This window comes from Peromyscus eremicus, chromosome 16_21 (assembly GCF_949786415.1).
Source record: "Peromyscus eremicus chromosome 16_21, PerEre_H2_v1, whole genome shotgun sequence".
NCBI classification, from domain to species: domain Eukaryota; kingdom Metazoa; phylum Chordata; class Mammalia; order Rodentia; family Cricetidae; genus Peromyscus; species Peromyscus eremicus.
The window spans coordinates 29078840-29150928 of record NC_081432.1 but is presented as its reverse complement, the minus strand read 5'-3'; the positions used below and the strand labels follow the sequence as shown (position 1 = coordinate 29150928).

The window sequence follows — 72089 nt, the reverse complement described above, 5'->3', positions numbered from 1 at the left end:
AAACAGTGATTAAGACAGGGACCTAAGAATCCCAGGACAGAGGTAGGTGGAAAGGGTGGTTTGATGAGTTGGAAGACAGACTGACAGACTGGAGTGTAGCCAAGCAGCAGCCGGGTGAGAGCTCACCAAACATTGTTGGAGCAGGGCAATGTCTGTGGCAGAGTGGGTGAGTGAGGACTGAGGATCAGGCAGTGCCCTAGGCGGTGTGAGGTGGGTTGGCCACTGCTGAGCAACTCCTTAGAGAGGGTGGACCCACCCATCATCTAAGGAAAGAGCTGCTTTGGATTGGAAGTTGTTCGTAACTATCCAGACTCAGGTTGAGATGTGGCTGCTAAGGCAGCAGACTGAGGAAGTGGCACCTTTAACACAGGCACTCATCTCTTTCCCATAAGACTGGCATAGGTTTCCTGGGTTGTATTTTTTTCCTGAGAGCAGGTCATTACAGAGTGTGCCAGTTATTTCTTTTCATGCATCTTTCACTCTTTTCTTTCCTGTCTTTACCATGAGTTTGTCACCAGAACTCACAGAGATGATGGTACCATGCTCTTGACTTACAAAACAATGAGGTGGATAATTTTTTTTTCTTTATAAATGACCAGCCCTCAGTATTCTGTGACAGCACCAGAACACAGACAAGGAAAAAAGCATTATAGATATAGTTAATTGGTGTGGTAATGAGTGAGACTGCAGAATTGAATACAAAACATAATGTAACTTTCATGGTTCAACTCTATGTTAAACTTTAGGAGAAAAACTACCTGCTGATATGGTCCATGTACTAAAGCCATCTGGAACAGATGTGGCTAACAAAATGATGAAGGATTTCCTCTGTTCTTTGTTAAATAAATAAGCATTGCCTGAATTCCTCTCCTATGCCAAGGTTAAACAACAATTTCTACATTATTAAACATAAAGAATGCAAAGAGAACATGCAGTCTAGCTAGAAATGTCATTCAGTACTCCTCAGAAGAGACTATGGTGGCTTAGGCTAGTGGTGGCATTCAGGATTTAATACATGCAAACACCACCTGTGAGTAGATTGAATATGGGACTGGGAAGAAAGAGAAGAGTCAAAGGGGATTTGCTCTCTTACTGGGCAAATGGAAGAAGAGCTATTGGAGTTATTAAGGCGAGGTCTGTGGGATGTGTTGAATTTGTGATCTCCACTGAATTCGCAAGTAATAAAGTATTAGACATAGAAGTCGGGAATCTGTTTAGACAGAAAGGTGAGGTATGGGAGGGGTTAGAGGGAAGAAAGAAAAGGAGAAAAAGCATGTAATTTTATATATATATATATATATATATATATATATATATATATATATATATATATATATATATATATATATATTGGTTTTCCGACACAGGGTTTTTATGTGTAGCTTTGGTGCCTGTCCTGGATCTCGCTCTGTAGACCAGGCTGACCTTGAACACACAGAGTTCCACCTGGCTCTGCCTCCCGAGTGTTGGGATTATGGGCATGTACCACCGACACCTAGCATGTAATTATATTTTAAATAAGAAAAAAAATCTGAAAAACCCTCACTCGTGTTTTGGCTTCAAAATAAAATAATAATGCTAGTGATGATGATGATGATGATGATGATGATGATGATGATGATGGATTTAGCTAGAACTTGAAGCTATCAGACTGGATGTTAACATACACAGCTGTTCTTACAACGGGACTCTTTAACACACCTGGTAAGTGGACTCAGAGAAAAGTGAAAAGGACAAGTTACTTAAAAGCTCATTACCCGAGGGGTAATATAGAACTTACAACTGGCCTCATGACAGAGATGGACAGATGGTGGAGAAGGTTGTACCTAGGTGGGACATGCCTAATGAGCTCTGCGATTATGTCTGTGGCACAGTATGTGCACAGGGCCTAAAACATATCAGCAGCCAGCTGGACTCAAGGGAATGAAGAGTGATGGCTAGTGAATAGATGGGAGCTTGGTGGAAGGTCAGTCAGGTTTGCTAGGATAGCTTAGGGATGGCCCAGGGTACCATCCTTGCTGTGAATGAGTGTGGCAGGGACTCTTTAAAACACTGGCTGTTTCATGCTATTTATAGCAATTCCTTCTGACTTTCTTCTGGTGTGAAAATGAACCTTCTCCAGCTTTTCTCTTACACAAGGGATTGTGGGTGAGTGCTCAGGAATCACTAGGCTGAGGTGGGGAAGGGTATGTCAACCTTTGCCTTGGGAGAGCTCAGGGCAAGGGCAGCAGTGTAATTAATGGTTTGCTGCTGTCTTCTTTTCTGCAGTGGGGTGAGGAAGGCTGAGGGGCTGAGGCAATCTACTCATTTGCCAGCCCCATGGGTCTCCCAGCGAGAAAAGCAAGGCAGCATTCCTATTAACTTAAGGATTGGGATAATGTGAATGGCTTCTCTAGGATGTCTTGTCTCTTCATTTGGCTAATTACTAAGGCAAACTTTGTTTTCTCTTTACATCAAGCCCCAAGATGCCTTGCATGAAGCTAGGCTGCTAATGAAGTATTTTTTTTTTCCATGTGAAGGAATTAGGAATCTTTCTCTAACACAAAACTAAGTGTTCACTTGGTCAGTTGCTATTACTCTGCCCCTAATCTCAGAGTGGAGGCCACTACCGGCCACTGCCAGCAATAGTAAATATTTGAAACAGTAAAGTAACAGTGCGATATCTGAAAGTCAGCTCCAACTGTCTAGGAACATATATTGGAAACCCTAGACAAACTAAAAACAAACATTGGAGCAAGTGTAAAATTAAGAGTTTTAAGTCAGCTGGAAGAACATAGCAGGACCCTTTCTATGAAAAAAGATGGGTGGTCCAATGGTCTTAGTTGGGACACACCTCATAACTGCAAACAAGACCTCCATAATTTTTAATAATTCCTTTCTATTGTTTTCAGTTGTAACATTTCTTATAGGTCTACATATGTGTAGTCATTGCCCATCTGAAAGTCAAACTTGTCTTTGTAATTATCCATTACCAAGCCATAGTGATTAATGACACACAGCAAAACCACCAAGAACAGTGCTATTTTGTGTTGGAGACTAAGGCTGCTCAGCTTTTCCTGCAGAAAACTTTTGAGCAATTATACAAGGACACTAAGATTCCCATTCAGGACTCACTTACAATTCAATAGATGCCAATAAGCACTCAGTGTGTACTGTTTGTGTGCAGGGCACTGAAGACACACAGTTCATGAAATGCACACAGCAATATGACCCTCAGAACCTGGGCTTGTTAGGGTCATTTGTAGATAGGGTTACACAAAAGAAGAGAGATAATGGTGCTCATCTTTTGAAAACATAGCTGGACAGAAATATTGTCCTAGTCTCCTCATCTTTCTATAAGAAAATGGCATCAACCCAGTAGCTTACAAACACCAGACTTGCATGCTCTGCACTTCTTGGGACAGGGAAACCAAAGATCAGGGACTGATGATTCAATGTCTGGTTGGGATAACTTAAATATTAAACAGCCCTAAAGGTTCAGGTGAGATACTTTTGAGATGTGATTGAATGATAAAGGCAGCAGTGTCATCCATGTCCAAGCTGACTGGGATATTAGAAGTAGAGCCTAGGAGGCAGTAGGTCACTGGTATGTGTCTTAGATGGGTGTCCTGGTTTCATTTTTTTATTGCTGTGATAAAATACCCTGTCCAACAGCCACACAGGGGAGGTAAAGGTTTGTTTACAATTCCAGGTTACAGCCCATCATTGTAGCAAAGGTATAGCTGGTATATCACATCCACAGTCAAGAGCATACAGAAATAAATACACCAATGCTGCCTGCTTCTTGCTAGTTGATTTGCTCCCATCTTGCTTTCCCTTGTTCTATACAGTTCAGGACTTCCTGCCTAGGGAATAGTGCCACCCACACTATGCTAGGTCTTCCCACATCAAGTAGCAATCAAAATAATCCCCACAGACATGTTCACTAGGCCAGCTTGATCTGAACAAGTCCTCAATTAAAGCTCCAGAGTGCTTCTAGAAGGTGACAAATTGACATTTAAAATGAACCATTTTAAATGGCATGTGTTGCTATTGGCTACTTGTATTCTCACCCACCCTTAGACACTTCTACCCTGCCCTTCCCCAATTGTAGGAAGTGAGAAGGCTTCCTGGCCACACACTCCCATGACCATGATGCCTCAGCATAGGCCTAAAAGCAGTAGAGCCCTCCGATCAGGGACTGAGACCTTTGAAACCATGGGCTGAAATAACCTTTAGTCCTTTTAAATTGTGTCTAGTCATTCTTACCCAGTGACAAAAGCTCATGCAGTGGTGCAGGCCATTTCCTCATTCATAAATACACCTTTACATTGTGTTCATTGCGCTGGTGTAGGCCCATTTCCTCATTCATAGGTAGCACCTTTACCTTGTGTTCTCACATGATGGAAGCCATGAGTTGTCTCTCTTGATTCTCTTTTGTAAGTTGTCTCTCTTGGGTCTGTTCCATCCATGAGGTCTGCTCTCTCGTGGCTTAATTACTCCCAAGGCCTCTCCTCTTAGTACAATCACAGGAAGGATAAGAATGGCAATGTATGAATCTTGGGAATGACAAAACATTCAGACCACAGCAGGCATTTAATATATATCTTTGTAGGAATTGAGTGTTAATTTTCCTGGGACAAAGATCTTTTCAAATGTGATTTGGAAATATATAGAAAGAAAATTCATATTTACTGAGTATACAATTGGCAGACAAATCTCTTGAAATGCTAGTAATAAGGGTCACAAGCAATACAGATTTTGGGATTCTGCCACTGGAGGTTCAAAGTTCAATTCATGAGGTCTAGGAAAGTGGTCTAAGCACCTAAACTATAACATAGGTGGCCAGCAAGTTATACCTTGAAAACACCTTGGTAGGTACTTTCCAGTGTCTTGGCTAGATCTCAGAAGAGCCAAGAAGAGATTGTGAAGCAAACGACTACTTCTTCTGAGCTCTGGAAAATGTAGCCAAGAAGGACAGAAATACAGTTTTATGACAAAATAGTGTTTCTCTCTGTATCTGGCAATATAAGAACTGGGGCTAACTAGGTACCCGAAGCCCCACATTGTACAATACTGGTAAGTACTAGTCAAAATCTACCTATACCCCTAGTCCTTGGTGTTGATTGCCAAAGTCTCCTCTGTGTTGGGTCAGGTCAATGAAATTTCTAACCTGATCACTGCCCTTAAATTCTTATTTAGATACCCTTTTTATATTTTTTGGGACCCTGAAGCTATGTGAGATGTCCTACTCAGCTTATTGAAAGACTAACTTGGGCTACCTTGGGCCATGCTATGACGTCCCCCCACTACCACATGGGACCTGCTTTGGTCTCTTACGCATAACCAAGAACATTAGCCTACATAGCTTCACTCCCAAACACTGGCTTCTGATTTCCACGTTCCTCAGCTTTTCGAACTGATTCCCCCTTCGAAAGAGTAATTATTTTCTAAATCCAGCTTCCTCAGGATCTCACCATTGGCCAGCCTGTATCAGGTTTTCTGCTGTATGTGGTGCTTCCAGGCATTATCATTACTGTGTGCTACCAGCCTGGCGTCCTACAGGGCCCTGACACAGGTGCTTGAGAACTACAGGTACAGTCTCATACTTGGTTCTTAGCCTCATATCCTCTCCTGTTCAGCTTCTCAACAACTCAAATACCTCTACCTCTAATTTTCCTTTCAGAAGTGTTTATTCCATCAGAATTCAGCCCCAGGGACTTTTCAAGTGAATGTGGGTCTCTTTTTAGATAACACGAACAATATCAATGTGAGCATTTAGTGAATACCTAAATCAGCACATGCAAGGGAAGGTCTACACTTTCCCCTTTTCTGGTGAAAGGCAGGGCATGGATTTTCTCCGGTGAAGGTGGTATAAATCATATCCTGGTTCGCAGCTGGACGAGGAGAACAGCCTGTTTCTGGCAGAGGGAGAGACTGGGCAGGAGTGGAGTTTGTATAGATTAACCACACCCAAGTAACCTTACCATCGTTAGCTTCCCCCAGGTCCCTCTCAGTTCCTTTAAAATAGATGTTCCTAAAAGCTCAAACCAGTTTTCCATTTAGTCATTTCTCCACAACCTACAGCCCTTTGTTAAAGTGGTATATTACTTCCCCTATGAACACAGAATTATCAACATCAATAGATACCATATCGCCTTATCTCCTTTTAATGTGAATCTAGCTTTTGCCAAGTAAGCTTTTAGGCCTCAGCTATTGAATCAAACCAGGGAGATGCTTTTCTTATATATGTTGGTATTATGATCAATATGGGCATTCTTATCCATTCCTCAGGTATTTTCTCATTACCCCTGAAAGCTTAAAATAACTTAGAATTTAACAGCTTTGCCTAAATTCACAGAGACAGTAACCTGAAGGATGTGTCTCCAAAAGAACAATGGAGGCAGTGGAACACAAGGAGTTATTTGGTGGGGAGTGGGGGAGGCCATTGTAAATGTTGAAACTGGTTGCATAGTCATAAGTTTAATGCTGATTGGTAGCTTAGGGCATGAGGAAAACAGATGAGGACCCTATGTTATTTAGTATAATCTTAGTCGGGTTGACAAATCGCCCACTGTTCTACTTTTCTTTCTATTGCTGTGACAAAATACTGTAGCCAAAAGCAACTTGGGAAGGTAAGTGTTTATTTGGCTTATATTTCCATGTCACAGTCCATCACTGAGGGAAGTCAGGGCAGGAACTCAAGGCAGGAACCTGGAGGCAGGAACTGATGCAGAGATCCTGGCAGAGTGTTGCTTCCTGGTTTGCTCATCATGGGTTACTTAGTTTGGTAGTTCTTATACCACCAAGGACCATCATCTGGCTAAGAGTGGCACCCATAGTGGGCAGAGCCCTCCCACATCAATCATTAGTCAAGAAAACAACCTACAGACTTACCTCCTGGGCAATCTGATTTCTCCACTGAGGGTCCTTCTTTCCAGATGATCTGAGCTTGTATCAAGTTGAAAAAAACCAACCCTCAAATACAAAATGATTTAACACAAGCTTCATTTTATTCCTTTCTCATGGTATAAGTCTAAGAAAGTCAGTCTTAAGGGAGAGGAGCTTGGCCTAATGCAGCCATTCATGGACCCAAGTGGACTGAGGCTCTGCCATCTTTAGTTCAGAGTTTCTTTGGCCATCTTAATACAATCACAAAAGAGGAATGGAACCAGAACATCACACAAGAACAATGCATACGATCCAGCCCAGAAGTCAGTGATTGTCATTACTAGTCACACCCCATTCCTCCTTCTAATTTTAAAGGAAGCCAGGGAACATTATTAACCATGCAGAATGCAACGCAGGACAGGAGGTTTCTTGTGAAGCTAGCAGTCTCTGTGACAGCTCATGTTTCTACTCCCTAAATACTGATTAATTTCCTTACTCTACATAGAGCTTGCTGACTCTGCCCAGGTGAGGACAGTTGAAAAAGTATTCAAGTTCTGGATCTGGCTTGAAACCATGTTCTCTAAGTAATGTGCATCTCCTTCATGGAGGTGTGAGTGATGTTCTCTAAGGCTTGACAACCTCAGGAGCAGATGCACTTTTTCTGTATTGCCATCCTGACCCAGGGATGAAATCTCTCTCTCTCTCTCTCTCTCTCTCTCTCTCTCTCTCTCTCTCTCTCTCTTTCTCTCTCTCTCTCTCTCTAACACACACACACACACACACACACACACACACACACACACACACACACTCCATAGCAATAATGGAATGCTTTCAGGCAGGCAGTAGATTTTGGTCGGCCTTTCCTTTGTGGGACCGCCAGTCCACAAATAATGACATGGAGGCTTAATGTTAATTATGAAAGCTTGGCCTTTAGCTTAGGCTTGTTCCCAACTAGCTCTTATAATTCAAATTAACCTTTTTCTCTTAATCTTCATTCTGTCACATGGCTATTACCTCTCTCTCATTCTGTACATCTGACTTGTTCTGCATCTTGCTGTCATCTCTTGCATGCCTAGATTCATCTCCAGTTCCTCTCTCTCCCTGGAAGTCCCATCTATTCTCTCCTGCCTAACTATTGGCCATTCAAGTCTTTATTAAACCAATCAGAAGGTGCCTTGGCAAAGACACATCTTCACAGTGTACAAAAAGATTATCCCACAACAGTAGATGCCCCTAGCCTACAGGAGTACTTTTTTTTTTTTTTTTTTTTTTTTTTTTTGGTTTTTCAAGACAGGGTTTCTCTGTGTAGCTTTGCGCCTTTCCTGGAACTCACTCTGTAGCCCAGGCTGGCCTTGAACTCACAGAAATCCGCCTGCCTCTGCCTCTTGAGTGCTGGGATTAAAGCATGTGCCACCACTGCCCAGCTATGAGTACTTCCTGATGTATCTCTGCTTGGCATGCGAAAGCTAATGATAGCAAAATGAAATCCTTCCTGACCCAGACAGCACTGGAGCTGGGACGTAAAAGTAGGAAGGGCCTGCCAAATTGATATAAGTATTTTCTCAAGGATTTTTGAAAAGCCTAGGGGAAATTTTCCTTCACTCTACATGTACTCTGCAGCGTGGAGACATCAACCACATGCACACATAGACCGGTGGAACACCGTTTTACACCTACTAATACCACAATAATTCCAACAGGATGTTTCACAGAAGAACTATTGTTCAGTGACTTTGTCTCCACCACTTCATGGCCAATGACGCACATCTCCAAATAGGTTATGTGAGTTTTTCTTTGTCCCCCCCCCCCCCAAGTCTCCCCTGCCTTAGCCTTCTGGAATGTATCATTTCTTTTCTTCTTTTCTGGAGGGGTGAAGGTATATGGAATTGAATCTAAGGTCTCACACCTATTAGGTAAGCACTCTACGTTGAACCACATCTCCAGACCTTTTGTTACTTTTTTTTAAATTTGAGATAGAGTCTCCCTAAGTTGCCTAGCCTGGCCTTGAACTCACCCTGCAGTATAGAAAGGCCACTGAGAAATTATTCTTATGGTACTTATTACATAAGGCTTAGACAATTTGCCAAAATATGCATTTGGGTTAGATATTCCTTCTGGATTCTAATACTGGATGATGGAATCGCTGCAAATCTTTCACACTAGAGTGCAACACATCCTCTCTTCACATTCTTTGCCTCCTCTAATATCTTACGGGAGCCCCCAAGTGTACAATCTGCCATGATTCAGTAGTAAAATATTCATTTTGTTCAATTAAATGCTTATCAAGAATGATGGAGGTGCTAATGGGATGTGCACACAGGATCAAGCCTTGACATTTTGATTTATCTCTGATAGCTTGGGGGAGTGATAAGGAGCTGGGAAAGAATTGAAGTAGTCAGCATCTGCCACAGTGTCAGGGGAGACACCACCAGCAGTCCCTAGAACTCCCACAGACAGCCAACAGGGTCAAAGACCACAGGAACCCAAATGCTAGGTTTGTGGTTCCTTTCCCTAGGGAGAGAATGATAGTTGAGTCCTCCAAACTTGCCTGTAGATTAAACTGTAGCAGCACATAGTACCTGAAAGAACTTGAATGGAGTTAAACTCTTCTTCCCTGTCTTTACTCCACATAGAAATATAGGACAAACAAAACCCCAAGACTCTAACAACACCAAAACCCTACCCTTAATTCAGGATATGAGAACATGCATTTCTTTGCTGATTGAAGTGTTTACTGTTAAATGCTTCCTAAAATCCAACATTCTTTTTGCCAGGCATGACTTTATTCTAACACTGAAACAAATAATTCAGACTTTATTTGTGAGGCAGTTTATCCTAGAGAGAAGTTATATTAGTTGGTGTCTGTGTTGCTGAGATAAAATATACTGGAAAAAAAAAACCAACTTAAGAGAGGATGGGCTCACAGTGTGAGGTACAGTCCATCATATCAGAGGAGTGGCAAGAGGTTGAAGTAGCTGGTCACATCTCATTCACAGTTAGAAAGTAGAAAGCAATGAGTACCATGTTACTGCAGTTTCCATTCTCCCTTTACCATCCAAGATCCCAACCTAGGGAATGGGGCTGCCCAAAGTGGGCAAGACTTCCTTGCTGTGGATGATTGATTGATAAATAAAACACTGATTGGCCAGTAGCCAGGCAGGAAGTATAGGCGGAACTAACAGAGAGGAGGATTGGGGGAACAGGAAGGTGGAGAGAGAAGATGCTGCCAGCTGCCACCATGAGGAGCAGGATGTTAAGTACCAGTAAGCCACGAGCCACATGGCAAAATATAGATTAATAGAAATGTGTTAATTTAAGATATAAGAACTAGATAACAAAAAGCCTGCCATGGCGATACGGTTTGTAAGCAATATATGCTACAGGCAGCATTATAACATTTATGAACCGCTCATCACACAAGTATACCCATTGGTCGTAGCGGGCTCATTCTGTAACTTGTAGTGATGGGGTGTGTTTCAATAGCAGAGGACTTTGTGGATATAGGCTTCATTACTTGCCCTTCTCAAAGAATGACCACATTAGAAGTTGGCTTGGTTCGGAATGGCATCATAGGGGATGGAATTTTCTAAAATTTCATGAATTAAGGCACTGGCAGAAGCATGGTTTATTCTTATTTGCAATTTAAATGACTTCTGGTCAACCATGACTCAAAAATATTAAAAGGAAATTAACAGAAATAAATAATTCGTAACTTTAATTTGCCTGCCATTCTTAGTAGTGTGATGACAAACCTTTGCACTGCCACTCCATTGCATCCAGCATATTCACACTATGGGTGTAGCCTGACCATGAGTCCATTAGTAGCTCTGTTTGTTATCAGATTGACTGTGCGGTATGGTGCCACAGCACTTGTGTTCAGGTAGCCATTGGCAAGTCATTTATATCAAGGAGAAATGACAAGATGCTTCTTACAAGTGAATGCACTACAGAAAGGAGCAAGGTGAGATGCTGAGGTTGCTGAGATCTGCAATAAGGATGGATTTGCTGTTTGTAAAACTGTGAAGGAAAAGAAATTCATGGTATTTTCAGTGCTGTGGGAAAGCTAAAGTCAGGGTACACATCCAGAGATCAGTGGGCATGGACGTGTGGTCGATGTGTTTTGTTTGTGTATGTAGAGGGAGAAATAGTACATAGAGGGCTGGGAACTTTATATGGTAGTGGAACCTCATCCATTGGGGTACTGGAACATACTTCCACAGGGAGGGATTGCTGCACCACAGGCAGGGCTGCAAAGCTATAATTGAAGTAATGGTTCAGGAAAAGCATACCATCTTCCATCTTCTTCATACCCACCTGGGGTCCGGTAGGCTGCGTGGTGAAGGATGAGGTGAAGGATATTGTCCTGCACTGTGGTGGACTTCTTGATCAGCAGTCAGCTGTATTTTGTTGGAGGATGACCATCAAACTTTCCATTATGATCGCTATGCTCGCAGACCTACTAGGCAAGCTTTTAGGAAGGTTCCAGAGGGATTGCCTGGCCCAACTATGCTATGCTACCATTTCAGAAACACTCTAGCTACAAAGTGTTGTAAAAAGCCCCAGGAAACCAATGTTCTCTCACCCTGTGACTTCAGCAAGGTCCACTCAAGGGTTGATTCCCAGAGCCACTTGTGCTGCTGGCATCTCACTTGCAGCTATAGTGAGCAGTCCCGGGAAGCCCGCCCTCACCTCTTCCCCAGAGGCGCCTCACCTTTTGGGCTGGAGAGTCATAGATGTCACTTTCCAATACAGCTGTATGTATCTGAAAACAAGGCCCATGATATATTTTAAAACCTGAGCCACTTGGTCCTTGGGGATCCCTACAAGGTCCCCAATGTGTGTTGAAGGAGAGACGTTAGGCAGGAGAAAAAGGCACACAGAAGTTGGGTACTTACGTAATCATAAACCCTGTATTCTTTTTTTTTTTTTTTTTTTTTTGGTTTTTCGAGACAGGGTTTCTCTGTGTAGCTTTGAGCCTTTCCTGGGACTCACTTGGTAGCCCAGGCTGGCCTCGAACTCACAGAGATCCGCCTGGCTCTGCCTCCCGAGTGCTGGGATTAAAGGCGTGCGCCACCACCGCCCGGCAACCCTGTATTCTTAAGTCTTGCTCGAGCCTGTTTTACCATATGACAGTTCAACTTGATGGGCAGTGGTTTCCCATACTCAATTTTGTAGCTGAGTGACTTAAAGAACATATGATTTCTTAATGCAATTTGAGATCATGTAGAAACTATTAGAAGGTATTGTTTGTTTCCTCCAGAAAGAGAGGGTAAATTTGTTCCAAAACCTACAGGTGACCTCCTCTTGGGAAGTACTACAGACCACATGGGACATGCTGGAAGATATAGTTCCTGTGAAGAGCATCTTGCCCAATAGGATGGATTAGCTATAGAATCTTCTCTGACTATGGGCTCACATAAGTCTGGTAGCCTGACATGTAGCTAGGAATACAGGTTAGAATAGTATGGTCAAATGTATTGTCTCCAGAATCTATTTCTATGTATGTTCTTACCCTCGACACATATTGGTTAAATTTTGCTTCTTATTATATGTATAGGGCCTCCTTTGAAATGATATTTTATGCTGTGCTCCTGTGGTCTACAGTGGATTCATAGCCGTCACCAGACTCAATCATAGATGTAGGAAGCCAGGAGAGTTGCTCGGCTGGTTTGACACAAATCATCCCAGCAAGGTGCCCATGTAGGTGTGGCTATCATATGGTCTTGAAGGATGAAGGAAGCTATTTAGAACAAGAGAGAACAAGAGAGGTTTGCTAGGGTATGCAACTCAACTTACTCAGCAGCACAGAGATCTTTCCTAACTATCCCACTCTAAGTGCAGCGAGTGCTCATTTTCTTACCCACCTCCTCACGCTATCTAGGAGACCTGGCAAGGCTGTGATGTTCATCTGTGTTATAATTCTGTCAATTTCAGAATTCCACTTTGGGTGAGTCCTCCTACTTCTTCACTGGTTGGCTGTGGGAAATGAAGCCTATCTTCCAGGCGGCTCTTGCAGCTTCCTATTCCCAACACATACAGTCAGGGGAGGGCTGAAAGCAATGCTGGGCTCCTTCCCCCCTCCCCCCAGATTCTGCAGCAGTAATACACATCCATTAAATTCCACACTCTTCATTCCACCGGAGCCTTCGCCTTCGATGGAGCAGCAAGTCATCTCGAACCTGGCCTTCCATAGCATGTAGGTTCAAACAACTGCAGTTTAGAATTTACAGCTTTGCACAGCATTCCATGGATGGTTAGCATCTCATTTTCCCTTCAAATCTGGCTATGTCTAAGGGAAAAAATATTACGTTCCCCAAATTGTATCCATCAGCATTCAGATGCGAAACAGCTACTCCACAAGCTTAAGTGTAAGAAACACTGGCTTTCCCAGACTGCCAGGAGAAATGGCAGGTGAAGGCTGGGGAAGCTGATCCCAGTGACCCCAGGCTGGCACAGATTCACAAGCATACCCACTATAGCCATTATGCTTCTTGGGGTGTCTGACAACATTCCATCAACTCTCTGCTGAGGCAGTGGAGCAGGGGGACCTTGCAGGCTCGCTGGGAAGTTGCTTAGAATCACACATAGGATCAGAGCTTTACCCCCACCCCCCCACCCCCCACCCCAGCTGCCTTTAGGAAGCCATGTTGTTTGTGTGAGGACCCTGGGGAAATGAGATGCAAGGCTTCACCTCTGTGATGCAAAGAACCAAACAGGAGATTCTTTTGCTATTGCCAATGACGGTACGCTCTCGCAGATTGCTCTGTGTTTTTCCTCTGGCACTGTGCTATGGTTTGGATGTCCTTTCCAAAACTCATGCAGCTGTTTAACTCCCATGGGGTCTTTCAGAGGCAGCTAGGTAATGTACACTCCTCCCTCCCATTCCATCACATTTTTGTGGGAGTCATCTGCCCATGGTGGGTTATAGGAGTATGTTCACTCAGACTCCACTCCCCTCTGCTCTGCTCACTCGCCGTGTGTTTCATTCTTCCATGATTTGAAATCACTAGAAGGCCCTGTCAAATCCCAGCATGTTGAGCCTAGACTTCGCAGCCTCCACAAGTATGGAAATTTCTTTCTTTCTTTCTTTCTTTCTTTCTTTCTTTCTTTCTTTCTTTCTTCTTCCTTCCTTCCTTCCTTCCTTCCTTCCTTTCTTTCTTTCTTTCTTTCTTTCTTTCTTTCTTTCTTTCTTTCTTTCTTTCTTTCATAAGCTATCAAGTTTGTGATACTGTGTCATAGCACCAGAAAACAGAAAGTAATAGCAGTTTTCTGTTAAGAAAATTTTATGGGAAAATTCAGTGGTTTAGGTATGGATACAGGCTTGTAGCAGGAAAAATGAGGGCCAGGAACTAACTGCCCAGTTGCCACATTTCCCCCTACTCTGAGTGCATGTCCTTTGACAAGTGCTACTTTTCCCCCACCCACCCATGAAGTACCACCTTTCCTCTCCCTCTCTTTGGATGTGTAAGATGTGTGTGAGCTCTGGAGCCCAGCTTTTGTTTGCTTGGAACTCTGTCTAGACATCACCTAGGAAGACGCTGACCACCTCACAGGAACCCAGACATCCCCACAGAGAAGCGAGAGAAGCCACTCAGCAGGCAGTGCTTCCTGCCAGAGGTGTGAATGAGACCAGCTTAAACTTGCTGGCCCAGGGCCACCCACCAGTTAGGATGCTCAAGAGAAACACATAGGTAGATTTCCCAAACAAACATCGACAGTGTGAGAAAGAGCCCTGTTTTCACTCCCGACAGTTTGCTTTGAAGCAATAAACAGTATCTCATAGAGTAGGGAAGCGCAAATAGAGTGAAAAGGAAATGGTCACACCACTTATTTTTGGTTACATTTTCCCTGGGGTGTTTGTACAGATTTTGACAAGAATCGCTGAGATACTCCTAACTCCTTCTTTGGGGGCAGTCAGTCAAAGACCTCTTGGAAGTAGCTCTAGAAATATAAGTGGGGGAGAGGAAGAGAAAGTGTTGGGCACATATTGACCTGTGGTGGGGTTTCTTTTGTTTGTTTTAGTTTGGTTGGTTTTTTTCTTTAACTTTACAGAAGATGTTTCCCCAGGTTTGTTCAGGGAGTCTGGGAAACAAGCCACTAGACAACTTCAGTTGCTTTTAAATGTTAATGAGATGAATGTTCCTGAAGACACAGCCATCTAGCTGTCTATTAAAGTTCCTTTCTTTTTTCTTTTTGGATTTTTCGAGACAGGGTTTCTCTGTGTAGTTTTGGTGCCTTTCCTGGAACTCACTCTGTAGCTCAGGCTGGCCTCAAACTCACAGAGATCCTACTCTCTCTGCCTCCCAAGTGCTGGGACTAAAGGTGTGCATCACCACTGGCTGGCGTTAGAGTTCCTTTCTATTAATTAATTAGATATATTAGACTGAAGAGGTCAAAACATGATAATGACAAGACCACTGATAGTTCACTTTCATCAGGCATCACACAATGTTAAATGATTAATCTACACTGTCTAAATCCATAGTCATACTAATACACTTGGTGGGAGCTGTTCCTGTCTCTGTGTTACCCATGAGGAAATGAACCTTAGATGTAACCATGCTCAAAGCTCATGTAGTAGCTTGGGAGGCAGGGACTGGACTCTGGCTTTCTATTCAGCAGTGTGATTCCAGAGGTTTACCATGATGATTTGGCCACTGATACAGTAATGATGCTGGGCATAGGAGTTCTCACAGCATGGGTTGCTGTGGACATTTGGGGCTCTGACACAACCAGCCTCATCACACAATGAGCTAAAAAAAAATCAACAAACAAAAGCAGGATAAAGATTTTCTCCTCTGATCAAGCCCAACTGTGCTCCATCACCAGGACGTGAAGTTTTCAAAATATTTTTTAAAATTTGCTTTCTGTGATCATATGTATTGGTCTTTTAGAGATGTGTGATATAAACAATGACCATTCTGATAATTATTTTGTTCTTCTAAAAGACTTTGGGTCCTACAGACACGAATGATTCAATATGTACATTCAGTCAATTTTCAGAGTCCATGAAGGATGGGGTCCAGGACCCCTGAGGTCAGAATTGTAAGATGTTCAATGTGGTGGTATTGTGTTCCCCAAAATATTGTGCACTCTAATAAACTTATCTGGGGTCAGAGAACAGAACAGCTACTAGATACAGAGGCTAGAAAATGGTCGCACTCACACCTTTAATCCTAGCATTCCAGAGGCAGAAATCTGTCTGGATCTCTGTGAGTTCAGGGCCACATTGGAAACAGCAAGGCATGGTGACACATGCCTTTAATCCCAAGAAGTGAGTTTTTAATCCCAGGAAGTGAGGGCAGAAAGCAGAAAGGTATATAAGGTGTGAAGACCAGAAACTAGAAGCGTTTGGCCTGGCTAAGCTTTTAAGCTTTTGAGCAGCAGTTCCGCTGAGATCCATTCGGATGAGGACTCAGAGGCTTCCAGTCTAAGGAAACAAGATCAGCTGAGAAATTGGCAAGGTGAGGTGGCTGTGGCTTGTTCTGCTTCTCTGATCTTCCAGCATTCACCTCAGTACCTGGCTTCAGGTTTGTTTTTATTAATAAGACTCTTTAAGATTCATGCTACATCTCAAGTCTTTTATAAGATGATGTAGTATTTGCATGTAGCCTGCACAGTCCTCCCATGTGCTTTAAGTTGTGTTTCAATTATTTACAAGATGCCAAGTAAGGAGTTCTCATACTGTATTATTTAGGAAATAATAAGAAAAAAGTTTTTCAGTATAGACACAAGTTTTAAAGACACTTGATCTGTGATTGACTCATGCATAATAAACCCACAGACATGGTGGACTAAATGTACATGTTTATAAATAGTGTATAAATATGTGTGTATATGTGGGAAAGAAGGTGACTAAATTACTGTTTTCTATCTTGGTTTCCCTTAGTCTTGGTGTACACTGTCATCCTTGTGTGTTTGTAAACACACCTTTCATAGCTGCAAGAGATTCCCTTAATGTTTTGTTCTATGAGCTCAGATGTTTCACCAAATTTAGAGCACAGAGGAGCTAGACCACAAGGAAACTTCCTTGGAAATTACATCAATTCACTGTGGATATTTTTTGACATAGGTAAGTCCCAGGGCTTACACTTGTCTTCAATTTTCCTCATTAGGCAGAAAGTTAGGACAACAAACAAACAAACAAACAAAAACAAAACAAATCACTATAGGCTTTAGGTGTGAAGACTTGAGCTCAAATCCTGTCTCACTGTAATGATCTTAGTCAATTATAAGAGCTCCCTGCAGTCTTGATTTCTCCTCATAGGAAATGTGTGATGATATCTAGAACTAAAGGTGTGAAAAGGCTGCGTGATGGGCATCCAGACTTCACAGTTATGTTTATTCCTTTCAGCATTCTACTTATTTATTTATTTATATATTTACTTATTTATTTATTTAGGAGGAAAGGAGAGAATAGTTAGGTATGTGCATTGATATATGTGCAGGGATACAAGCATGCATGCATGCAGGCATTCTTCCTTACTATTCTCTATCTTATTTTTTAAAGACATGATTTCTCAATGAAGCTTGTGCTTACACAATGATTTGGATAGATTGGCTGGTTAGCATGTCCCAGGGACCCTCTTTTTTCTGCTTCCCCAGTGCTGAGGTTACAGGCACAGGTCCCATTCCTGGTTTTTACATGGGGAGCTGGGGATCCAGATCCAGATCCTCATGCTGTGTGGCAAGCATTTAAGGACTGTGCCATCTCACCAGCCTAGCTAGTTTTAAATTCTGATTTTCTTTAGCTCATAACATCATTAGAGATAGCAATCTAGTATGTCCGATAGATAATATGACTTTTAGTAAGCTCCCTTAATAGTCATAACATATCAGAAACACAAGAAAGAGGCTAAGGGCTGTGGATCTAGCTGCTGGGCTTCATTTAGGAGTCTGACACTTATCCACTGTCCAACTTGAACTAATTCAGTTATTTTTGTCTCTATTTTCTCATATGCCAAATGCAAAACCCAGAGTTTATCCTCTTGATCACCCCATTACCACTTGTGATGTGCTGTGGCAGGACACTGGTCCCCAGAGAGGGTTTCATGTATGCTGCCTCTGTGATGAAACACCATTTTTACCACCAGGCAGGTGGTGGATTTCAGGCTGACAGTGTAGCAGCAGCTCTGCCCACTATCTCCGGGCCTGAACCCTGAGCTGCCCTTTCAGATCCCGCAGTAGTGTTTCCTCATGTTCTGGCACAGGCAGAAGGTGATGTGGAGGGCTCTGAAACCCTCAGGGGAGGAGTCTGTACCTTTACCATGTGGAGGGAGGAAAACATGTCAGCTAAACACTCCTAGACTCTGGTGCAAACAAACCTTAAGTCTGGAGTGTGGACATCGTTACAGCAGCACACTGCTTTTCAGTATGTCAGTCATCATTTTCTAATGCAAGAGGGAAATCCTGATAATTGATGGACTTTTTTTTTGATGAAAGACGTGCTACGTAGACTTTTCCCTTCAATCTTTGGCTCCTTGGTTCATTGCCAGTTAAGGATACCAGCTAATGAAAGATCAAATCACCAAGTCATAAATGAGAAATTAGAAAAACTGGCATATGAATGATCATTCTTGCTTCAGAAATGTTCCTTACCGGTCTTCAGGAATGTCCATGGTTATTTTTATATTGAATACATTTAAGTGTGGGTTGTTACGAATACGACTTCTATGGACATCTTAATTCTCCCAAATTCTGTGTCTGAAGTGGATGATGTTATCAGGTTTAGCATCTTGCTTCAAGTTAGGGTAGGAAACCGAGGGCAACAACAATCGCCTATACCATTTGGGAGTCTTTTGGACTCCTCTGGCCAACTTCTCTTGGAGGGAGTTTTCTCATGCCTGTCACTGGGAGTTTTGTTAGTCTCCAGCTCTTGGGGTGATCATTATCATCCCAAGTAATGTAATTTCATCTAAACTATACACACGCGCGCGCGCACACACACACACACACACACACACACACGTATATATTTTAAGTAAACATAAAAATATTTCCTTGTGGAATTTTCAAACATCCTTAGTGCTATTATCTGTCCTCTTTTTCTCTCTCTGTAATACCACCACTCCCTATCCACTGTTAAAGTAGAGAGAGAGAGACAGAGAGAGAGAGAGAGAGAGAGAGAGAGAGAGAGAGAGAGAGAGAGAGAGAGAGACAGAGACAGAGAGAGACAGAGAGAGACAGAGAGAAAGACAGAGAGACAGAGACAGAGACACAGAGACACAGAGACAGAGACAGGGAGACAGAGAGACAGAGAGACAGACAGAGAGACAGAGAGAGAGGAAGGGAGGGAGGGAGGGAGAGACTTTCCATTTTCCCCTTTATGCAACCTTGCTTCTGACTATATTCATCTCTAAAGTTCTACAACCTGTTGTACCTTGACTTTCCAGGTTTCAATGGTTACTCCAGGTTATATACTCTCCTCCAAAGATTTGAAGCTAGGACCATAAATAAGAGACAACATATACTCCTTGACCTGCTTGGCTTGGGTTACTTCACTCAGTGTATTTACTAGTTCCCTTCATTTTACTGCAAATTTTATGATTTCATTGTTCTTTGCAGCAGACTATGTACTACATATCCATTATCCATCCATCAGTTGAAGGACATTTAGACTGTTTCCAGTTCCTAGCTATTGGGAATAGTGCATCAGTGAGCATGGCTGAGCAACCATCTGTGGAGTAGGATTTCAAATCCTTTGGAACTATGCCAAGGAGTGATATCGCTTGGCCGTATGCTAGATCTACTTTTGGCTTTTTTGAGAACTCCTCACACTAGTTTCTACAGTGGTGGCACCAGTTTCCAATCCTGCCAATAGTGAATGAAGGTTCTCCTTTCTCTGTATCATCACCATTATTTCTTGTGGGTTGTTTTCTTGAGCTTGGCCATTCTGAGCGCAGTAAAGTGAAACTACGATATAATTGCTAAGGATGTTGTACACCTTTAAAGACATTTCCTAGGGCATTTTTCCTCCTTCTTGTGGGAGTTATCTGCTCAGGTCCAAAGCCCCATTTTTTTTTTAAATTGGTTTGTTTGTTTTCTTGATTCTTTGTTTTGAACTTTTGGCATATTTTGTATATTAATCCTCTTATTTTGTATATTAGTCCTCTTCTAGGTAGGTAGCTGGCAAAGATTCCCTCTCTGTGGGCTTCTTCTTCACTTGCTTGATTGTCTTCTTGGTTGTACAGAAGCTTTTCAGTTTTAGGAGATCCCATCTGTCATTCGTCCCCTGCACAAAAACCAACTCCAAAGTCTTCAAGATGAAAGCTGAAATGCTAAAACTTTTAGAAAACTTAGGCAGCGTCCTACAAAACATAGGTGTAGAAAAGGATCTTCTCCATAGAAACCTCTAAAGAAATAGGTAGTTGTTTTAAGTAATTAAATCCTGTCACATTCTTAAATGTAATATATGTGGACTCTAGTTTTTCCTCACTTTCATCAACACATGATATGTTTTTCCCACTATCTTAGTATGTCAACTTGGCACAAGCTAGAGTCATCTGCAAAAGAGAATCTTAACTGAGGAAATACCTCTATACAATCCCGTTTTAGACATTTTCTTAATCAGTGATCAATGGGGGAGGGCCCAGCCCATGGTGAGTTGTACCATACCTGGGCTGGTGGTGTTGGGTTCTATAAGAAAGCAGGCCGGGCTGTGGTGGTGCACGCCTTTAATCCTAGCACTCTGGAGGCAGAGGCAGGCAGATCTCTGTGAGTTGAGCCCAGCCTGGTCTCCAAAGTGAGTTCTAGGAAAGGCGCAAAACTACACAGAGAAATCCTGTCTTGAAAAACCAAAAAAAAAAAAAAAAAAGAAAAAAAAGAAAGCAGGATGAGTAAGCCATGGAGAGCAAGCCAGTAAACAGTACCCCTCCATGGCCTCTGCACCAGTTCATGCCCCCAGGTTTCTGCCCTGTTTGAATTTCTGTCCTGACTTTCTTTAATGACAAACAGCGATATGGAAGGGTGAGAAACCTAAACTAAACAGTGGGTGTATGGTGATAGGTATCACACTGTGGTTTTGATGTCTAGTTCCCTAATGATTAAATAATGTTGAGATATTTCTTTTCCATTTTTATTGGTGTTATATAAAGGATGTTCCATGACATCTCCGTACATGTGTGGTTTGTTCATCTCCATCTCCTCTCTCTTTTATCTTTCCTCATTGTCCTCCCTCTTTCTCTTTGCCCTTCCATATCTCTAGTAGCCCCCTATTTTACTTTCAAGTCCTTCTCCCTCCTAGATTCCAATATGCAGAAAAGCATGTGATTCTTTGCTTCGTGGGTTTGGCTTATTTCACTTAACATAATGATCCCCAGTTAAAAAGTTTTATTTATGACTAAGTAAAACACCCCCCTTCTCCTTCTCTCCTCCCTCCTTCCCTCTTTCTCTCTCAGTGTCTCTATCCAGCCAGCTGCTGATGTGCACCTAGGCCAATTCCATAAACTGTCTATCATGAAAAGTGCAGCAATAAAGTTGAGAACGCCAGTATCTCTATCATAAGTAGACCTTGATTTTGAGAGTGTTTCTTCAGAGGTGGTATGGCTGGATCACATGGAACCTTTAACTTTTTAAGAAACCTCAGTAGCTGGAATAATTTACGTTTATATGAAAAATCACAAGGCTGAGTAGAAGTCACTTCCCCTCTAATAATAACACCCAGTTTTTACATCTTATTTGTAGACATACCTATTTGAAACTTTTTCCCATTTCAATAAGGCTTCTTGACTGTTTATCACTGAGGTGTAAGAGTCCTTTACTTCTAGCAATGTGTGATCAGTGAATCCATAGTCCATTTCCACTTAATGGACTATTCTTTTATTTTGATGATATTCTTTAAAGCATAAATGTTTTAAATTTCGATAATGCTCAGTCTATTTTCTTATTGTTTTTGCCTATGTGATTACATATATATACATATATACATACATACATACATATATAAATATATATATGTATATACATGTATGTTTGCAATATATGTTGCAAATAATGAATATTTCTTTGTGTTTTCTTTCAGACAATGTGTTTTGTTACTAGTCTATAGTCTATTTTAAGCTATATTTTGTGTATCGTGTGGAAAATAGACAAATTTGGGCTTTCATTTGATTCATTCTTTTTCATCTATGAGTATAAAAAGAGGATGTGTGTATACAGACTGAGCAGTTTGTACATGCCCAAACACACACACGCACACGCACATGCACACACACACACACACACACACACATAAACAATTTCAAAGAGCTGGGCAGTGGTGGCACATGTCTTTAATCCCAGCACGTGGGTGGAAGACAGCCAAGGCTGCACAAAGAAACCCTGTCTCAAAAAGGAAAAAAAGAAAGAAAGAAAGAAAAGAGGTCATGAATTTGAGAGAGAGCAAAGAGGGAGCAGTGCATGGCAGGGGTTGGAGGGTTTGGAGGGAGGAAAGGGAATGTGGAAGATGATGTAATTATAATCTCAACAATTATAAAAAAACATTTTGGGCTAAGGAACCATAAATAAGAATAAAGTTAAAAAATCAAAAGTTAGATAAAAACAGTGTGTGTGTGTGTGTGTGTGTGTGTGTGTGTGTGTGTGTGTGTGTGTGAAGGTGTCTGTGTGTGTTGGGGCCTGTCTACAGCATTCAGCTGGATGTGAGACTTCCATGCGGGCACACTGTGGCTGTGAGATTCACAGTGATGTACATGACCAATTCCGAGACAACCATGGGCATCTCATTTCCTAGTGGATCCTTATAAGTTGGCCTCTTATTGCACCAAGGAGGGTCTTTATCAAGAGCTTTGGAGTTTTACAATTCCTGCTACATGGTTTCATCAAACACCCCATGAGTGGGGCTACTTCCCAAGAGCTGAGTCAGGTGTAGGAACTGCAGAGGATGGGAAATCTCAGTGGGCTGTGAGGAGCAGAGACACAGCTTCCTGGGCCTTCTTAGCTGTTCTGACTCCTCTGGTGACTTCTGGCCTTCTTGTTTCCCAACTCTTGCAGTGTGAGGCTGTCATTGCTGAAGACAGTCATGGAGCTGGGGAGTCAGGAAGTGGACAGGGCAAGACAAAACACCACAAAGTGTTCTGTTCTTACTGAGATTGCTCAGTTTTTCTTGAATTGAAAATCCTCAGTTAATTTTCAAAGATAGGAAAATTTTGTTTTGAGAAATAGTTGCCAGTGTTCTTGCCTTCATGCAGGGAGTGGAGTTTTGGGGGGCCTCATGCTTCTATGCTAGAAGTACCTCTGCAGCCAGGAATTCAAATGTAATCCTTAGGAGAATGGGCCTAAATCCACACTAGATCAGAGATGGAGCTTATATACACTTGGGGAGGGATGGGCTTAGTGAATCATGCTGTTTATTATCCTTTCTAATGTCCTGTGCCTTTACAAAGCTTCCCTCCAAGATAGGTTTTAATCTGGGAGGAAAGAGCTATACAACAGTCAGTATGATGTCTTCTAGTTTTAGCCATGTTATTCCAAATGACAGGACTTTTAGGCTGAATGATAATTCCACTGCATGTATATGTATACACACATATATCATAGATGTCTTATTTTCTTCATCCACATATTTGTTGATGGATATTTAGGTTATTCCCTGGCTACTGTGAATAGTGCTATGGGAAACACCAGAATATGCAGAGGTCTCTTTGACATGCTGGTTTCATGCCCCTTGTATATAAATATGATCATATGGTCATTCTGTGCTTATTTTAGGAACTCACATATTGTTTTTCATAATGGATGCATTAACTTGCCTTCCAAGCAATAGAGTACAGGGCTATTTTATGCCTCACTCTTACCAGCAGTGATTTTCTTTTCCATAATAGACATTCAACTTTGTTATATTTCATCTCAGTGTGCTTTGGATATGCATGGTCTCATTCTAATAAAGCTGAGCTGATTTTCACATGCCTGTTGGCCATTGGAATGTCTTCTTTTAGAAATGCCTGTTAGGTCTATTGCCAATTTTAAGAATCTAACTATTCTTGTTTTTAACAGCTGAGTAATACTCCATTGTGTAAATGACTACATTTTCTTTACCCGTTCCTCGGTTAAGGGACATCTAGGTTCTTTCCAGGTTCTAGATATTACAAATAAAGCTGCTATGAACATAGTTGAGCATGTGTCCTTGTGATATGACTGAATATCCATTGGGTATATGCCTGAGAGTTGTATAGCTGGGTCTTGTGGTACATTGATTTCCAGTTATCTGAGAAACCCCCACATTGACTTCCAAGGTGGCTGTGCAAGTTTCCACTCCCATCAGCAATGGAGGAGTGTTCCCCTTGCTCCACATCCTCTCCAGCATGAGCTGTCACTTGAATTCTTGATTTTAGCTAGTCTGACAGATATAAGATTGAATTTCAGAGTCGTTTTGATTTATATTTTCCTGATAGCTAAAGATGTTGAACATCTCCTTAAGTGTTTCTTGGCCATTTGAAATTCTCTTGTTGAGAATTCTCTGTTTAGCTCTGTACCAGTTTTTTAATTGGATTATTTGGTGCATTTACACAATGGAGTATTACTAAGCTGTTAAAAATAAGGACACTAGGATATTTGAAGGCAAATGGATGGAAGTAGAAAAAAAATCATCATGTGTGAGGTAATCTAGACTGAGAAAGACAAACATGGTATGTACTCACTCATAAGTGGATATTAGATATAAAATAAAGGATAACCGAAGAAACTAGGTAACAAGGAGGATTCAATGGGGAGACATCTAGATCTCTCTGGGAAAGGGAAATAGAAGAGACTTCATGAGTGGACTGTGGGCAGGTGGGGATAGGAACATGAGCGATCAGGTGGTTGGTGGGGGATAGAGGGCAGAGTGCTGAAAGAGGCTATTAGAAAGGGGGGGTGCATTTTAGGGTCAGGTAAAAACCTGACACAAGGGAGTCTTCCAGCAATCTACAAGGAAGACCCCAGCATAGACTCCTAGAAACAGCAGAAAAGGAGCCTGAACTGACCATCACCTGTGGTGACAATTAGTGTAGCTCAATTGTCATCAGAGAGGATTCATCCAACAACTGATGGAAACAGATGCAGAGACTCACAGGTGAACATTAAGTGGAGCTCAGAAAATCTTGTGGAAGAGAGGGAGGAAGGATTGTAGGAGCCAGAGGGGTCAAGGTCACCACAATAAAACTCACAGACTCAACTAACCTGGGCTCACAGAGACTGAATGGACAACCAGGGAGCCTGCATGGGACTGACCTACGCACTGTGCATATGTATTACAGTTGGCCTTCTTGTGGGACTCCTAACAGTGGGAACAGGGGCTGTCTCCAACTCTTCTACAGGTGTTTGGGGCCCTACTTCTCATACTGGGTTGTCTTGCCCAGCCTTAATACATGGGGAAGTGCTTAGTCTACTGCAACTTGATATGCCACGCTTTGTTGGTACTCATGGAAGACCTGCCCTTTCCTAAATGGAAGTGGAGGGGGAGTGAATTGGGAGGGGAGGAACAGAGGAGGAGTGGTGGGGGGGACTGGGAGGAGATGAGGGAGGGGAAACTGTGATTAGGATGTAAAATTAATTAATTTAAAAAAGATGAAAAGATTTAAAAAGTTATTTATTTATTTATTTATTTATTTATTTATTTATTTGTTTGTTTGTTTGTTTGTAATCTAACATTGTTGCTTTCCTTTCTGGCCATTGGGCCATTGGAGCTGTTCTTGTATTCTGGACACAGGCCACAGGGGGGATTCAGAGTGACCAAAGACTCTTCCCCCATTTGGTAGCAGCTCCCTCATTCTAACTCTTCTGCATACAGAAGCATTTTGTTTGGATGTCATCTTACCTGATTTTGTTTTCATGCCCTCTTACCTGATTTTGCTTCTGTCTTCTGTGCCCAGTCCCAAAGTATTTCCCCTGTTCTTGATCCTAACCATTGCAGAGTTTCAGTTCTCACATCAGTCTTGAAATCCATTTTTATGTATGTCACAAAGTAGGAACCCGGCCTCTTTCCTCTTTATGTGGGCATCCAATTTCCCTGGCACTATTGGGTAAGGAGACTGTCAATACCTATTTTCAACATTTTTTGTTGTTGTTGTTGTTGGCCATTTGTTCCACTGTGAAGATTTCATTTTAAGCCTTCTAATAGGCACATTAGACAGGCCCATTTGGACTGATTCCTTTTAAATACTTAAAAATTACGTGTGTGTGTGTGTGTGTGTGTGTGTGTGTGTGTCTGTCTGTCTGTCTGTCTGTCTGTCTCTGTCTCTGTGTGTGTGTGTCTGTCTGTCTGTCTCTGTGTGTGTGTGTGTCTGTCTATCTCTCTCTCTCTCTCTCTCTCTCTCTCTCTCTCTCTCTGTGTATGTGTGTGTGTGTCTGTCTGTCTGTCTCTCTCTCTCTGTGTGTATCTGTCTGCCTTTCTCTCTCTCTCTCTCTCTCTCTCTCTCTCTCTCTCTCTCTCTCTCTCTCTGTGTGTGTGTGTGTGTGTGTGTGTGTGTGTGTGTGTGTGTGTTGGGGGTGCATGTCACATGTACATGTGGAGGTCAGAGGACAAGTTGCAAGAATCAGATCTGCTTGGTAGTGGTTCTCAACTACCTCATCAACTGCCATTGGCTCTCGCTATACTGAGCCCGGGTGTGCTGTAGACTCCATCAGGAAAACGTCTATCTCTAGGTTCTTCCAGAGCCCCATGGCTCTCCCTTTCAGGCTCTAATGTCTTCCCCACCCTCTTTTTAAACATGCGACTGCAACATGGGTTGCTGTTTAAATCCCTTGTGTTATTGTGTTTTTCTCTACCCTTGGGATGATAATGAAGTCAGTGAGGACAGAAGGTACTGCCTTTCCCAGTATCATTGATTTCTGCCATACTTTAACCATACTAGACTGGGAAAGTGTCTAAGCTGGAACCTCAATCTTCAAGTTAGACTGACTTGTTTCCTGTGTATGTTAGAGTTCAGTTAGGACAGGGGGAAGGAGCTGTGGAGTGTCTCTCACTGGTGGCCATCTGTCAGCTACACATGGAGTTCTTTTTCATTGGGCTATAGCAATGACAGTCCAGCTTCTTACAACAGAGAAAGATGTATACTTGCCTGGCACATGTAGTTCAGATCCACATCAGAGTTCTGGGGCTTCAGAGGACTGGAGAAGTCTGATTATCCACAAAATTCCAAGCACAACTTTTTCCCAATATACAAAGTAATCACACTTTGCTTAATGATGGGGATGTGTTCGCAGAAATGCACCATTAGGTAATCTCCTCATTGTCTGAACATTAGTGTGTACTTAAACAAACCTAGAAGGTACAGCCCACTACACAGTGGTTATCTGATACATAGAGTTGAATACCTGATCTTTCAATTGATTGAAATGTTATTGGGTAGAGTTAGCACAGTCCCTGCAAAAATGAGTCTTTGGTTTGCTGGGCAGTGGGACTGTCATGGATTATGGCAGCAGCTCAGGAAGGGGCTGCTTTTAAGGACTGGCATCATAGTTCTCAGCACGCACTCTGAAATCAGACAGAGACTACAAGCCTCCATGTAATTTCCTGGCTGTGTGATGGCTTAACCTTTTAGACCCTGCCTTTCCTGGAGGTAACAGAATATCTGCCTTGGAAAATGGTTTTGAGAGAACTGTACGCACACCATCTGGTCCAGAGTTCTGGGTAGACTGTGTTTATGATCAGGATCAGCAACTATGTTCTATAATGAACCAGAAAATAATGTTTTAGGTTGTATTGGCTACAAAACCTCCATCCTAAGGACTCAACTCAGCCAGTGGCATGAAAGCCAGCGTTTTGGAGCCTGGTGCATATGATGTGACACTTTGTGCAGCCTTGGTGCAGGGAGGAGGGGCTTCGACCTGCCTCAACTGAATGTACCAGGCTCTGCTGACTCCCCATGGGAGACCTTGCCTTGGAGGAGGTGAGAATGGGGGATGGGTTGGAGGCAGGAAGGCTGAGGGTTGGGAGGAGGGAGGACAGGGGAATCAATGGTTGGTATGTAAAATGAATAGAAAATCTCTTAATAAAAAAAAAGAAAGTGAACGAAGGGGCAAGAGAATCAGCCTAGGGAAATGGGCATCCCCATCAAGTTCTATGCACTGGTATTCTTGGGGTAGACTATTGCATTCAGCTCATGTCTCTGTAGTGAGGAGGTAGTTCTGTTGCTGAGAAAATGACTTTGGTTTGAAAGAGACATCAGAGAGCCCAGCACTTACTTTTTACTTCCTGTTCCCTGGTCCTAGCTGTTCTCCACTCTCCTCCTTAAAAAAAATGATGAGTGTTCCTAACCTTTATACACTCTGGCTCAGCAGCAAAGCACACTACAGTGGCTAAAGTGCCTGTCCTTTGCCCTGGTTGATCACAGGAGACTAAAACTGTGGCTGCGACCCTGCCCAGGGTTACCAGAGAGGACTGGATTCTATAGCTCTAGATGGGGCGCGGGGGGGGGGGGGGGTGGTGGTGGAATCCAAATTCTAAGTCAAAGTATGGTTCCTCGTGAGTAAATTGAATAATTCCAAACCATTGGTTAGTTTGGGACATCTCTGTTTCCTTCTTTATCTCTGATCTACCTAATTGAATTCCTTTCTTTCCAGATTCTTCCAGCAGCATTGAGATCTCAAAGCACAAGATCTCTGTCTTAGTTAGGGTTTCTATTGCTGTGAAGAGACACCATGACCACAACAAATCTTATAAAGGAAAACATTTAATGGGTGGCTTATGAGGATTAGTCTATTATCATCATGGTGGGACATGGTGGTGTGCAGGCAGACATGAGCTGGAGCTGAGGGTCCTACATTTTGAAAAGCAGGCAACAGGAAGTGAACTGTCTCACTGGGCATGGCTTGAGCATAGATGAGACCTCAAAGCCCACCTCCACAATGATGCACTTCCTCCAACAAGACCACATTTACTCCAAGTAGGCCGTACCTCCTAATAGTGTCACTCCCTTTGGGGGCCATTTTTTTTTTCAAACCACCAATCTCCTGTACATGTGCTTGGTGCTTAATCAGCAGCTGCCCCCTGGGTATGCAGCAGCAACTTTCTACCCCAATCCTACTCTTCCTAGCACAGAAGGCCAGTTTTAATTATCTGGAAGAAAAACCATCATTTTGTGAGGGAAAATAAATGGCCAATAGTGCGAAAAGAGGGTTCTGCAAAGTCATCACAACTGCCCCCAGTGACCTATGCTTCCTGAACTCCCCAACTGTCCACATCCGTCTTCACATCAAACCCTGACACTTGTGGTGATTTGAGGCTTCTTTCATATTCTAGCCAGAAAACTACAAAATGACCCAGAATTATGTTTCAAGACCTAATTAGTTGATTTTTTTTCCCTTCCACGGTAGGTGTGAAGACCAAGGCTAGTGTAACATTAGAGTACATGTAACTTAAAGCCTGGTAAGTGAGGAGAATAATAAAATTAATCAAAAAACTTAGTGCTAATGGTATATTAGCCTAAAACATGTGTTTTCTACTTTATGTTTACCCCTGACATTTTTCTAGATGTGATAATTTACCAGAAAGAAAATGTGATCCGAATGTGACCTGCTTCTGGTTTCTGGCCAAGCTGTGTCCCTGTGTGCACTCTGGAGGCCTGTGGTCACTGATGCTTCTCCTCCCCTTCCAGGCCTAGTATGCCTCAGTCTATTTGTCTCCAAAGGGCCGCATGGCTGCTCCCTCGTTTGTAGGTGCAATGTTTCCAGATTAAAACAGAGACACTTCTAGATAAATGAAAACATGTTTTATTTACAAGTCTATACACTGTGTACACATAAAAATATACAAAACCAAAATAGAAAATATCCAAGTGTTAAAATGTGTACAAACACTTTTAAAATGCGCTTCTTGGAAAACCTCAAGCCATTAATTAGTTTGAAGAGAACACGTTTTGTTTTAAAAATTATCATACAAAAAAATTCTCCAAGCCTTTAAAAAAGTTCACTGGTTTCCAGCAGAAAGATTCCATAAGTATTTATCTAGAGCAAAACAGGGTGGGTGTTGTAAACTTAGGTTTTAACACTACTGTTGCATTTGTTTTGTTGAAATCTATTTTCCAGAGAATCAACAAGTGTTTCTTCCCTTAATCTTGTAAAAGCCATGGGCAGTCAACACACTCTTCAAAACTCAGAGCTATATCAGGTGTCTGACTAAATACAACACTAGGGTAATGGTTCTATGATTTGTAACTTTCAATGTTTTGGTCACTGTTTGTTAATGTGGCCATGGCATGTAGAAGGGGTGTGTGTGTGTGTGTGTGTGTGTGTGTGTGTGTGTGTGTGTGTGTGTGTGTTCAGGGCAGAAGACTGGTTTCTTTTTAGCAGAAGAACGTAAAATATTTGCTTCCTTCTCTTAAAAAATTAGTGTTTTAATAATTAAAATTTATTGTAAAGCTTTTATCATAAAGATGAATGAAAAAGATAATACAAAACCAACCATGTGTGTAGATAAGTATATATACAGTGATATAACTATCTACATGCACACTTCTATGCTAAGAATAAGAAATCTATCAGCAGCCTTAATTCTTCAAATGTCACTACCCTAGTCTTGTAGAGAATATACTGTTTCCTTTGTTATTGAAGGCTTCATTCACTTAACAAAACAAGAACCAGAACTTGCATTTTACTTTCATGAGCTGCTAGAGAAATGCTGCTTACTCACCAAGTGTCTAAACAAAGCCCAAGTGACAGAAATGCAGAATAATCTCACACTGGAAATATCCAGCTATAAAGAACGTGCTGAAATGCGGGCATATTTTGCCTAAGCAATTCGTGTCTAAACAGAGCTGCCTTGATCAGTCACATAGCCATGGAGTAGCATTCCAACTATCAGAAAGCCAGGAACTGAAATGGACAGTGTGATGAGACAGGTCTGGAGACTAGTGTACCACGTGTCCTAAGAAAATCTGGGGCAACTTAAGTCACCAGTGCACACCAAAGTCTTTTATCATAGCAAAACTTATGGGAGATGATTTCACAAACAGGGCCCAATTAATCCAGAAAATGAGTATGGTCAGCTGGCCACATGGGCTGAACTTTGCCCCAGCAGATGTACTAGCTCATAAACATGACAGAGTAAGCCAGGCCTTTTGACATCCAATTCTGAAAACACTAATGACTACTACAGCACAGCTTTTGCTCAGATGTTATGGTTTCAATGACAGAGGACTACCAGAGAGTCCAGGTTGATTGGCTGAGGGATGAAGAGGTCAAGACACAAGCAAAGGGCTGTTTCTGAAGCAAACACCTTGAGCTCAAAGATCAAGGAGGAAAAGACACAGCAATGTGGATGTATGCAAGCCCCTAACTTGCCTATTAAAGCACATCTTGGATGCTTGCATGCAACTTTTCAGTTGATCACTACTTGTCCTTCCAGAGTCTGCCAGAGAATTAGCTCTGTGAGACGTGGTGGGCATGGTCAGCCACATGGGCCCAGCCCTGATATTCTGAGGAATTGTCTATGGTTGAGCATCCTCATATACATTATCTCTTGCCTCTTGTGAACAGCTAGAGACACAAGTTAGGAAGAATCTGGAAGTGACTGAATTCTTATTCTTTGTCAACACTGGTGTCTTTGTAACAGGAAGAACAACAACAACAAGAAACAGAGTGTTGATATTTTCTTGCAACTCAAAGGAATGTGACATCTGTCACACCTGAGGGTGGAGGAAGCCGCACCTGGTGGCTTCTGGTGACACCCGAAGGATCTAACCGGAGTCCCTTCACAGAAGAGGTCAGACAGTCCTGGAAGAGCCAGAGCCAAAGAGAAATGAGGTGGCAGGCCGGTTAGTGTTGCTATTCCACAGCTGCTATACCTTCACTTCAGGTTAGTGAATGTGGTGTGAAAGTATTTAATCAATGTCTGGCAAAATACTGCCACTTAGGACCCATTTAGTTAATACAAGAAGCAGCCATTACATTAGCCATCACTGTGTGACATTTGCAAGAGGTTAAGCTATTTAAACTTTTAAATACAAGAGTGCCTAGCCAACAGTATATTAATATGGGCACCACATTTTCTGAATGTTTAACAGACTCTGATTCCCAAGAGTCTTTAGGGCCATAATAAATTCAAAAAATTTAATTAAATTTCCTTTATGCTCTGCAGTCTCCTTGTAACCCCTGTAAAACTGAGAGCCGCCTTTTAAAAGTACATGTGTGACAACAGAATGCTATTTAACAACCTTTGAAGTGTTTTGTGGGGCTTTTGAACTTGAATATTTACACTGACCTCAATAAGTTATTCTCTAACCAAATTCTCATGCCACCAAAGGGGATTGTCCGGGATAATAACTATGCCTGTAAGTGAATCCCCTTCAAGACTATAAAAGGAAACTTAATGGTTGTGAGCATTTAAAATGGCAAAGCCTGGAAGATCTAGAAATATCCAAGGACTCCAGGAGTAAATACGCGTCCCACGCACACCAGCACTTCCTCCTCCAGAATTACAGACATGATCAGACATTTCAACATGGGGATAAGACCAAGCTTTTGTGAGACTGCACAGCTGGACCAGGATGAGCTGAAGACGATGCTCAGCTGTGGACCTCAGAATGGGCTCTCAGCAGATGCTGTCATGACTGAAACCCCGGCTCTTCTCACTTAACTGCCGCAGCCAGCCACGGGGGATGTCTGCAGCCCTGCTTCAGCTCTGCTGGGGAGAATAACCAAGCAGAAGCTAGCGGTCTCAGAAAACTATGCTTCCTTAGGAAGCAATCCTTAGAGCATTCTGGAAAAAAAAAAACTAATCGTGAAACAAACAATTTTTTTTTCCCCTACAAAACTCTGGGAGCCACACATTTTGCAAGGGGGTTTGCATTTAATTAAGCTGCCATTGTCACTGCCAAGAAGTCTTAACTGCACCACTGAGAGTTGCTTTGATTTGATATTGAAACAACAGCCTGTTTAATTACAGAATTCTAAAAGGCGTCTCTTCCGCTATCTCCATTGAAAAACAAACAAAAAAACCCACACAAAAGGATGTGTTGGTGACAGACGCTTAGGTTAAAAATCTGAGTACAGCCACACGCTGGGAAGAACACTTTCTCCTGCCTGTGCATCTGCCACACATATATTCACCTTGTTAAAAACCATTCTGCGGCTCTACCACACTGTTAACATAAAACATGCCCATGAAAACAAAGTCGGATTCCTAGCCGTTTGTCAGTAGAACTGGGGAACATTCAGAGGACAGGAGGGTCAAGTTTATAATAGCTGAGAAAAGCCTGCAGGAATTGCATACAGCACTGACAGGCATGCATCCCCTGCAGCTCCGAGTGGGCACTCCAAATCCACTCTTCGTAGTTTGGAAGGAACGAGGGTGTCCCCTGGCTGACCTGCAGAGACGCAGCAATTGCCCTGTGTGTTACTGGCTATGTAAGAGCTACAAGGTGCCTTTGCAGGCCAGGAGCATAAAGTGGAATAGCCAGGGCAGGGACACCCGACCAGTCATGACCTTGCAGGCCTGTGTGTGTGCCAAGTGTTCCTGGCCAGGTACTGGATGCTGCAGGGAGACAAAGGAGCTGGTCTCTGCTGACAGCAGGGTTTGGCTCAGCTTCTTGGGATGGATGAATTGTATTTTTCTACGTGTGGCCTGGTTCTCAGTCATAACACCCAGAGAGCACTGGGAGGCGGAGCTTCAAAGCTGTGGTTGAAAATCACGTGCCTGACAAGATATACGGAAGATATCACATCTGAGTAAGAATTCAGACATTCATCACAGAAATCCAGGCTGGCTGCTTAACGAGGAATGCATGTACAAGTGACATGCTAGCTACAGACCTCAATTTGAATATTCCTAGATGGAAACAGTATTATCAGTAGTATCATCCTAACTTGTGGCTAGAACCAACTGTGATAAAGAGTGTCCCTGCTGTAGAGGTTAACATGTTTAGAGGTATCATGCCCATGGGTACACATCTGTTTTCTTTCTATATATCCTGCTTTTGCTTCTTTCTTGGGTAGTTTTAAAAGTTCCATTTCTATATTCATAGCAATAGTAGTTACCCAATGGCTTAGACTAGAAAGAATTCTCATGGCCACTAAGTTACAGTTAAAGACAACACATTGCCTAAATCTATCTTCAAGTATTCTTTTGTGACTTTGAGGACAACAGTAGTACCTTATTGCACATCAGTTCCCAAGAGTTCCATTTTAAGAGTATGTATTGTTGGGGCTGGTTACCGGGCAACGCAGGGCCCGGAAGCCTGGCAGTACCACCTTGCCCTTGTGATGCAAATCTGCTTGGGTGCCCATGTTCAGGCGTTGCACCAGGAGTTTTTCATAAAGCAGCGGATGGTATGCCCCCAGGGTACATGCTGCGTCGTAGTACAGCTCGTGGTAGTGGCAAAGCTCTGTCTGCCGGACAGATGGGATGTACTCATACACGTGTACCTCTCTGCACATGGACATCATGATGAGGATTCCTAACAAAGAAGGAAATGAAAATATAGTGAGTGAACAACTCCAAGAAAGAAAGGATTTTTTTTCCCCCTGGGGAGGGTACATGGAGTTGTGACCACTTACAGGGATGATTGTGGCGAAAGACACATACTTTACATTTGCAGTATTACAGCCTCTGTTATGAAGGATGGTTAATGGTGGAATGAGTATATAAAGATATAATACTACACATACCCATTCACTCCTTCAGCTATTACTGCAGACCTACAACTGACATACCAAGATAAAACTGAATGGAAGGGGGCCTTGCTCCAATGTGTGATTTATAATGTCTAGGTTACTCTTTTGTGCTATAGTCAACAAGTGTATCTCCCAAAGGACTGTTATGTTCTGAAGAAACAAATGCTATAAAATATGATTATAAATAAAATATAAATCATTCTTCAGACAGTTCTAGAATGGAATCCTACAGTGGAATAGCTCAATACAATGGAGAGTCAGGGTGTAGATTTTAAGATTTCTGCTAACAAAATTATGTTTCCCAGTCACATGTGATGGGGTACACTAGGTAGCCTGGGCTACTTTGGGTCAGGAGGATTGCCTGAGCCCAGGATTTAGAGAGAAACTTGTACTCTTAGGAGTATGGTGAGTTAGAATACAGGTCTTGTGACAACAATGACAATAAGTTATGATTCTCATGAAGACTATCATTGTTGAAGCTGTTTTCAGTTTTAAGTGTTTCCAGTAGACAACTACAAAACCTCATCATTAAGTAATGTTGCTCTTTGCATAGGCTGGGTTTTCTTTTCTTTTCTTGACATGCTATTTCTGTTATATTTAGCTTGTTCTTGATAGAGGACTGTCATATTTTTCCAAGAAATTAACCATGCTTGGTCCACAAAAATCTAAAACCAAGGCTAGAAGTATGGAGTGTTTGCCTAGCATGGGAAAAGCCTGAGTTTGTCTCCAGTACCATAAAACAAAACTAATCCCAAATCAAAGAAATTCTGCGTGAGCTCTGTTGGGGAGCAGAGTGAAGGAATCTTCTTTTGCCAAGGGGGATCTGGAAAAGCTGAAGCTGAAATGGTTTCCTGGTAGGCAAGGCATGGAGGGGAGCAAAGGGGTGCTGCTCCAGTGAATACTCTGTCACTCTGAACTGAGAACCCTAGACCATGGCAGGGTACTGTGATACCAGAGACTCTAGGAAGAGCAGTTTCTCTCCAGAGGAGGTCAAAGCTTTGCATGACTCGTCAGTTCCTCTTCTTTCCTTCCCAGGTCTATTAGAGTTCTTTCTTCAACCACAGCACATGTACTAGCCAGATGCCATCCCTGCTCTGGACCATGCTCAACTAAGTGATATTGGTAAGACCAATGGAGATTGAGGAGTTGGCATCTGCTACATGACCTTTGGGCACCTAGCCACCAGAACATGCAACCCACACCACACTAGTCTCTCCATCTGTGTGGCAGTAATGGTTCTGTGAACATTACTCTCCTTGGGTAAAATCACCAATAAGGGATTATCTTCTTTGAATCTGATGTGTCTCCTCCAGGCTCATGCCTTGAATGCCTGTTCCACTGTTTGTGGTGTTATTTTGGGGTTGGTGGAATCTGTAGCAGATAGAGGTCAGTAGGGGGCAGGTCTTTATTATAATCAGTCCCTGGTTGGGTACCTTCACAGCTTCATAGTCTGGTCACATGAACAGCAAGCAACACACCCCATCTGTCACCACGAACTGACCTACTCCATTCCCCTCCATGATGTACAGAAACCCTGCTGAAATTGTAAGGCAGAATAAGTCCTTCCTCCATTGTTTCTGCCAGGTGTTGAGATACAGTGGTACAGTAGGAACCATTATAGGCATTGGTATGATGAGCGAGAAAGCCATCCACACACAGAGGATTAAATTATTTGTTCCTTGTCAAATGGGCACCTCTCTGGTTTGTCTGATCTCAGCAGTTGAATTCTCAGCTCCAAAGTCTATGGAGCCGGGATGGTATGAGTTCTCTGGTCTAGCTGTGATTTTGCCTCTGCATCACTTACTTTCAGCTACCCAAGGTCACACATGCTGTGCTGGTGTGTCTTCTCCTCAGTGATCAACAGCCAACTGGGACTTCTTATTCTAGGGTTCCATACTTATGGATTCAACAGGACATATTCAGAAAATAACAAGTCTGTGTTTAACATATACAGACCTATTTTCTTGTTATTATTGCCTACATGATACAGAGTAAGGGCTATTTATATACTATTTCCCTTATATTAGGAGTTACAAAAAATCTTGAGATGATTAAAATACATAGGGAGAAATACAGATTTCATGCCAATAATATATCATTTTGTATCTGGGACTTGAGCTCCCGTGTTTTGGTGTCCATAGTAGCCTGTAAACCCCCCACAGATACTGAGGGACATTCTTGTAGCTTGAAAAATTTCATTCATACAAAGGCACCTTAAGGCCCATCAGCGAGTCACCATACTATAGGTCATTAAAAAAAAAAACAAAAAACAACCTGTTTCTATCCACCAGTAATGCAACTGCACCCATGAGGACAGGTATCTCTTCTCTGTATCCAAACTGTGCCGTTTATATCTTTGGTTCTTTTCTTATTTTAAAATTATGTGCATGTGTGTGTAGATTTGTGCACTTGAGTGCAAGTACTTGAAGAGGATAGAGGTGTTGGATTCCCTGGAGGTGGAGTTACAGGTGGTTGTGAGCCTCCTGATGTGAGTGCTGGGAATCAAAGCTAGGTCCTCTGAAAGAAACAGTACATGTCCTTAACCACTGAGCCATCTCTTTAGCCCTATATCTCTTGTTCTTAAACTGAATAGCTTTCTAAAGCCAATGTCATGCTAAGAAGAGCATGCTGATCACACAGCTGGCCCTGGGCTTCCCAGTAAAGTAGCAGCTCCCAAACCTGACAATGAAAAAGAACTATTCAGGCAACTGATCAGGCAGTTCCTGGAACTCATCTCCATGCCCAGAACCTGGGCTTCCATTGGTTTGTGTGTGGGGCAAACTGAATCTTCAACAGGCATTCCTAGGCTAACTGTAGGAAATGCCCAATTAAAAGAAAACCATCTGGCCGGTCACAGACCAGAGCATCAGTATAACACAATAGTTATTTCTTTCTCTTTGAAGGTGCTTCCACACCAGTTATGATATCCATACTTCAGCTGGCTGCCGCATAAACACTGTGGGCAGATTGATTATTACTTGAACTTTAGGGCACTCTGGCCAGGTTCATAGTTCCAAAAAGGCTATGTCAGACCTGTACACTAATCAAGATGGAGTGAATGACAGATGCTCCTGGCACAGTGGTCTGCTGGTCATGCTTTAAGGCTCAAGCTGGTCTAAGACACAGCTCTTTGAAGAATGGCCATGAAGGGTCTCTGAGCTCTCCCAGTAGAAAAGCCAAAACCTGTGTGCTGGCAGCTAGACCAGACCTGAACAGATGCCCCACCCAAGTAGGAATGACTATAGGCACTTTTTGTAGATGTTCCTGCTGTTGTTTTAGGCAGGGAGAAGAGATCAAAGAGACTACTTTTATTAGAGTATTCTGGAGAAAACTTCACTCCTGTTGCTAGTTGGCTGCTACATTTAAATTCCTATCTCTGTTAAACGTGGAGTATATATTTTGTCCTAAGACCAGGCTGAAAGTTATGCTTTCAGTATAGTAGGCTGTATAGTTTCAATATTTTCTTATATAAATTCTTTATATCTTCAAACAACTTCAAGACTCCCAGAAATAGAAAAACTGGTCAGTTTTTCCAAAAGTGCCCAAACTAAAGGTTGATGGAGGCTATGCCACCGCAGGGATCTGTTCTGAGTTACCTGCACAAAGCCTTCTGAATTCTGTCTATAGACAGAGACTTAATGACAATGCTTTCCCATTTCATTCTGCATTCTCATGTGAACTTGTGGCTTCCTGGAACTATGAACCTGGCCAGAGTGCCCTAAAGTTCAAGTAATAATCAATCTGCCCACAGTGTTTATGTGGCAGCCAGCTGAAGTATGGATATCATAACTGGAGTGGAAGCACCTTCAAAGAGAAAGAAATAACTATTAGTTTACCAGGTACATGGGAAAGGTGGGCTGGGAGACTTAATGTCCTAAAGAAAGATTATTCCTTAATAATTTAATCATTTAGAAATCATCACAATAATTATTTGGCATATACATAGTCTTTTTACTTTCTTAAGGCTATTGTTAACATATAAATTTAGATTCTAGACTCTGCCACAAGATAAATACTGAAAATCATCATAACATATTTAAATTTATACACCATCTACCTAAGTTACTAGTACACAGGAATAAACAAAAACCTGAAGAATATACTTCTTTATAGTTTGCAGAAGGAACTAACGAGACATCAATGATGGGAGATTGTGACAGCTCTCCATGGCTCAGAGCATGTGTGTGGGGACAGGACATGTGGGAATAGTGACTGTAGAGAGGTAGAGCAGGACTTAAGAGCAGAGTCATTTGAGTGCCGTTGGAGACCACTTCAATGGGTACCCAACTTTATAAGGATAGGTACTATGAAAATCACTAGGGCTTTAGAGAAATGCCTTTAAACAAACAAAAGAACTCATACTTACATGCAAAAATGTGGCTAAGCCCATTTTTAGGATGACTTGGGAAAGTGTCTCAATATTATGCTGGGAAAAATATTTGACTTCCACTACAGAACCTCTTGAGCAATGCTGTGACAACTTGAGCTTCTACAAATAATGTCAGAGCTATAGCAATGGGCTCCCTTGTCCTCTGACTGATTTAGTAAGCTACAGTGTTGGAGTCTCACACACCTCTACAGTTGATGACTCACGAGGGAACCAATAGGATCTAGCACACATCTCCATTCTATCACAGCAAAGGATGCATGTAAAAATCAGTAAAAGAGAAGCATAGGGAAAGCCAGACACAAGCTTCTGTCACCTTCTTCCAGGAAGTCACACAGGATGCTCTTCACTCCTCCAGCAGTGAGTGTGACACCTGCTGAGGACTGAAGGCATCCCCCTGAAATTCATCCCTTGAGATCCTCACTCTCAGTTTGACGGTGATGGAGTGATTAGGTGAGCATGTTGCAAAGGTTGAGTGCTCTTTGAAGGCAATGAGTGGTGACTTATGGATCTATCCCTATATCGTGTGCGTACACAGCAAGAAGGCAAGAAGGGAGCCAGCCCTCTTCAGGACTTGAACTAGCCAGAATTTGCATCTTGAGCTTCTGCCTTTGAACTATGGGGGTCACACTTGCTGCTGCTCAGGCTACAGAGACTGCGTTATTTCTGTTACAGTAAGCAGAGCTGATGAAGGCAGCATCACATTGGGAATGCTAACCAGGGAAGCGTGTCAGATGCTTGGCATTTAGGGGTTGGTTGGGAGTGGATCACAGCAGGTCTCTGCTTGGCATGTTCCAAAATTTCAAACTCTCAAGAAGAAAGCAGGAGTTACACATGACCCGCACAAGCTCACAGGCTCAATGAGCAGCATTCTAGGTGTAGAGGGGTAGAAACCTATTCTAAGACCAAGTTCCTAAGTAGTAGCCAAGGGTCAACCTCACAAACAGGCCCGAGAATGAGCAGCCACAACTTCCTGGACAGTTTTTGTGTACAGATAACATAGACACTAAATTCAAATATCACTTTGTAAACATTTCCCTACAGTAGAATGACATAGGAAATTTATATCTGGTTATGCTAAAAATGTTAATTGATCTTATTTTTAATTTCTGCTGAGAATTACATAAATTAAAAACAATTGAAAAGAAAAAACCAAAACCCAAACCCAAGTTCCCTAGTTTAGTTAGTACTACATAATTCTTTAGCTACTAACTTTGAAAAATTACTTAAAGAATGTTTCTGTTAAGTAATCTTGATTACTGACTACCAAATTTTAACTGCTTTTGTCACTAACAGAAGTCTTGCTCCTTTCAACTTGGAGCTGGACTTCTGAAAGACAGACAAGTACCTAAGTGTTTTTGATGTATTTCCAAAGCTAATCAAATGGGCATGTAACCAGCTCCTTAAAATCCTTAAACAAAATTCAACTCATGACTTTTTATACAGCCAAGTTTTTTTTTTTTTCCAGAAAACTCCTTATGAGGGATTCATTTGAACAAACAAAGTTATCAGTATGTTCTGGGAAGTTATGACTCAAGAGGTATCCATTTGCTAAACTGTATGTTTTTGAATATTGTATACAGCAATGAAACTATCAAACCAATTAAAAAGCATCTCAATTGGTCTTAATAAAATGGCATGTTATATGACTCAGCATGATAAGCAGATGGATAATTATTTGCTTTGAAAGCTAAACCAAAGAAAGTTGACTCTTTGTTCATATTATATTAAGCTCTGAATGAATAGGGTGTTATTTATACAGCCCCACGGGTGTGCACACAAGCATGATACGCCATGGGAGTCAGGCATCCTCGTGGGCATGAAACACCACAGGAATCAGGTAGCCTTGTGGGCATGCATACATACACGTGACACACTGTGGGAGTCAGAAAGTGCCATGGTCCATGCATAGATGTATGATATACTGTCGAAGTCAGGCAGCCCTGTGGCCATGCATGCAAGCATGGTACATTCTGGGTCTCAGGTAACCACTTAGTATGAGCCGAATTTGATTCAACGAAAGTTATGCTGCTTTCGCCTGGCAAAAGATTTAACATTGGCAAATTCTTGGTATAAATATCTTTCCACTGAATGTATACTAGTAAACAAATTTAGTAAAATAGCAGCCTTAAATAATTTGCACTGTAATTTGCACTGTTATGGATTCTTATATGTTGATACAAATGTAAACTATTTTTATATTCCTGTTTAAGATAATTTGTATATTGATACAAATACAGAACTATACTTGATATAATGTACATTTATTTCTACTCTTATTTGAAATGTTTGTATATTGATACAAATGTAAATTTATATCTGTCATACTTTATGTATGTTCTACTTCTGTTTAGGATATTCGGTATATTGATATATATTTAAGATTATTGTCATATTGCATATCCCACTACATACTCCTACCTCTGTTATAAATATTGATATATATTTAAGATTATTGTCATATTGTATATCACACTATACACTCCTACCTCTGTTATAACATCTTGTGTATTGTCACAACTTTGAAGTCATCGTTCTTTACCATACACTTGCTTATAGACTGTCTACCTTGTTTACGTGAAGCCTTAGTCCTTAGGTTATTTCAGTAGATAAGACTTATAGATTTATAGTCACCTATGCTTGTCATCTCTATAGTTACGTTAGTTAGGTTATACAGATTTACAGATACATAGGTCAGATGGACAGGTAATCTTCAAACACTTCATAGACCTAGAGAATATGGCATTTAAATAACTTAGAATTCTGTCGATGTGAGACACAATTGCTCCTGGCTGCACCAATTTGATCCTGAGAGAATGTAGGGCTTCTAAGACATCTCCATTTGGAAGTTTGTCTTCTTGGCACAAAATGGCCTACTGGGCAAAGAACTGCCCTTGCCTCGACGGCTGACAGTACAAATGCAATGCTGTCCTTTCTGGACAAGCGGGACACAAGGAAAGCGACCACTGTACTCTGCCAAGACAGGGTAAGATGGTCTTTCAGAATTCCTGCTTCTGAAAATGGTCTGTCAGATACTTTAGGCCTGTAGCCAATTTGAATGCACCAACAATGCTGAGAAACATTAGGTGACTGTCCAGGCTGCCAGCTGTCTCGGTCTACTCTCGCAAGATTCCCGAAAGTTGCTTGCATCCATCTACCATTTCTCAGGTACCATTATATTCCTTCTCAGGTCTTTGATGGGATTGAAGACTAGCAGTTATAGTTACAACTTAGTAGATAGAACATATTAAATATTAGATTCAGGTTCTTTAGGATAGGACACCTTTTGGAATGATCTTTGTAACATGCCATTTACCTATGCTCTATACTTCTCTGGATTTTAATATGTGTTTCTTGCTTGATATTGTTTGCATTGGTTGTAGTTCCATCTTATCTAGGTCATTATCCCTCATTATTCCTGGACAATATTTGATAACCATTCCTTTGTATATAGTCTTGTATTAGGTTAGAACTTTCTTATTTAGACAAAAAGGGGGAGATGTAGTGGGTAGCCATTCCAGCTTTGTTCTGGAAGTTCCAACCCCCATTGAGACTTCGGCAACTGTCACTCCTACAAGGCGGGGCCAAGGGAGGCGCCTGGGGACCCGAGATCGGGATCGGCGAATGCTCTCTTGGTTCCAGGACGCTGGATGGTGGAGGTGGACAGAGGAGAGCTCCAGAGAACACCGCTGGACTGTGATACACCTTCCCCAGACCCCGTGACCTAACTATCCCTTAATTTGTAAGTTACGCCATTAAATAAATCTCCTTTTAACTACGTAGAGTGGCCTAAATAATTTCACCAATAGGAAACAGCAAACTGATCAGTAACAGTAAAAATCTAAGTCACTTTTAATAAACACTTGGTCATGTGGAGTCAATTAGGAGTTTCTGAGTAAGCCCCACAAGACAAGGAAAACACAGTCTAGATGGGTGGTGAGAGGATGAAAGGACCTGGGGCACGGAAACATGCCATGCTAATGGAAGTCCTGCAGCTGCTTCTGACTCTTGCCATACACTTGATCATCGGATGGGACACTTAATAGGCATACTTCTGATTTCTTCAAGAGAATAAGTGACTTTTAAAGTGAACTTACAGAAAATGTCTGAGGTTAAAAATTGCTGGAAATTGAACTTATATAATAAGAGACTAATTTAAGAGGCATCTACCATATCAAAGAATATAACACATGCAATAATAATATTTGAAAACCAATTTTAGTTCATTTATTTTATGTCATTTGATTCATTATTTATGGAAAAATACAAAAAGTTATAGTACATTTTATACCATCACCAATAAAGACTAAATTGGCTTGTTATTTTTACACTAATGTTCTCATTTTGAATAGTATATTGGAAAGCTGGATCCTGAAATGCAATATAAAATGGAAAAAAGGAAGTTACAACTTATTTTCAAGCATGTAATTCTTGTGTATGTATTAAATAGCCTGAAATTATAGTGTTTGCCTCTGTGAATTCTAGAAGTATTACTTACAACATCATCAGTAAAGGTTGCCTTTGATAAATGGATGGAGTGTTGGTGGTTTATATTATGAAAAAAATTAGCAGTAGGTTATTACTGTGAATTTTAGAAGTATTACTTTCAATATCAGCAGTAGAAGTTGCCTTTGAAAAATGGATGGAATGTTGGTGGTTTATAAAAAAATTGGCAATAGCACATTACAACCCAGCTCAGTGTCTAGTGTGCTAGACTCCTGCTCGTAAGCTGCCCACTAAGATCAGGGAGGTTGGCTTTTCTGGATTGCTTGGACACTTCCTGTGTACTAGCAGTAGTGAGCCAGGCTTAATGACTGTCACTGAGTATATCCCCCTTCTACAGAGTAGTTAACCTCATGTGGGCAAAAGAGAAACTGTGGGAGTCCAAGGAAAGAATTCTCAACTCAGCTAAGCTGCAGCAGAATTAATGACCTCACTGCATCAAGCTCCAAGATGCAATCGCTGGTATCTAACTAGGGATGAAAGGGAGAAAAAGCAATAGATTAAAACACTGTCCAATGAAATGGGTCCTTTGGGATCATCTAAATGGTCCTGCTGTATCAGCTTAATCTATAGTATTGTGTGGCTCAGCAGGTGTAAGAGTCGTGTGCTGCTCCTCTGGGGAGTCAGGACTCACTCTACATCTCCAGAGCATCTTCTAGGGTAGTGTACCCTGTGGACAGATGTAGATTCTGATTGGAAATGTAACCAGGTGACTGTTGGAAATGAGTTATGTTTGCTCAGGATGTTCACCTAACCATAAGGCTTGGGACTTAAGGAAGTAGTTCAAAGAAAGGAAAATTTATGTCACATTTTGAATACATTTGTAATATGTATCAGTACATGATTAGAGCAATGGCTCTTTGACATAATTGCTCCATGATATCTGAAACAACAAAAATTCTCAGCAATAAAAAAAAATAAAACAGGCAACAACTATGGTATGTGACTAACTCTATGGCCTTTTGAATATCACAGGAAATGAAAGGCTACTTTCACCTTGATTAGGCCCTTAATGAGGGAGCAATCTATTTACAGTTGGGAGTGTGGTATTACTTCATCTGGAGCACAACGTTAGATGAGGCACGGCAGAGTTAGAGCTAAGCATCACTACTATTCAGTAGTTATTGCGCTTAGCCACATGAAAACTTCATTACAAAGAGTTTGTTTTACGTATAGAAAATTGGGGGTTAGAGCTAGTAAATTAGGGCCCTGATTTTATTCTGCTCTCTGCAGAATTCAAGGTCTTAATCACAAAGTGACTCAGAAAAAGAGGTAAGTATCCTGCAGGAGATACACGTTATACTGATGGGCGATCCAGGAGTTGAGAGACCTAGTCCCACCTGCTCATTCTCCCAGAAAGTGTTGAATGTGTGCTTGGGCTGTGGGAGCCCACTGGGGGCACGCTTGTCACACTAAGACCTGGATGTGGTAGAGACATGAGCTGGTATCAAATAAAATCAGAAGGTGGTGGTAGGAAGGGTGAGGAGAATTATTTGGTGTTTTCAAAATGTTTGAACATTTAATTAATAATGTTATTTACTTCCTTTTATAGAATCTCTAAAGTTACAGGAGATTCTTAAAAAAAAGAGCTGCCAATTACATCTGCAATTTCAACACTCAGGAGGCTGACACAGGAGAATTTCCATGTTTGAGGTCAGCCTGGACCACACATCAAGACCTTCACCCGAACCTGTTGCCAAGCAAAGCTAATGAAACCAGGAAACACTATTTTCTTTAAGGTTTGGTGAAAGTGTTGGGTTTACATCTATGTGAGAACAAATAATATCTCCAAGCTTCTTTTGACTTACATACTCATGAAATGGATTTTTGAAAAAATTGTATTTTGGGTTCAGTGAGACTATTTAGTGGATAAAGACATCAAACCTGATAAATTTGAGTCACAGGACCCATATGCTGGAAGGACAAAACCAAGTCATGCAAATTGTCCTTTGACTTCCACATGTGTGGTGTAGAATATGCACATGCACACGCGCGCACGCGCACACACACACACACACACACACACAGACACACACACAAACCTTCAGAAGTCAGGTTTTTCACTTATTTTTGAGTAATGACCATGCCTCCACGTCAAAATATATCCAGAATTATTTAGAAATGTTTTGAAAGATGATTTTGAGTTATTAATATGTGATTTGAGTTAATTTTTAATGTTTAAATGCAATAAATATTCACATTTTAAATAATGATTTTTCAAAATATTTTGACAGGCAGGGTTGTTAATTTGTAACATGGATTTGATGTTTAAAATGCAGAAAACATGATTTTAAAGTACTCATCCAGAATTTTAGAGGACTAACAACATTATAAATACAAAAAGTTTAATAAGTATCTTATTAATATTAATGAATACAGTGAAAGTATAGTTTAATTCATTTAATATGAATATGTATTTACATTAATCATTATAATTCTTTACATATGTCTTCTAGTTCATTTATTATTACTATTTAGAGATTTATTCTTTTTATTTCAATGTACATGTGTTTGTCTGAGTTTACATGCATGTAGGAGCCTGCAGAGGCCAGAAGGGGGCATCAGATCTCCTGGAACTGAAGTTGTGTGCTGTCATGAGGGTGCTGAGAATGGAGCCCAGGTCCTCTGCAAGAGTAACAGGTACCCTTAACTGCTGAGCCATCTCTCTAGCCCCATTATTATTATTTTAAAAGAACAATAATAAATCCTTAGCTTTGATAAACTCTACTTACATGAACTGCAAACCCCTGAAAGAGATAATTGCCCAACACTGAGGTGTGGAGAGGCTGTAGGGTGTTTTCTTAAGTAACTAAAGAGGCCTCATTGTTTCTAACAATACTTTAATGTGTAAATGAAGCACTTTTGTTCCAAACTGATCCTACTGGAGAAGCTGATTATGAGAATGTGCATTCTAAAGCATGGAGGAAATGGCTTAAATCCCTCACTGGGATCCAGTCCCAGTGTTGACACGGCTCTGGATGCACCAGGCAGCCTGCACAGGAGCAGATCTTCTGGGCATCTCTTCCCTCTAACACTCTGCTGTCACTGAATTACCTGCCCCCTGTGTGTAGACGAACCTAACAGACTTCCTTTTGTAACGGACATACATTCTACGGATCTCTGTTCTTCTGGAGGATCCTGGTTATACACATTTCCTATCATTTGTGGACCCTTTATATTTTATGGGCACATGAAACAGTGTGTATGAAAGCCAAAGAGAGACTAGGGGAAGGAAGGAGACAAGCAGTGGACAAGAATGGGGACATGAATTGAGTGCATGTGAGAGGAGTATGATCAAAACACAAGAGACTTCAAGGAAACATTATGTACAAGGAATATGTACCAATACAAACAGTCAAATATACGGTTGTTTATGTTTGACTTGTCTTTGTCCATTTGTGAGTTCAAGAAAGGAACACAAGAATACAAATGCAGTTGACTGTTAGTAGGGCCAGTATGTAAGATTTAATGCTATACCATTTCAAAAAATGAAGATGTGTATCATACTTTGTAGAACCCTGTATTATTTAGAGTAAATATAAATAAAAAGCAATTATTCTACTTGTGTTTAATCATGGCCATAATTAAGTGATAAGCAGGAGAGTGGGTTGGAATCCTGGGTCCTCTCACGGCATCCAAGTCCATTACCTTACTGGTATGTCTATCCATACAGAACCTACGGACTAGGCTTTTACAGTTCTCTGCAACTTTGATTCTTTCTATGAGGCTGAGAGTGGGGATCTGAATACCCCAGAACCATCATCAGTACCCTTTGAGACTATAAGAAATTGAAATTCCAACCTCCTCCCCTTACTCAGAAATCTTCGGTTTAAAAGGCTGCTGCAGCTAGCCTCCAAGCTGGCTCTCAATGTTCCTGCCTGCCAGTCATGCCCCTGTCTACCCTCTCACAGCTAGAGTACTGACTTGTATAATAGAAAGAATATAGCTAGTCTGATAACCTGGTAGAAATGGGTGATTACAAGCTCCGGAGAAACTGTGAGACAGAATAATCCAGCCCATCTGTGCCCAGATGACTGACTTGCATTAGTCTGTAAGGTTATACACACTGATCATTCTTTTCAGTTGCTGAGTTTTGCTTTGCAGACATGGATTACTAACTAATATAGGAAACTCATGTGTGATGTGAGGCATGCCATGCTAAACTCTGAGAGCCTGTGAGCAAAAACTTATTCACTCACCAAATATTGTCATTCCTTCAATATCTGGGGAACTGGACCCAGGGCCCCATGTAAATACCCAAATCCAAAGATGTTCAAGCCATTTATAAGATGTTACAGCATTCCATATACCTTTGCACATTTTCCTGTGTGCTTTACGTATCCCTAGATGACTTACAATACCTAAAACAACATACATGTTATATAAATAGTTGATTTTGTTTGTGGAACAAAGACAAGAGAAAAGGTCTGTACATATTCAGAAAAGATGTAATTTTAAAAAATATTTTCAGTTAGTGGCTATTTGAATCTGTGGGTGTGGAACCCAGATGTATGAGGTCTCTCTACTTCATTTGTGCAAACTCCTCTGCATGTGTAAGACAATGCAGGATGTGTTTGTTGCATGAGCAAGCACCCATGAAACTACTCCTTATAGATGGATAGCAGTTAGTGAAGGAAGTGATTCTCTCGGCTTCTCTGGGCAGAGCACCAGACAGGAATACAGTGCAAGGAGAGGAAGACCCTGCTTTGGGCTATCTCTGGATGAGGACCTCCATGCTGACCAGCTCCCAGGTACAGTGATGAGTGTACACTGAAACATTCTAACCCTCATTGCCCCTCTGAAGCAGCTTTTGTATCGTAGCTGATGTTAGGGCTTGAAGCACCTAGAGATAAGAGACACTGAGTAACCAAGTCAACACTTCAGCAGGACTTTAGAGCAGGAAAAAGGCACTTGGAGCATACTTTTGATCACAGCAACAAAACAGTCTACCTCACCGACTTCGCAGATCTCCTGGGAGAGAGTCTGAGAGGTGGCTGACATCATTCCACATCTATTTGAGAGCATCTGATAACTGAACAGATCAACCGCATCCCATCCAGATCGAAGAAGAAGTACAAAGACTACAACAGTATGGGGATGCCCAGAGGGCACTGGGAAAGGTTACCCAGGTTGCTGCCACCGCCCATCATGATGAGAATCTCACACCCTTCAGGAAGAGGTGAGGCTTAGAGGCAGAAAGTAAGTCTGCTGAAGCAGATGCCCTCTATTGCAGCTGGATCTTCCGCCACACAGCATGGAGTGCCTGGTGGGAACCCAATGTTTTCCTATCAATTTTCTGCATCACAGTTTCTTTTCATTGGCCAAACTCTTGCCGTACTCTCTGACATGGCCCTGTGACAGTGGGAAGACTCCCTATTAGTGCTGTCTAATATGGTAGCCACCAGGAGGATACCACAACTGAGCACTTGAAATCAGGCTGGTCGGCCTCAGAAGCAGATGTTATTTGCTATTTAATTAGGATTAATTGAAATTTAAATAGTCCTGTGGCTAACAGATGCTACACTGAACAAAGGCACAGCTAGGAAACAACAGTTGCAGCTGGCCAGCCATCTACCCTACTTCACCCTCTGGAAGACTTCATAACTGCGTCTCATTGGGGGATGCTGAGGACCAAGGGAACAAGCAACTTAAGGTCCAATGCCTGCAAGCTGCAGAGAAGAATGCAAACACAAACTTAGGTATCCCCAGCCTCCTTTGTTGCAACGGCAAGGACCTGTAGTTCACTTCCTGCATGGAAAGATACAGAGACAACGCTGGGCCTTTGAGAACTCCACGTCCACAGGGAACAGCCCCGAGGAGAGCTGCCCATGTGGCCTGAGCTCCTCTTCAACCTGGGAATTACTTTCCATGGCTATAACCATTTGGCTGGACCTTTCAAATTTCAAGTCTCTAAGAGTTATGTTTGATTCCACCCCTCCAACTGTTTTTTTTTAATTCTTGCCTTGATCAAATATGGTGATGATATGAAAATAGACTTCATTAAACTTGTCCTCTTAATGCTATCTAATCATTATTCTAACACATTTACTCTTTGCTGAAAACGGGATTAAATTTCCTTTCCTAAATCAACAAGACTTTAGAAAACCACAAAAGATAAAGAATTGGGGATTTCAAATGAAATTGTCAGAGGCATGACTTTAAAAGTAGTCACACTAAGGTTTTTATATAAAATATTTTATATCACTATGATGACATAACCCACTCCAAAAGCTTCAAGTCTCACTTGAGGATACTGTGTCCTTAGTTTAAATGAAGCCATTGTTGTCTCTACAAATCTTCCCTCTACTGATGGAGACCCTCTGTGCAGCCCAAGGAATACTGTAAATGTCCTGAACTTAGGATAATAACAAACCCAATACCTTTGGTTCAGTTACAGCCTTTCAGATTCCCTAGGGCATTCCAGACATGCCTTCAAATGCCCTATATAGGCAATAGAAAATAAATGGGGTGAAAAGCCTCAACACAGATGAAGAAATGGAGAATGGAGTAAAACCATACATGTTGAGTATCAAAACATGGCTGAAAAACACAATACAAGTCACATACAACTAATTCCCAACTTTCAGACACACCTACCAATGAACCCAGAAGATGGTGGGTTGGGCTGGATTTTCTCCCTTGTGTTCTCCTGGATAATGTCCCAAAGCTGCCATATGAATTTGGGGTGAAGAATGTAAAATGGCTGAGTTGGATGTCTCCGGCGATGCTGGATATATGGAGTAAAAAGGTTGTAATCTGGCTTCTTATACCACTAAAACAAAACAAAAAGAATTCAAATTGAGTACAGGTCATGCTGTGGAAAGGAGACAGTGCTGTGTATGTCCTGGGGCACTTAGAGGACAGTGGGCCAGTCTGGAATTGGAGAGAGGGCAAGTATCCAGTCACCCAGGGAAGTACAAAGAGAGACCATAATTCTGGTCCTGGCAGGAATGGTGCTTCATCTTTTAATTATTTCTTTTATTTTTGATATTACAATGACATAATTTCCCCCTTCCCTTTCCTCGCTCCAGTCTCTCCCAATGATGATGTATTCATGATAAAGTAAGACCTGGGGCTAGATAAGAGGCGGCAGGCATTCTCTGCAAAAGGTCAGAGAGTAAAGACCTGGGAGGCTCTGGGCCAGAGGTCTCCCTGGTCAGCACGGAAACAGTCACAGCAGTGGAAGCTGATAGGCATACTGTGTTCTGCTCCAGCTTTATGAAGAGAACTGTGGCGAGGTTTGGCTCACACTGTAGTATGCTGGTCTCCTGGTACTCAAGCAGTGCGTTTTGAAAGTAGATTTTCCAAATTTCACCCACATTCATCTTAAGAGGGCTGTACGCTCCCTGGGTTTGGTTAACTGAATCATGGACACTTACTCCTTCAGCCAACAGCACTTCAAACAAGCATGACTATCATCCATTTTACTAAGCCCTGTAAAAAAAATGAGCTCACTGGCTTTTCATACAAAGTTCCATCCAACAGGGCTAGTTTCTTCCTGGGGAAGGTAACAGTTTGCCATGAGTTTAAAATAACACAATTTGCTTGTATTTGGTGGTTATTCTATAAAATTTAACCCATTCAGAAAGAGCCAATGAGAATCATCCTTAAGAAAGTCAGAGACAGTCTTTATTTAAACAACGATGAACAATTTAGAATCTTTTTTTTTTTTTTTTTTTTTTTTTTTTGCCAACCACACCAAGTTTATTTCCAAAGCCCTTATTACCATCCTATCTCTTTGGAATAACTGCCAGTTTGATTAGCCTAATTTCCGGTGTAATTACAACTTTCTCAGCCTTTATATATGCTGTACTTTCTCTATTCCTCAGAGAAAAAGCACTATAGCAGAAGGGCAGCTATGTTATTCTAAATGGTATCAAAAAGTATATGATACATATATGAGTTAGTGCCCATCACTGACCTGCTCTTGTGGGTAATTAATCAGAGGCACTGTCTGACCCATGGTCCAGGGAGGGCATCAAGAAAACACTTACCAGGTTAAGGTTAGCAGAATAAGGAGCTGGGTCCCAGGCCACCAGGATAACATCTTTATATAAAGAGCTGTCAATGAAGTGATGGCTGGGGTTGGCTAGAATCTGTAAGCACACAAGGGGGAAAATGCTCTTTATGACTAATGTTTTCTTCTTCAAAATTATGTTTTTAAAACAAGTCACTGCCGGGCGGTGGTGGCGCATGCCTTTAATCCCAGCACTCGGGAGGCAGAGCCAGACGGATCTCCGTGAGTTCAAGGCCAGCCTGGGCTACCAAGTGAGTTCCAGGAGAGGCACAAAGCTACACAGAGAAACCCTGTCTCGAAAAACCAAAAAAAAAAAAAAAACAAGTCACAATTGAAAAGTGGAATGAGAGCGAGGCTCAGGTTTTATATTTTCCTTTGGGAGAGGGAGTGAGGCTGGTATCATGTGATAAAGCACTTGAAGTATATTTAAAGACTTTTTTTTAATAAATAAAACGAAAACAAACGCACTAACTCTTCCACTTTTATCAGGGCTGCACCAAAACCAGTGATCTGGATGCCATGCCTTGCAAGACGAAACTCCCCGGCTAATTCAGACTCCCAGCCTCCTCATTACCTGTGATACGTGACAGGAGACAGGTGTAGGTAAGGAACAGCTAGAACTGAGTTAGGAGGTGTCAGCTGCTCTCTCTCCTCCCAGGTCCTATCTGATTCTGGATGGATCCATCAATTTCACCTGCCATCCATCTTTTTAAAAAGCTATCAAGCGCAGGCATTAAGACCAACCACTGACAAATGGGAGCTCATAAAACTGAAAAGCTTCTGTACAGCAAATGACACCATCATTTGAGTAAAGCATCAGCCTAAAGAATGGGAAAAAAAAATCTTTACTAGCTATACATCTGACAGAAGGTTGGTGTCTAGAACATATGAAGAACCAAATAAATAAATAAATAAATAAATAAATAAATAAATAAACAAACAAATAAATAAAACAATAAACAAAACACTTAATACCATGAAAACAAACAATCCAATTAAAAATTAGGGCATGGAACTAAACAGATTTCTCAAAAGAAGAAATACAAATGGCTGAGAACATTTTAAAAAAATGTTCAACATCCTTAGTGATAAGAGAAATGCAAGTGAAAATTATTTTGAGCTTTCATCTTACCCCAGTCAGAACAGTTCAAACAACATTTTAAAAAGACAACAAAGGTAAGTATGGCTGTGGGCAGATGGGAAATCTTATCAATTGCTGATGGGATTGCAAATGGATACAGCCACTATGAAAATCAGTATGGAACTTCCACAATAGGCTAGATATAGATCTAGTCTTTAACTCATATAATGTACTTGGGCATATATCCTAGGACTCTATCCTACTACTGAGATACATGGTCAACCATGTTCATTGCAGCTGTATTCACAGGTCAGGAAAGGAAACAGCCTAGATGTCCATCAACTGATGAATAATGAAAATACAGTACACATACACAATGGTTTATTATTCAGCTGTTAAGAAAACAAATTAAAATTTGTAGGTAAATAACTAGAGCTGGAAATAATCATTCTGAGTGAAGTGCAGAGAGCCAGAAAGACAAACATTGCAGGTTCTCTCTCACATATGAGTGCTAGCTTTGAATCTTTAGATAAGATTTTGAAACTGGAGTATGTAAGAAGTCAGAAACCCAGTAAGAGATCATGGGAGATGGGTGGGAAAACATAGATGGCATGAAGGGCAGATGGGGAATAATGGAGCAAGAAGGATTAAGTGGGGTGGAAGATAGGAAGGCAGGGTATAGAACAAAGTGTGTGTAGGGGATAACTAGATGAGACCCCTTTGAAAAAGTCTTAAGCTTCCTAAGCTTCCTAATTATATATACATATATATGTGTGTGTGTGTGTGTGTGTGTGTGTGTGTGTGTGTGTGTGTGTATAAAGAGTTTAAATAGAGCTATCCTCCAAGGGAGGGAGGCAACGCTTCTCCCAGATACCACAGGCTATCAAAAAAGAAGCCAAGTGCAAATGGGTTACCTCTTTGGGATTTTTTGATCAGTGTGGCTCCATAGACCCTCAAACATTATAGGTTATAGCCACTGCACTTGGTTACCCTATAGAAACAATAGTAAGACCCTACTAGCTGAAGACACCACATACTTTTGTCATTAAGACATGAAGAAATCAACCTGGCACTCACTGGAAGTTTCATCCCTAGCTTTCATGGCGCTCTGAGGTGCTATGTTACTGCAGAAGAAACTATCATCAGTCTCACCCAGATGTGAAGCCTGGGAGCCATAGTCATGACTGGTCCAGCATGATGTGTCTACTAGTTCAATAGTGGCATGGAAGTTATAGGAATAACAACCCATTTTCTTGCTAGATTTCAGGCCCATTCTATAAAATGGAACCTGTGCCTGGTACAATTAGTGGGGTCATTCATTTATAATAGGTAGGCCCTGGGTGGGGGGAATCTACTACTATTATACTAAATAGCATCATTCTGACTCCTAATGACTTGGGGTTATACCCATAGATTCATGCATTTTTCAGTCCTGATCAGAGAGGCTTCCTTTTGCAGTAGATGATGATTAACACAGAGAACTATGACTGGTCAATATGCAGAGAATACAAGACTTCAGAAAGCCCAGCACTAAAGGACACATCATCTTCCTAGGTTCCGGGATCATTGCAAAAGAGTGGGTGGAAAGAGTGTAAGAGCCAGGCACAGTGGATGTCTACACTGAAACAGAGTTTTTCGGATACAACAGCCCAGTTGCTCATTTCAACAGACAGTAGTTGTGACAGCATGCACAAAATTAAGCCAGACAAAATCCCAGCATAGAGAAGGGTGGTAGACATAAGGAGCTATTTGCAATTGATGGTTTCTGAGAAGAGAGAGCCAGCTATTTTCAGGGATGTAGCTTCTGAAAGGCTACTAAGGCTCCAGAAGATGGCCCTGTGTCCATGCGCATCCAGGCTGCACTAAGTGGAATTTGTGGTTTATAAAACAAAAAAGAAGATAATGCATGAAATTGGGAGGGAATAGTGTTGGGGGTGATAAGGAAAGAATTGGAGGGGAGAGAACTGGAGGGTGGGCTTGTTCTAAATACATTTCATGCATGCTTAAAATTCTCAATCAATTAAAATTTTTCACCATTATGAAGATGCACTTTTTAAAATCACATTTTAATGCTTCTGCAATGAGGATACATCTTGCAGGATGCATGTATTTTAATTGAGTGGGGGTTTATCACTTTCTGAGAAATTACTAAATAAAATGTAGATCTTACCGCCAGTGACATCCATGAATTAAGAAAATATGGTAATTGTTTATACTTCACTGCAGGCTGCCTGGTGCAGTGAACGATGCAGAGCGTTAATAGCTTGCCATGCAAGCAGTTCACCATAAATCATGTATCATCTCATTTTTCTACATATTTTGGAAATTAGAAATTGTGGCTTGTTCTGAGAATAACTTTTTCCATAAATTTGAAAGACATTTTTATTAAGGACATGAAGAAAAGAGGTATTTCCATTTCCCATTAAGCAACTTCTTTTCATTTTTCAAATTTCCAAGTCAAAACCTGAAGTTTCAAAGATATCCTAAAAGCTCTCATGTCTCATGTGTTTCTGTTCCCTTTAGCTTTGTTGCCATGATTTCTTCTGTAATTAATAGCCTTTTGCAGTTCACAAACTGAATCATAGTCTATGACAGTGGTTCTCAATGGGTGGGTCACGACCCTTTTGCTACAATTCTTACTCCAAATTTGCCATTCCTAACAGTAGCAAAATTACAGTTATGAAGTAGCAACAAAAACAATTTTGTGGTTGAGGGTCACTACAGCATGAGGAACTGTATTAAAGGGTCACTGCTTTAGGAAGGTTGAGAATCACTGATCTATGATAACAAAGAGATATACACAAATAAAAATCATTTCTCTATGCTTAATCTGAGTTTTCTTTTGATCTCACTCATTTCTTCCTATTGAAATTGCATCTAAATTCCCTCTGCATTTTTTTTCACTAATTCTTCATGCTTAAAAGACTCAAAGAAATAACAAGATACTCAGTTATGGCTAACCATATTTCTGTTCACTCATCTAGTTAAATGATTTGCCTACAAAATGTACCGGTGAAAACACTCCATCCATCTTACCTGGGAGTTAATGATGCGTACTGTGGTTTTATTTCCGACATCTTTCTCAAAGCCACGTGTAGGGGCAGAATTAAATCTCAAAACTGCATCATGAGAATCTAAGGGCACATAAGTGACATTTTTTTCTCTGTGAAATCACATAATCTAGGAAAAAAAGCATTAAAACAAATCTTGCAATATCTGAAACTTAGAAACCACTAATAAAGTTAATATACACATATGCAGAGTTTTAGATAATTTGCTGCTGATTTAGCAAATTTTAGATAATTTGCTAGGGTGAATAACTTGGAATCTCAAGAGTTACATATCACCAAGGCACACCAGTCAACACCAGGTCACAGATATTTATAAATGTGACCCTAAGTTGTACTGCCTAGTAACTGTGAATCCTTCTTTTCCTAAGTACACTCTATGATGCTCACTACTGGCAAAGTCACCTGATGATACATCTCCTGTGATATGTCCTCTTGTTTCTTGATAAGTTACTGTATGTGTATATCTATACGTACATAAAGCCAACTGATTACAGGTGACCCCGTTTTGCCCAAGTTGCATTTAGATGCATGTTATTTTTTTATACTGTGTATATATGTCATACTTTGTGTAATTATTCCCCTTAAAAGTTTCAAAACATATGGAAGTTGGATTAAAGGAACAGTTAAAGATGCTGGGAGCCTGGAGGCAGCTCACCTGGGACTTCCTAGTCTGTAGAGCTGAAGTCACTAGGTCACCCATGGTAAGAACTGCATCTGATCTTGCTCTCTTCTCTCACAGATTAAACCTACAGCCCTTGAATCTGCTTTATCACCTTTTAGTGAAGGTTTAGGTTTAAAAGGAAACAGTCTCGGTTTCCATGAAGCCTCATCTCCCACTGTGGATGCCAGGGAGTCTCTGAATTCAGAGAAACTACCAGTGTCACCAGTGGCCAGGGCTTTTGTGCAAACAGTAAGGGAATTTCTATGGTCACCTTTAGCTTTAAGAATCCTGTGCATGGGGGCTGCAGAGATAGCTCAGTGGTTAACAGCACCAGCTGCTCTTGCAGAGGATCTGAGATCAATTCTCAGCACCCACATGGTAGCTCACAATTGCCTGTTAACCAGCTCCGGGGGATCCAGCATCCCCTTCTGTCCTCTGTGAATACTGCACTCACATGCACAGACACACAGACATGCACATTAAAAAACAAACAAACAAACAAAGAAACAAACAAACAAAAGACTCCTGTGCATCTTCCAAGTTTAATTTGCAGCAAGTACAGTGACTGGCAGTATGAATGAAGGGCAAACTCATAGGTTTCTGACATGGCTAGGAGTCACAAGGACACATCCGTGCTGTGCTTACTGTGATCACAGTCTACACAAAGCCTTGTGACAGCCTGCTTTATAAAAGAGGGTTCTGCTATTCCTTTTTCAGAGTCTTTACCATACCCCTTAAAGAGTAAAAGCCACTGGGCATGCCCCACTGAAACAATGATCTTAAAAGGTACCTACTGTTATTGACAAGTTCTGAGCACAATGAGTACATAAAGGGTACTTGGCCATGCCATCAAAAAAACAAACTGTCGTTTTGGGGGAATGTTTGGAGGAAGTGACAAGCTATGATCAGTAGGGTAAATGTGGTCTGCCTCTGCGTTAGTGACTAGAGCTATACAACAGACACATTTATTTGTGTAAGGTTTAGCCTTGCACAGTTGACTTTGAAACAGAGACTCCATGGCCCACAAAGTCTGAAATATTGACTACATGGCTCTTCAGAAGGAAAAAAAGTTCACAAATCTCTAGATTTCAAGAAATCTAAGCTCTTTGGAGATAATGCAAAACCCTTGAGGACTTTCACAGGTCAAGTACTGCTTTCCATTTTTGCAATGAACTGCTTTATTCATATTTTAATTACATACTGCATAATAAAAATTGAAATTTTTGAGCTATAAAAATTGTATTATAGAGAACAGAAAGTTCATATTTTAATCTTGTTACCAGGACTTTTTACACATACACATACATGCATGCACAAACAACCAGATGTAACTGAAAACTTTTTAAAAAAAGGATTAGACTTTCTAAGTCCTTCCAGAAAACTGAATATTCTTTGATAGTCTACCCATACTTGGCAAGTGGTAGTTTGCTAAGAGCTGGTTGTATTGTGGCATCTCAAAAGCACGTCAATGAGGGTTTTTTTTACCCAAATAAATTGCTGACAACCAACTTTTATTATGAAATGCAAAACAGGGTTCTTCTGGCAGTCTGCTGTCTGTGCCCACCCGTTCAGGTTGTCTTCCTTGCACAAAGTAATACATTTGTGCCTGAAATAATAAGGCCTCCAAAATCAATTATTTTGAAAAATTAAAATGAATGTCTATAAATCCAACATTCCACCTAGCTCACAATTTTATAATCTATCCCTGTCTTGCTCTTAAAATGGGTCTCTATCCATGCAAAATTTTGTAATGTTGTTCAATGTTAATTTGAAAACTCGCTGGGAACACGTTGGGCAGTGATTCTAAATATTGTCATATTCCACGATAAATTATCCACAAGCCATATTGGTTAATATACCATGGATCTCATCAGTTTTCAAGTGTGGGAAGCTTCTAAGTTCATGGTCGAAAGCTTCATTTTTTTTTTTTTTTTTTAACCATTGCAACAAACCCTGTCGGTGATCTTGCTCCGAGTGACAGTCTCATTTAATCCCTTCCCGAGAAGGACTCTGCCAAGCGTCCAGCTCTGAGTAATTAAAGTCTGTCTGTCAGTCATTTTATTTTTCAGATAAAAACTGTATTTCATGGCAGGAGGGGCTGGTTCATTCTCCAGCTCAATCCCACAGGGCCTTCCCATCATACAGTGATAAGCGTAAGTGCCTTCTCCCACTTCCTTCTTTGTCCCTCAGCATCTGAAAAACACCCGCACTCAAAGGGCTGAGACTTCATTTTGATGGCAGCACCACAGCCATTCACAGAGAACACGGCATTGTTTCCTTTTACTGTTACACTTAGTGGAAAAGATACCATGGTGACCAGTGTTATGGGCACCCCTCCCCAGACGTGTGCTCAGAAGCCAGTAGTTTTATCCTTCATTGCTTTTGTTTCACCTGTATAAATGTTAACATTGAAAAGGAAAAGTCTTGGGGGGTATAAACAAAAAACTGAGTTTACCTTCTAGAGCCCTGAAAGAGTCCTGGAAACCATAAATGAATCACAGATGTGAAGTGGTCATACAGGCCAACCCATCAAGAACTCAAGAGAGAAGAGGGAGGCACCAATCCATTGCTGTACTCGGGCTCAGAAGGATTTGGAGATATGACTGGGGACAAAATGTGACACCAAGTCCCCAACCACAGCTCTCCTAGGAAGCCATTCTGCCTATCCCTGTGACACAGTCTGTGTGTCATGATCTGATGAACATAACCCCAGTCCTAAGCAGTGAATCTGTTCCAAGTAAATTGGCTGTAATTCCAACTTAATCCAATCACCCTTGTAAATCCCCAGGCATTTAAATGGTTATTACTCTAGATGGATTACTAGTGCTTGGTATTTTACAATGTCAGAAGACCACGAATGTCTCTGGAAAGAATATGTTGGTCTCAAGAGTCACAAGGTCACTTGTGCAAAGGAGGCAGAGTGATAGTCTGCTGAACCTGATGGAAGCAGTCAATGAACAGGACCAGGGGACAACAAGCTCAATCCATCAACTGTCGAACCCATACGCACTTGGTAAATACACACCTGACTGCATGGTAATGCATCTTCAGAAGCTACGCCATTCATTCATACAGAGGAAGGGAGCAGATCAGACAGTAAGCACATGGTGAATGAAGTCAAGCTTCATTTCTAGAGAAGGCATATCTGGGCCAGAGCAGAGCTGTCCTGACATTACCACAGAGCCCGTCAAAAAGCAGCCAGGCATGCTAGAGGTCCTGGCACCAAGTCACCATCTAGCCCTGACTCAGGCCCAGCATCCTCCCCTCTTCCTCCTCCTGACTTGTGTTGATCAGAAAATAAAAACTAAACAGTCACAGCTGCAGCCTCCAGACACCAGCCAATGGCCTGCAGGGTAAGGACAAAACCATGAATTATCGCTATCAGTTCCCACTGCCTTGTTCCTCTCTTCTCTGACCTGCCCATTCCACTTGACTTCTCTCATGTCCCCAAACCCAGGCTCATGTGTGATGTCTCTAAAATAAAACATCCACACATAGGCTTTTTGCCTCAGATATCGTTGCCCTCAATCCCTAGAGACCCAGCCTGTAACTTCAATCCACGCTCTGCCCAGTGGATTCTAGATGCCTGTTTCCTATCTAGAAATGGAAATACATGTACCACTCAGGGATATTGATTTTACAGCAGTTAAAATGCACAGAATAGGGCTTTGTCTACAGTAAACACTCTCAGCTGGCAATATTACTGCAATTGGTAAATGGAGTTTGGCCTGTGTAAGCACCAGATTACCCATGTGCTGCCCTCTCCCACCACAGCCAGCTTCTTTCGTGCCTACTCCTGGCCCGTGTACTCACTGAAGCTTTGCTAGTCTCATAGCCTGTGCTGGACCCTTGGCCTGGACCAGTTTCTGCAGGACAGTATTTCCTGACCTCCTCTCTGCTAACCAATAAGAAGCCCTCTGGGTGGGTTAGGATTCTGCCATTGTTTCTAGCCTGCTTGTCTACACATTTCTCTGCCTTTCTCCCATTCACAGGATACTGGAATTGTCTGTTCATGGTCTGGATTCTCCCTGGGATTGTATAGAATTTGAAACCTGTGTCTGTCACTTATTTACCTTTGTGCTTAGCACAGGATCTGACGGAGAGATGGTGATCAGCAAACATCTAATGATGGTTTAGTGACTCCGTGAACTGCTCTCTTGGCTTTTTAAATGTAAGGTTAAAGAACTTGCCAAATCCAAGACCTGCTTTTGAAATTACTGTGGGTTCTGCCCCAAACATACAAACAAACATCTCCTACCTTCTATTTCCCACCTACATGACAGTATTCAGTTGTTCAATAACACAGACCCTGGTCTTCCACATCAAGATTGTGATGTCTCCCCACAGTGGATTTTTATTTTCTGTGGTGTACTTTCACAGAACTGTCAGGAATGACCAGCAAGCTGTTGTCATTTTTTGTATGGATGACAAGAGACTGTCTCACAAGTCCAGGAAGGAATGTTCCATGTTTCCAAAACAGCTCAGGTTACACATTCAAAGTAAAGGCATTTATAATCACTATACCTTTCTAATCCCAAACAACTGTTCTTTCCATAGGACTTAGTCTAACAAAATGGGGCCTTGGGAGAAGGACTCAATGCCCACAAAACAGATACCTAGGGGAGCCAAAAGGTAGCCAAGAAGCAAACAGACTTAACTGGGCCTCCTTCTAGAAACACAAAGGAAAAGGAGACCTTAGCCAGAGAGCCTTCCTGGCAGAGCAAAGGGTGGGCTATGACATAGGAATGCCTTTGGCATGCTTTCAATTTTTCATGACATTTGCCATGTCAACTTTTGGCCACTCCTTTGGTCTTTAGTTAGCCATTCCAGACAGGGCAACTTGAGGTTAGGTGCATTGTGCTCTAACATTCCAAGGTACATGAAGAAATCTGTGACATGAGATTGTTTTTGCTCTGAGAGTCGTTAATGACCATGAGGGTTTGCAAGGGCAACTTCAGATGAGCAGGGAGGAGAGAGGCCAGCCTTGGCATGTACAGCATTGGTCCTGCCATAACCAGCTTACAAAGGTGAAGAGCTTTGGTTTATGCAATCTGAGCAATACTATGGTTCTAAGACTTAAAAACACCAGGTATAAAATATAAACCTAGACAAAACAAGACAGAACCAACCAACCAGCCAAAGTAACAAATAACCCACCCAATTCCATTCCCTAAGTCCGTTTGTGACTTTGCAATTCTAATCATGAAACCACATGCTGCAAATTAAACTTGGATACTGGAAACTAACCAGTATGTAACAGTGGCCTTTCATGTTTCTCAGAAACATGGGAAAGGGACTTTCGCATTCTCTTCCAAATTTTGAATAGAGTTTTAAAGGCTCTAATCATGATCCTTTATGCAAGAAAAAAAAAAAGGACAAGAGATTTCTCTTTGGTATGCGAGAGCCATTCAAATACTATATATATTTACGATGCAGAGGTGTTTAAAACTAAACAAAACCAGAAATAAGTTATTGCCTGCTTCAAAGCATAATACTTAAATTCCTCTTCTGCATTATTAATATTGGTCCTTGGAAATGAGAAAGAGCTGTGGTGTTATTTCACCCTGGGGACTTCTAAACCACTGTTCTTTCTTAATAAATTGCAGGCTGCTCTGCTCTGGGTTTTGCTACAAGCTTATGTGACGCATGGATAGTGTTATTATGAGCCTGATGTAATGTCAGAATGGAGACACGGGGACCTCACACAACAAGGCCACATTTGTTGCCCTGGGTTTTTAACTTAAAAAAAAAAATTCCCATTCAGTCTCATTCCCAAGAAACAGCTGAGGTGAGGGGGTTTCTGAGTGCGCCATTCAAGTTGGCTGTAGGACACCATCACTCTTCAAGGACACAGAACTAAAGGATCTGTTTAGAAGAATACAGGAATCAGTGAATTACTTCTCTGTAACCTGAATGTCATTTCCACATTAGTGACTTAGGACCTGCCACCATCTGCAGTGAAACTGTAACTGTAGTGGTTGATTGTTGGCGTTCAGACTTGAGGCTGAAGGCATGTTTGAGCCACATTTGTAGTCTGTGCCCAGTAAAGAACCAGTTGGGGGATTAATAAACACTTGTGAAATAAATGAGTGAAGGGCCAAACTGCTTGCTTAGGGAGACAGCAATGGAATCCACTGGATCAGAGGGGTCCTAGAAGAAAGGGTCTAAAATTGCCAGGGAGAGAAGAGCTGCGTGAGCCAGGGCAAGGCAAAACATTAGATACTTTCTCTGGCAAAGAAGTCTTGGGGAATGAATGCTATCCACCATGAACTGAGTATTCTGTTGGTGAGCCCATGTCAGCCCATCTACAGCAGGATCTAGACTCTGGGTGGCAAATATACTTACTGCAACCATACTCCATGCCCTTCAAACCAAGAGATTCTAGTCCTGTAGTCCTGATACTCTACTTTGAGGCACCAGAGAGCTGTGGCAGTTGACACTGTGTGCCAACCTGGTCATGCTATGTGGCCCGGTTGTCGCTGTGAAGTTTCCTTTTTTTGTTCGTTTAGAAAGCACATTACAAAGCCCACATTGTACTGGGCTTCACCCAATCAGTTGAAGTTCTTAAGATCATGCACAGAGGTATCCCAAAAGGCTCTGCCTCAATGCAGCATAGAAGGTTTGAAGAGATGGCTCAGCTGTTAAAAACAGAGGAACAGTGTTCGGTTCCCAGCACCTACACGGCTGCTCACAACCTTCCCTAAACTCAGGTCCCGGAGATCTAAGGTCCTCTTCTGGCCTCCACTGTCTCCAGGCATACACATCACATACTTACGAATACTCAGGTAAGATGCTCATACACATAGAATAATAAAAAACCTTTAAAGGATTTTTTTTTTAAAAAAAGAATGTACCATCAAAGCTCTGCCTGATGTCCCCCACCTGCTCACGTGTCCTCCGAACTTCAGACTTGCAAGCTCAGCCAATTCCTTTAAATCTCCCCCCTCCCTCTTCCTAGGCTACAGACCCACAGAGACAGTAAGAAGTCCGTGCTCTTGAAAGGCACAAGGTTTTGAGGACAGCATGGAGAAGTAGAGAGCAGTTTGAGTACGGTCATGTTGATCACCATCGTGGAGAAGGACCCCACTGTGCACACGGGCCGTAACCCAAAGGTTGGGCTGACAGAACAGTCCGGGACTAGAGCTCCTGTCTGCCTGGGAACTGTTTTCAGTAGCAGTCTAGCTGTCCTCAGAGCCTCCCAGACTTGGGTTTAGTCCTTGAGAGTTCAGTACCATCATTACCATTCACCTTAAGGGTGGCACCCATGAGGACGACCTCCTTGACCTTCCTCTCTTCTCCCATATTCCCACCTGTTGCCCCTGCCCCCTGTTGCCGTCGGCTCACGCAGACCATGGTTTCTATGAGGGATGAAGCTTGTCCAGCATCCTGGGCACAGCCCCAACTTGGAACCAGAAGTGCAAAGAGCTCAGAGAGGAGCCGCAGCCCCGCGGGAACCTACCGATTTCCTCCCCCAAGGAGGAGTTCAGGATGGCACCAGCGGACATGACCACTGCACAGCTGCGTAGGCCGCGCGGGTGGAGCTGGCTCAGCGGCACCCCGGGTACCAGCGGCCGCCAGCCCAGCGCCGAGAAGGGGGGCTCTTTGCCGTCCAGCGTGCGCACGCGCACGCGCCTTCGCAGCTCGCACAACAGCTCCGGCCCGGATCGCCTGGCTTCGCGCCGCCCGCGGAAGCGCACGCCGTGCTTATTGAAGGACATGTAGTAGCGCATGGCCTTCTGCAGACGCGGGTTCAGCATCTTGGAGGACACGGTCCCTTTCCAAAGCCGGTACAGGAAGGCTCTGGACATGGAAGCCGACAGCATGTCGCCGTCGTAGACCTCCTCAGGCACGCGGCTCCGTCTTGCACGGTGAAGCTTTTCCCGCTTGTGCTGGGCGGGTCCGGCCCGCCGCGACGGTTCCCCCGGGGAGGGCAGCCCCAGGGTGTCCTGCGTGTGGCGGTGCCACCCTGGCTGACCAGCAGCAAAAAAGTAGCCGTCTTCCTCCGGGTAGAAAGCACTTTGCGATTTCCTCCCAATCTGGGATGAAAAAAACTCTTCCCCATTGTCAAAGCCCTCTTCCATCTGGTCCCATTTCTGTGGGTCCCCAGGCCCGCTGTGGAAGGGGCTGGCAGGGTGGCTGCCCAGCAGCGCTTTGCTTGCTTCCAAACTCCTGGGCAAGGAGGGCTCCTGCAAAGCGCCCATGATGGCCCGCTGCTTGCCCTGCACAGGCAGGAGGCCGCGGTTCTCCAGGAAGGAGAAGGAGCTGGGCACAGGCGCAGCAGGGTTGCTGTTGGTGAAGTAGATGAAAATCGCCAAAAAGAGGAGCCCCCAAACAAATATTCCAAAGAGTATTCGTTGTCGCCATTGCTTCAAGTGCGGTTTCATTGCAGACCCCTGGGGCCAGCACTTCACCTTGGGGTTTAAAGCACAGCCAGGAGGCAGGAAGAACCTGAAAACGACAGGAGCCACAGTTAGCGTGGGAAACCTGTTCAGACACTGCTGGGGCAGCATTGGTGAAGAAACAGACTGAAAGGGACATCGGAAGTCAGCCCTGCTGAATTCACTTTTCCGTGCCCTTCACTCTTGACCTTTGCAAGGTCACGGCATCTCAGCAGTCTTGGGAGAGAAAAATCTTTCCCAAGGGCCTCTGGGACATGTCTGCTGTTCTAGCCTGAACACTCTTGTGGGGAACCTAGGGCTGCACCCTCCCTGTGCATCCAACATAGAATTCTAGTTTGGTGAGGCAAAGTTGTAGAATTGGCCTGCTGTTATCTGCTAGCACTTCATCAACGTCTCAACTCATATATATATTTATAGGCATCAATGCTGGGCGTTTCTAAATTCTTCATGATCTACCTGGAACATACCAGAAGTCCACCACTGGTGGTTCTGAATAAAGCAATGGGGGTGACTGTAGCTGCAGGTAAACACTGTGCATGGTACCTGCTGACTTCTGTGCCCTCAAGAATTGCCCTGCCTTTCTGCAACCAAGACTGAACCACCAGAGACACAAAGGTAACCTAGAGAAATAGCAGCAGTTGTCTGGCTAGATATGTTCAGTTTTGAGTAAGACATAAAGCACTATTATATCCATTTCCAAGAATTAGAAACAGAGGGCTGGAGACATGGCTTAGCAGTTAAGAGCACTGGTTGCTCTTCCAGAGGTCCTGAGTTCAATTTCCAGCAACCACAGGGTGTCTCACAACAGTCTATAGTGGGATCTGATGCCCTCTTCTGGCATAAAAGCATACATGCAGATGGAGCACTTACATACATAAAAGGAACTTTTAAAAAATTAAAAACAGGTCCAGAGAAGGAAACTAACATGCTCAAAAACAGGTTATAGCAAGCAATGTTGTGTCCAAGCCCATCTTGATTCTAGGGCTCGCTAAACTTTGTAACTATCTGCTCACACCAAGGAAGGTTGTATTTTCTAAATTTAGCTTGTTGTCTATCTGTGGCAAAGGATCACTGTTGCCCAAATTGCTAGTCGCTGCTCTACTTTAGTGTTTCCTTCTGTACCAGAATGTCATGCCCATGCCAATTACTGTCAAAACTTCTAAGTGCTTGCTTATTCCTTATGTGTCCACACATCTCACTAGGAAGTGATAACGGACAGTTTCCTACAGTGCAGTCTGGGGCCATGCTTTCAATGCCATCTTCTACGTTACCTGACTAACCTGTCCATTAAGGACATAGTCTATACTGCTTCAAGTTATAATGTCCACCAAAAAGGTCTAGGAGCCTTTTTTAGTATTTTAAGGATCCAGTGGAAATCAGAACATTAAGCGTAGTAACAGTTAGTCTATTTCCTCTAAAACTGTGGGCATTGAAATATCATTCCATCACTTGCTACCTAGAGTTGGTGCTAACTCTACAAGATCGGGTCCATATCCATAAGATTTCCCTTACTTTGGATGCCTGCTGCAGGTGGAGTCACCAGGCCATGCCTCTGATGATTCAGCTATCAGGCGGAAAGTTCCCACAATACCCATCAGGTTTGATACTTTGCTAGAATGACCAACAAAACCAAGCAAAATGGTATAGTTAATCATTTTAGTTTTCGATGCACAATGCCCACAAGGTGATAAGATACATGGATATATCTCTGGTATATCAAATCTTTACCAGTCACAGAGGCTCCATTGAGCCTCAGGCCCAATGTTTTATGGAGGTTGAATGATATGGGTGTGACTGGGTGAATTACCAGCCTTGAGAGTAAACTCAATCTGCAGCCTTTCTTTCTTTGCTGGAGGTTAAACCCAAGTTCCAACTCAGAAATTTCACATTGTTAGCCTTTCTGAAGTCTCCACCCTAAAGCTTTGTAGGGGCCTGTGACTCACTTCATTAGTAGAATGAGAGTAGTCAGAGCCTGCTGACAGTCAGCTGGGTAGCTGGGTAGAGGCGTGCGGATTGAAGAGACAATGAAGAAGACAGAAAAGAGTCAAGAGGTCTGCCGGTCAATGCTGGACAGCCCTGAGTTTATTTCAGTCAACTTATATACGGTTTTGAAGGACAAAGGTAGAACAATGCACAGCACAGGCATTCAACCACTATCTATCCTGCCTTGAGTCAAGGAGCAGGCAGTTTCATTTTATATCTCAATGTACCTCCAGCTGGCATCAGCAGCCTGCGTCTGCCTAGATAGTGTGTTCCTTCCTGTGGGCTAATCAGGACTTTCTCACAGCCCTGGAGCAAGTAAGCTTGAACTCTATTGACTCAGAATAGACTTCAGATTCAAATTGGGAAACTGAGTCAGTTGTGGGCTCCCACACATAGTCCTATCATACGATATTTGAAAATTTGAAATAGAGTTTCAGAAAGGATCCTACGACAGAGAAGAGTCCCCCAGCGCTCACCACACCCCACGGCTGCAGGTGCAAATTTGAAGCTACCTGCCTTCCTGCCTCTGACTGGGAATGGTTTCACTGCTGTGAGCAGCATTTGGGTGGGTAACATGAAAACGATAATAACATCATTTCAGCATTAGCCTGGGAGAACATTTTTATAACCTACCGATAAAGGTGTGGTGTGTGCAGAGCCAGGGGTATAAACTAAGAAAAACAGCTTTGAGCTGTTGGGAAGGAGCCAGATACCTCTGGCCCCTGGGGCCATGCCCCCTATCCTACGTGAATTCATGCTGCTTTATAGTTTAGTGGCTGCGGGAAGCCGCAGTGAAGCCGACTTCGAAGGTGAACCTGCTGAATTAGACAGAATGATTCCCAAGATCAGAGGCTTCGTTGTATGAAAATACCTCTTTCCTTGAAAAAGAGATGTGAGGCCTTTTCTGTCAAGGGAAATGATGGCTGGCACGGTAGGGAGAGAAAATAATGAGATGTCTGGGGACACTTGGAAGAGAAGGTCCTGCCGGGTACCCAAGGCCCCGTGGCCGTTTGTTCTTTCTTGCCTGATGTGCTAGGCAGGAGAAAAGTGAAGATCTTCAGAGCTGCACAAAAGGAATAAGAATCCCAAGACAAGGAACAGCAGTTCTCCATCAGGTAAGATGTATGTGCCTCCTGACACATGGTAATTATAGAGAGGAGGATGTTAGCTGCCTCCACTCATGATCAGGCTGCAAATTTGAATAATCCCATCGCCCTCACGGCAACCAACGTTGGTGGCTGCAAGCCTTCTGTTGCTGATGAAGAGACCACTCTCCAAAATGGTTAAATCTCAAAGCAGTGGCAGGTCCTTTGCTAGCAAAATACACAGAATTCCCTCTGTTTATTCCTGGTCTCCATCAGGCACATGTGCGTAACAGATCGAGGACATAAAGTTGAGGGGCATCAAAGTTAAAGCATGTATCCCTCGTCCACGTGAAAGGGAAGCTTTTGTTATGCAAAAGAAAGCATCTTTTCCTTATTATAGTCCATCTGAAACATTATATTAATCAGAGTTACCGGTTACACTCACTGCTATATGTCATCATTAGCTGGTGTGATATAGACGGCATCAGAGATGGAGAAGAGGACCATCAGGCAAATCATCTGTCCCCAGATGCCAGTGGAAAGTGCTCCCTAAGCAGACCTTCCCGTGTATATTGTCAATGAGGGTTAAGTGACTGGGGCTGTCAAGTTCCTGCCACTTTCCCCCTGAGAACAGCATCCTGGACCAGTGTGGCTTTCTCTCCCTCCCACAGTCACTCTCAAAGATTACTCAGCAGCAGGAAGGTGTAGCTTCCCAGTGGACCTTCTCTGTTATTGGTGCTACCTCTGTCCTATTCCCATCCTTCCTTCCTCTTCAGTTTCTTGTCTAACAAACTTGCAGGGAAATTATATTTTTTTTTTACATAGGGAATCTATCCATCCATCCCTAAGGATTATTCTGATTGCCTTGCTCATCTAGAAAGGTTGGTGGGTCTCCTTAGCTTAGATGTAGACCCCCCCCCCAACAAAAGAGCCCAGTTGTCTTAGGGATAATCATAATTACACAGAGGAATGTTTAAATTCTCCTTCAAAGTGTTCTGAAAGAAATCACAGTTTCTCAAAGGCACAATTTATCACACGTTGTCAGATGAAATTATGAAATGTAAACACTTCTTCAAACAGTACACTGCGGCACGATGTTAACCAGTAAGTTCCTATTTTGCTCAAGAGCGAAGAGTTTAATCCTAGGCCTTGACTCTTTAATGGTGTCACTCCATAGCCCTGAGGTTGACAAGCTTTATCACCAGGTTTTGGGGTTCAGGTTTGTTGTTGATGGTAGTGGTGTTTAACATGGCCTTGATATATTTGCTGTAACCCCAGTGGCAAGGTTTTCTGAGTCTCAGAATCATGCTGCATTTTTTTATGTGTTCAAAGGCGTTGTTTGGATCAATTTCAAATCTAAGTATTTATCTTAACACTGAAATAATAAAGATTTAAAATGGGAAGTATGGAGAGACACCCGTATCTTACTATTTTTTCCTTAAAATTAGCTCCTGTTACATCTGAGAAGACACTGTGCACACAGGAGGAAGGCACCATCTATACTCTGGTGAGAAATCTTCTATCGCCTCCTAACCTCACCGGCCTCTTTACAGATGGCCCCTTTCCTTTCTTCACTTTCGTAAACATAAGACAGTCTCTAGACAGCTAAGTAGAGAAGGCTACGAGTCCCAGCCCGTTTTTAGGCCAATATTCAGAAGAACAGAAGGGAAAGGTCAGCCAGGTCAGGGGAGCTTTGTGGTGCTGGGACACTGGGCCTCTCCAAGGAGCACATCAAATCTTTGTCTTTAGAAGGGCAGTCCCCCTGTGATAGAGAGGCATCTTCTCTGTAAGAGGTTCGGGGTATGGTTTGTGCCCAGATGGATGTGGAAATACAGGCCTCATATCAGGAAGGGATGACATGCTCACAGGACCTCCCTTGGCAAAGGTGTAAGCTAGCTTGCTTGCTTCCTTCACTTCTTCTCCCCCTCCCCCTCCCTCTCTCCCTTTCCTTCCTTCCTCTTTATTTCCAATACATCCCTACCAGTTTCCCTTCCCTTCACTCCTGCAGACCCCTCTCCCCTGCCAGATCCTTTAGAAAAGAGCAGGCCTCCCAGGGATATCAGTTGAACATGGCATAACAAGAAACAATAAGGTACCAAACCTCTTACAAAGCCTGGGTGAGGCAACCCAGTAGGAGGAAAGGGGTCCCAAGAGAAGGCAAAAGAGTCAGACACCCCCACTCTCATTGTTAGGAGTCCCACATAACAAAAACCAATCTAACAACCATATATGCCGAGGGCCTAGGGCAGACCCACAGAGGCTCCGTGATTGCTGCTTCAGTCTCTGTGGGCCTTGCTTAGTTGATTCTGTGAGCCATGTTCTCCTGGTGTCCTTGACCCCTCTAGCTCCTACCATTCTTCCTCGCCCTCTTCCTCGGGGTTCCCTGAGCTCCAAGGGGAGAGCCCTGATGGAGATGGAGACCTCCAATTTGGGCTTTCTCTGTACCTAATCTTCAGCTGTGGTTCTCTGCATCTACTCCCATCAGCTGCTAGCGAAGCTCTCTCTGATGATGACTGGGCTAGGTACAGATCTATGAGGGTGCCTCAGGCAATGGGTAATGATCAGGTACTGGGACAAGCTACAGCGGCAATAACTGCATCCCTCCTATAGGTGGCAGCAACATCTTACTCAGTCTTGAACACTCAGAACAAAAGTGGGATGGCTTATGGGATGTTCTTAACCTGTATCTCTCAAAAAAATGACTGGAACTGGTAAAATGTAGCAAACGGAGGGAATTCTTTGCTTTGTAATTGTCCCCCCAGGCTCCTAGTTGTTTAGGAGGATGGCTCGGTCGGTGTGTGCTTCTCAGCCTATGATGAGGGTCTGGGCAGCTCCAGGAAAACATGGTTAAATTGTTAGATGGTTAGGGCTTTTGCATGTCTTGGCTGCTATATGGTTACATCATTGAATGGCTAGGCTGTTCTGTGTCTATAAGGTCATACCATGAAGCTATTGAACGGATGAAGCTATTGAATGGCTAGGCCATAGTATGTTGCAGGTAGCTGTATGGTTAGGTTGTTGAATGGCTGGGCTGTGGTATACGGAAGCTGCTCTGCAGTTAAGATGTTGAATGCCAAGGCTTTGGCATGTGTTGGGTGCTGCATGGTTCATGCGTGTCAGTACACACACACACACACACACACACACACACACACACACACAGAGAGAGAGAGAGAGAGAGAGAGAGAGAGAGAGAGAGAGAGAGACGTACTGTACCAAGCACCACACCTACAACATCTCATTTAAATTCATGTTAGTATGACATACAACAAAATATTCAGCAAACATTCTCTCAACCTGTATGAACCTGAGCCTCCAAGAGATTCTCTACAAAACTCCTCTTTTCCAGCTATACCCTGAAGCCCTGAAAAAAAATTGTTATGTACTATGTAGGCACCAATTCTTAACATTTCAATGTTTTCTGTTGCTGTTGTTTTTTTGTCTCTGCTACAAACTATGTCCCTAACTTCTGATCAGCTCCTTAAATTTACCAGTCTCATGTGGATCTCTAAACATCCCACCATCTCAAAAATCCAGTTTCATTTGTTTCAGTAACTGTTTTTTTTTTTTTTTTTTTTTTTTTTTGCTGTTGTTTTTTCCCAGTGAGGCCTCAGAAACCACGTCTCTGAATAGGTAGTGTTCACTGGTGATGTCTTGGGATTCCACCCCTACATGGATTTAACTATGTCACAGTGTGTTGCTGGATAACATTTCCAGAGAAGTTACACACATTGAGACTGGTGACCTTTGACTCTGCACGCCCTCCTAATCCAGTGTGTGTGGTGTGTGTGTGTGTGTGTGTGTGTGTGTGTGTGTGTGTGTGTGTTTAGAGATGTGCACTAATGCAAACCTGGAGTACTTCTGTGGAGAGAAGGCCTAGAGCTGGACACTGATGATGAAGGTGGCAGAGGGGTGGTTGATCCAAGCCTGGCAACACCTAGGCTTGTTCCTGCATCAAGAGGTGTACAGAGGACAGGTAGTACAAGGAGAGTAAATGGTTTGGGTAGGCTGAGGGTGGCCTGTTCTTTCAAGATGGTGGCATATCTTTCTAGGTCAGTTAATTTTTACAGTGTGGTGTTTTTACTGAAGAGTCAGGCAGGTGGATTTAAGGGTAGATTTACATATGTGAGTCTCTCAAGCAGCCTTCAGTAGGATGGGCAGGGGAAGGGAAAATGATTTTAGAAGGCTATCATTGGTTGTATGAAGACAATACAAGCTGCCTTGTGTGAGGGTCTACTGGCTTCCTGAAATAGCATTCAGGCTTTGGGCACAGTGGCTGTTTTACAATCATTAGTATTCAAATATTTACAGTTTACACCACTAATGTTCCAAGTCTTGTGGCTGGAGCTGTCAATTTGATTCAGCCTGATGTTTAACTGTCCAGAAGATGTGAAGTTGCAGGCCTGCCTTTGAGACTTGGAAGGTTTATGTGGACTCCTAAAAT

General features: G+C 42.3%; 1 protein-coding gene across 1 annotated transcript; it reads right to left on the bottom strand.

Moving 5' to 3' along the window:
* Nucleotides 1-32597: 32597 nt before the first annotated feature.
* St6gal2 (ST6 beta-galactoside alpha-2,6-sialyltransferase 2) lies at nt 32598-64582 on the bottom strand. The gene is made up of 5 exons (XM_059281769.1): nt 63638-64582; nt 55483-55580; nt 51343-51444; nt 49946-50120; nt 32598-34241 (listed from the first exon to the last, which is right to left on the bottom strand). Exons 1-5 carry the CDS (start codon nt 64560-64562, stop codon nt 33970-33972), a joined length of 1572 nt encoding a protein of 523 aa, XP_059137752.1. The 5' UTR covers nt 64563-64582; the 3' UTR covers nt 32598-33969.
* Nucleotides 64583-72089: the final 7507 nt, after the last annotated feature.

Coding starts and splice junctions, on each gene's coding strand:
- St6gal2 (XM_059281769.1), bottom strand. CDS start 64,562: ATGAAACCGCACTTGAAGCAATGGCGACAACGAATACTCTTTGGAATA. Junction 50,121..51,342: donor ATTCTGCTAACCTTAACCTG/GTAAGTGTTTTC, acceptor GTTTTGTTTTAG/TGGTATAAGAAGCCAGATTA. Junction 34,242..49,945: donor ACCATCTTCTGGGTTCATTG/GTAGGTGTGTCT, acceptor CTTCTTTGTTAG/GAATCCTCATCATGATGTCC.